Source organism: Telmatherina bonti, assembly GCF_933228915.1.
Source record: "Telmatherina bonti genome assembly, chromosome: 17".
NCBI classification, from domain to species: Eukaryota; Metazoa; Chordata; class Actinopteri; order Atheriniformes; family Telmatherinidae; genus Telmatherina; species Telmatherina bonti.
This window is the reverse complement of record NC_136615.1, coordinates 10,454,665-10,526,753: the sequence shown is the minus strand read 5'-3', so window position 1 is coordinate 10,526,753 and position 72,089 is coordinate 10,454,665. Positions and strand designations below refer to the sequence as shown.

Genomic DNA, 72,089 nt, shown 5'->3' with positions numbered 1-72,089 from the left:
CAGAGACTTTTAGGTCCCATTTTCTCCCCCATGCTCCTCCCTTCTGTTTTGTAGGAGTACAGCCCCCTTTTTTATATACAGGATCAAAGAGTTTGGTCACACATCCCTTAAATCTTCCTGTTAGAGGATGTCTGGACAAATTCTTGGTCCCTAAAATAAAAGGTTCCCTTTAGCACTGCTACATGGAGAGGAAAGGGTCATGGATCAATAAAGATGGTCCTTTTGACTTATTTTCAATCAAACAGGCGTCTTATTTCGTCGTTTGTTTTAATGTATTCTTGTCACAGTTACCTGGTTAGGTTTAGGAAACTTACTGTTGAGCAGTACAGCTAACATGCAACCAGGGAAAGGAACAGACCAGAGAAGAAGGGGAACAGGAGAAAGAGAAGAAGAAGAAGAAGATGATGATGATAATGATGATGATGAGGAGGAGGATAATAGTTGTATGTAAGAGCTTTAGAAGAAAGGGTGTGCGAGTGTGTCAACCAGTTGGATATAAAACAACTTCATAGTGGTGCATTACCGCCACCGATCAGTGTCCGAAACTGACGTCGGGAGTGAACTCTGAACTCAGAACTGCCCACTAGTGGATGAATTGACTTTGTAACCATGGCAACGTAAAAGACGCATGGAAGTAAGAAGGGCGAAATATGACAACACTTGAAACAGATGCACCTATTGGTATTTAAGAGAGGATAAACGGCGTTAACATAAGACTTACATGAAACAATATTTATAAAGCAATATGAGTATACTTTACTTACTAAAGCCCAACAAATAACATCAATTATTAAAAATATTTTAGTTAATACAAAGTACAAATACAAACTTTCAGGCCATGAATTCAAGAAATAAAGAAGGAAAGTCTCAAACGTGTAGCACACCTGAACCTCTTTTAAACTGTTGGCTAAGCATCACTGAGAAAAGATGAGGATGACCTGTGACACATAACCTCTAAACTTTCTATATCAATTACAATGATGAGGTTAAAACAAGTCTCAATCCCAGTGTAGCGCTCTGCTTCCCAGTTCCTATAGCTACAGTAAGGATTCAGGAGTCAGAAGAGTGATGACAGGTTGGTTTCTTTGAGCAAATATCCTTTGACTAGACCGCCTACATTGCCCCCAAAACACAAATAAGTTATGTGTATGTGAATGGCTCGATGTAGCTTGAAGTGTAAAATGAAAATAATATTGTGTTATCAAAATAATTCATCTTCTTTTATTTAGTTGTTTTCTAGTTGGAAACCAAATCACACTTAAAATTTGAATAATTAGGAACTTGAAAAATGGTTTAAAAAACCCATTTTCATACAATAATGTTTTAAATTGATCAGCTGACATTAAATGATGCAGATAGAATTACCAAATGTACAATATTGAGCCAATTTACATGCCCTCACCAACATTCAATCATTATCTGATTTCATGAATTGCTGGATTATTATGTAGACAATATTCTTATATGACTGATTAGTTGTCTCATTATGAGAAATTGGTATTTTACAAATTACGTTTGTACACCTGTACATCTGATTTATTTAGTTTATTGATATCTAAATGTCTAAAAACTTAATCACTTCCATTATTTCAGTGTCGTGCGTGCAAATGGAGCTGGCAAAACTATAATAAAACACCGTTCTGTCCACTGTTTACATTCGATCTTGCGATGTCTGTCTCACGCCAATGAGCTAAAAGTGTGATGAAACATGACATGACCATTCAGATCAAAGTCGCTTTCAAGCAGGTCAGATATGCATCCAGTTTAGTACCACATATGAAAGTAGTCTGGCTAAAATTTGAAAATAAAAACTGATTTGTGCTGATATGGCTACTTTTGCTCAGATATGCACTGAAAAGTCAAAGTTGAGCCTGCAGTGTGAACACAACCGGTCTCTCATGCTTGTGAGCTTCCACATTAGCACAGCTAACACACCATGAGTGCTGCCATGGACAATAAAGGCTTAATGCTTTAGAAATAACAGGAAGTTTAAGTATCACTTTTAGCTTATTTATGTTTTCCAAAAGAAAGCCGATGATAAATTAGAAAATCCAGAGCAGGGCTTTCTAAATATTATACTTTGGAAGTGCATGTACAATCATCTGGTTACCCCCCCCCGTTATCAGATTTTGATCGTCATGTAAATCTAAATTTCCCAGCCTGGCATTGATAAAGTATTCTGATCTGTACATCACTGAAGCCTGAAGTGATTAGAAAGGTCATAAGTTAAAAAAAAAAAAGTTCCACATGAATGTATTTTATCTTCAACCATGACTGTTAAACTTAGTATCTCGGTCCCTTAACTCATATTGTGTCCCTATAACTCACACTTTTAAACCTCTGGTTGATACCCTTCCTCATCCCACACACACACACACACACACACACACACACACACACACACACACACACACACACACACACACACACACTCACAACACCACCACCATCATCATCATCTGAGAATTCCTTCTAACTAAGCAGCTCCCAGCCAAGTCCCTATTAGAAACTATTGGCCTCTAATCTGCTAATCAGAAAACTCATTTTTCCCCTATCCATGAACTCCCTGCAGGCCACAAGAAACACACACACACACACACTCACACACACTTACATACTTACACACAATTGTGTTGTTGCTGTAAAAGGCGGGGCCTTACAGTAGGAAGAAGAGCTCCCTGGATCCCCCCCCCCCTCAGTTGAGAGCAGGGAGTGTAGGGAGGGCAGGAGCAGCCAGCTGGGTTGTAGGAGTAATAAAGAAGGAGAATCAATAGGGCATGCAATGGAGCCAAGGTGCTGCCATTCATCACGCCGCCTCCCTGACTCCCATCATTCATCATGCTCAATGAGGCAGCAAATAGGAAAATGACTATTTGTATCAAACACATCTGCACTCATCCACCAAGGTATTTTATTCCCATTAACTCTCAGAGTAAAATACGCACAGGGTTGTTGTTCCCCCCCCCCCCCCCCCCCCCCCCTCCTCCTTTCAGTGATTGTGTGTGTTGGAGTGTGTGTTGTCTTTGTGGCACACGTGTCTCTCTGTTTGTAAAGAATAGTGGTGAAAAATTTCTCGGGCGTACGGTGTGTTTATGGTGGCGTTAGCTTTTTCCCTCCCTTTTCCTCTCCGTCTCTCTCTCAAGTATTTTTATGATTAAGCCACACCCACATACCCACCCACCTCCACCTCATCCCCTCCCAGGCCTCCCACCCACCTCCCCATCATCCTTTATGTGCTGTCATTGGCGAGTTTTCATGGATGTCTTTATTTCTGAACACCAACCACACACACACACAAATACCAGCAGGCCGTTTCTGTTTGGCTTTTGGGTTAACACTCCTATAATAAATCTCCTCAGCTGACTCTAAACGTGGATTGTATTATTCCAGAGTGGCTTATTCATGCCTTTGCTCTATAAATTACCCGTGCCAGGTAAGATGGAGGCGCAGCTCAGCAGCTAAAGGCTGGATGGGATGCAAATGTCGAGGACTATCATCATTATAGTGTAATACCCCATGAAATGGTGGGATCATTACAGTCTATGGCAGGATCATTATTGTCTATGAGCTTTATGAGGTTCTGGGGAATGGCAGAGAAGCACGATGTGGGGAAATGGAGTGGCGTGCATGTACGCTCGCACAAACAACTCGTCTAGGCTCTGTGATCCAGCCCCTCAACCTTTACATTAAACTAGTGGTGTTTGTTTTGAGGCGTTTTCCCTGGCGGCAACCCCATCACATCATTGTGGACCTACAATTTTAATTGGATCTGTCAAGTTGTAATTAATGCGAGTGATGCTCAGAACACAAAACATAAACAACCAGACTCTCATTAAGATGAAAATAATCCCATTTTTAGGGTCTCTTTTTTTTTCTGTGTAAACAGAGAGATTAAACAGCAGGTAGCAGGACGGGAAGTCGCTGCTAAAGTGCTGCCCATCTTTCACACAAATGGATTGGCTTATAATGCTTTATTTTACCTTCTCATTGAGCCGTTATAACCACAATATAAATGTTTGTTGTCTGGATTATTATACGTGGCATTGTAGGAGGAGGAAGAATTTATGTCCAAAACTCTGAAAGTCATTCATTGATAATGTTGCGTAAATTCAAAGAGGGTTCATTGGTATTGCTTATAAATACTGTGCAGCACTGATTTCTGTGCTGACAACTGCTTAACAATACAAAAGGAAACTTATCAAATGTTTGTGTGCTGCTTATGAATCCAAAGTGCTTCTGTGAGGGCGGACGGGTCAAATTGTTTAAAACATCTGAGGTAAACTCCAGATTAAGGGTGCATTCACATCAGGATGGTCCGCTAGACTCGGTCCGATTTGGGACTTGGCTCAGTTGTAGGGGGGTGTATCCATGTGCACTGAGATTGTGTTCACGTTGCACTTTGGTCAAATGTGCCAAACCTGTACAATAATATATCCCCATTCCCACCAAAGGTGACGCTGCACTAGTGTTTGGCAAAAGACAGGACAAGACCCACATGAAGATGAAAACGCTGTTGCGAGTTAAACATGGAGACAAAACTATCATTGTTTTGGGTTTTTTATTTTGTCGTATGCAAGTATACTGCAGAAATACACTGCAACAATGGACACTGTATGAACAACAGACGAGGCAGAGGATTCAACACCATCACTATGTATTTACCCACAATGCAATGCTACGTCTCTTGCAGGACGTGACCCTTTTTTGTAGACCGATTCCTGTATTTGATCCACTTGAAATGAGCCGATACTCGTGCTTGTATGCAGGACCGAGTCTGTTTCTTTGGTCTGAATCAGAATTTGTTTGGCGCGTTCACATTTCCCCAAACGAAGTGGACTTTCTGAACAAACGGATGAGGAGTCGGATCAGAAAGGCTGATGTAAATGTGCCCTAATTCCTTTATTCTGATCCCTGTAAGCTGGAGCAAGCATATAGCTGCTCTTCCTGGGGTCCACATTTAACAAACATAACAGATGCAGATCATGCTTAATGTAAATATAAAACATGCATATGTTAAAAAAAAAAAAAAAAAAAAATAAAAATAAAAATATATATATATATATACTGCAGCTAATGCACCAAATTACCATAACTTTTTTTCCACCTTGTCTTGTCCAGCATTAAAGCAAGCAGAGTGATGGTCTGGATGTTGTGTTCTGCTGAGCTAAGAGGAGCTTCATAGATGTAATGATCCCCTTGATGATCAGAACTCTTATTTTATTTGTTTATTTTGAATAAGTGTTCGTGTTACAGAGTTTGCATAGTACTGCTGCACCTCACAGGAGAGAATCAGAAAAAAGAAATCCTGGAACTATTGCACCAAATTACCATAATTTCTAAATAGTTAATCTAAAAATGTCCTTTAGGGAGCTTCCACTATAATGGCTGGGAAAACATTACAGTTTTATAATTCATTACAGATCTACACACTGACTCAGTTTTGGCTTTTTTCTTAGCAAACTGACAGTGAAAAGCTTGTCGAGTGCTGTGGCCATGCTGGTCTCAAACATATCAGATTTGAGAGTACAGACAGTGTGAAGCACATCGTCATCCTTCTATACAAAAACATGACTATGAGACTAACATATTTATAGTCTGACTTTTTGTGTTGTTGTTGCTGATTAGGAAGCGAAACAAGGAGGAGGAAAAGAAAAAGTCAGTGATACTAGAATGAGTGGGTGTTTCTGTTATGGGGCAAATGTACACTGCAAAAACTCAATACAATACACAAAAATGAGGTGAATGTTGCTTAAAATAAGATCAATTATCTGCCAACAGAACAAGAAAATTTGGCTTGTCAAGACTTCCAAAAACAAGTAAAACAAGAGGAATTCTCTGGCATAAAAACTAAGAATTATCTTACCTTTAAAAAAATAATCATATGTGTACTCAATTTAAGATTTTTAATCTTACTTAGATTTCAGTTTATGCAGTGTAAAATGATGAGGTCATTGTTATCACCTTAGGAATAATTTATTTATTGACTGTTTGCAACTTCTTGATTTTGCAGCATCTGCTCTGCTGCAATGTGTCTGAACATCTTTCCTTTTTTCATCTCAGTTTTATACTCTGCTAACTATGACCAGGACTTCAGAAAACAAGGAATAATGTATGTCCTCTGCACGAAAGGACAACCAAGTCTACATTGCATCAGACCCATAATGGGTCCACAGGAAGGTGGGCTTATTTAGCAGAGCATATGGACAAAGGCCCAACCAGCAGGTGCTCCCTGAGAAAGCTTGACTCCAGACCTGGTATTCCTAACCTGGTCAACACTGGACTTATTATTTTTCATCACATGCACTTCCTGTTGCCATGACACTGTGGATAATGACCAAAAGAAGAATGTCGCAAACACACAAGGACACATGAGCTTCAGAGGGTGTTTGGACTTACCCTTAGAGGGCAGGAGCTGAGTTATTTATAAGGGTTTTAGAGTACAGTTGAAGTTTTACACGTCTAAAGAGACAGTTTTAGTCATTTTGGCACCTGGTCAGGATGCCTTCTGCATGCCTGTTAGAAGAGGTGATACTGGTAAAATCCTGACTGGCCTATCTGTAACCCAGTCCCATAGAAACAGAAAGCTGGTGTGTTTTTTGACCGGATCTTTATCAACATGATCATCTAGCTTTATGAAAGTGGCAAAAACAGAAATACTGAAAAATGTAACATAAAATGTAGTTTTTAAATCCCAAGAAGGTAAATTATATTGCAGCATAAATAATCAATAACATCATTAGTCTGCTATAATCAAATAAATTATAAACTGATTAATCAGTTAGTTAATATATCATTAATGTGTAAACTTTATTTAGTGGGTGTCAGGAGTATTTGTCTTTCTGTGTTTTGATGCTTTTAGATCCCTTTAAATCTATTTAGAGATCACGTTGATCTATAACAACTTACAGTGTTTATTTAACCCTATAAAGCCAGACTTATCATATTTAACACACAAAGTTTCTGAGATTTTTTGCATCACTTTATGGTGAAAATTGTGCTCAAAATCCTGTTGAACGCAATATGATATTTGTTGTCTGCCCCCTAATAGATACCAGAAGGCAGAAGACGAATACTAATTTTGACATGTCACATGGTAATAAATAGTAAATATTCCCCCAAAAATGGTTACATTTCTATAAAAAATACACGTTAAAGGGCCAAGTAAAGATCTCATATTAAAAAAAAAAAAGACTTATACCACTTTTTCATTTAAAGGGTTAAAACATGACTCTTTTCATTTAACTGGCTAAACAAAAACTGATATCTCTGATGGTACCATAAAGCAGGCTGACAGTAGTATGTATTGATCTGGTATCTGTTCCATTTTAAAAAGCACATTCAATATATACAAAGTTAACTCATGCATATTAGTCCCCACAATGTTGAAAAATGTCTGGATCCTATCGCTGTTAACAATCATTGGATTGTTCTTCTTTAGGACTAATTTTTAGCAGGGGTGGAAAATCAAATCAAATATTGGGATTTTTTGATTCACAATTTTAAAATAGATTTTTTTTCACTGGCTGATTAAATTCAGTTCAATTCAGCTTTATTTGTATAGCGTTACTTTACAACAATATCATCTCAGGACACTTTACAGACACATTGACTCGAGACAATTCACGATAAATAGTAGGGGTGGGAAGATCTAATTGAAAAATCGGAATTTGAGATTTTTTCTTCACAATTTTAAAATCGCTTTTTTTTGTTAAAAAATTGTTTTTTTCTCAAATACATTAAAAGTTTTGTCATTTCTATTGTTTTTTTTTTTTTTTTACATGTCTTATTGGGCATTATAGCAGCAGAATGATGGTCTGGCTACTGTGTTGTTTTTTCCTAATTGAAATCAACAAAAATGACGACCAAAAAAAGTTGTGTACTTTCTTTTTGTTGTTGTTGTTGTTTTTAGTCTACAAAAATCAGCAATATTGAGGAATCGTGAGAATCGCAATTTAAATCGAATCGGCACCCAAAAAATCAGATTGAAATAGAATCGAGACTAAAGCATATCATCACAGCCCTAAGTTTTAGTGGCATATCAATCCACCGTTGCTGTGTAGGGAGTATTTGTACCGGAGTGAGGCTCTAATAATAGTATGACTCGATCATAAGAGCAATGAAGAATCCAAATGCACTTATTATTCTTGAACAAAAGTAATACAAGTGTATAATTCAGAAAAAGTCAACTCTTAACTCCCTGTGAAACATTAAACAAAGTGAAAAAACTGCAGTGATGCGATGAGAATGATATTTACTGAGGTGTTTTAGTGTGAAATTAAATAGTGTTTTATATTTGACTTAATTACAAGAAACTTGTGTTAGCAGTTGTTTTATATATATAAACATATATATATATATATATATAAATGATAATATATTCTCCTTTATCTTGAGTGCTTTTCAATAAACAACATTTGAGCATGTTTCAGTGATCAATAGCTGTTTTGTTATCATGTCAAAGTCAAGCAAACTCAGATATTCTCTGGTTTGCAGCTGCAGATGTGAAGTTCTCTAAAGCCCTCCTTCACTTTTCTCTTTCTCTTTTAAATCACCTCCATCTGGCTTCCCAGCGGGCTCCTCGGGGAGCAACCAGCAAAGTCACAGACTGCAGGAGCAGCCCGTTCAAATTCATAAAATTCATAGGATTTTTCACAAATGAATGAACTCAATTTTCTACCAATTTCTTCATTATGCAAATATGCAAAATATCGCATTTAGGCCAATTAGAGCTCCACACAGTTCCAAATTTAACCATTTAAACTATAATTGCAGAAACTATCAAATAATTACCGCTACTAATTGTGAATATTTGTGACAGATCCAGCAAATTCTCACACAAATTACATTTTATTTGAAGAATCAGTGAATGCCACTGCAACTTTTTTTCATTTTCTCTTCTTTTTTTTAATTTTTTTATTTTTTTTTTACTAAGTCTCATTTAACTTACATAATAAAGGGAATTGAGTGCTTGTTATCAAATTTGAACAATTCATAAAGCTGTAATGTGGAATGATTAAATAAATTGGTTTGAGATACTCTCAGTATTTTACTCATCTTATTAACCGGCGTGAGCGGAAAACGTCTCCCAGTGATATTGCAGGTGTCACAAAGTCTTTCAAATAGTGATAGAAGCTGATAAATGGTGATGGGCTCTCATCACTACACCTCGATCCTCCATGTGGACTGAAGCTGATACAAGAAATTCTTCTTTTTTCTTGAAAAGAGCCATTTAATAACAATCTAATGAAACATTTTGTGGCTAAGCCTTTCTTTCTTCTTCTCTTTATTTTTCTGTAATAACCTGGAGGGAGCAGCGGGTGCTGCATTCAGGGAAGGTCATCTTTGGACATGGAGATCTATTCTACCCCCACTAGCAGACACAGGCATTTGTAACTGTCTTGCTGGTTACCCGTTAGTGGATTATGGATGTCCCCCTCGGGCAGTGATTTGTTTAATCCGTGGAAATGGTCCTGGTGCTATGTAAACAAGCCAAGTGCGGAATGAAGGTGGCCGCCCAAGCATAGCGGGGAGGCCCTATTTGTCAGAGACCCTTCATGAAATACAGGGCTGGTGTTGCAGATGTGATGTCTTCATTTTACACAGAGGGCAAAAAGACTCAAAGATCCTTCCAGCAATTTTAACAAAGAGGATGTTTTTGCTGCTGCTGCAAAACAAATTCAGCTCAGTGAGTGGATGGAATTAAAGTGCTTTTCTCTACTTAATTGCCTTGTTGAAATATTTCCATTAAATTAATCAGAATTAATGAGTGAAAACAAAGGAAGTAGATGATTTTGTTTTAAAATGGTGACTAAGAGGAGTTTGCATCATAAACTTCTTCTGCGGTGTTTTCATCTTCACCTCCTAAATAACTCTTGTAAGACTTTTTGCAGATTATATTCTTAAAGGAGTATTTTTATTTAAATAAACAAGCTTTATTTATGAGGGTTAAATCAGAAAACCAACACAATGAAGAACGCACCTCAAGTCAGGTGGTGGTTATCTTGAAAACCAACATGTCATATTTAATACATACAGTTTTTGAGACATTTTGCATCACTTTTTGTCAGAAACTTTGCTCAGAACCCTGCTGTAAACAATCAGATACCTGCTTCCGGCCTCCTATACTAAGAGTCAGAAGATTATGTCACAACAACAACCCCACAGAAACAAGTAACATGAGCAAAATGTAACAACATATTAATTAGCACAGGATTTAAGTAGGTTGCCTGATATCTATTGAAAAACAACAGCAGCTTCATCGCAGTACACAACTCTACGTTGTGGATGGATAGAATTCCAACAAGTTCTCAGTGTCTTCAGTCGCTCACAAAATTGTGACGTCTATTCAAAAGCAACATGTAGCAGAAAGGTTTTCTCTTCTGGCACTTTATTAACACAATTTTGCAAAAATATTAGTTGGTTTGTATTAAAAGAAATGATGATTAGGGCTCAAAAATATATTTTTAACAACATGGCACCTTCATAAACACATCATTGCAGGTTGAGATGATCACTACTTAACAAATGTTGCTCACAACAGAGTGATTCCCTTTAAAACTGTATAGAAAGTCATTTACGCTCTGATTGCAACAGCTTCAAGTACTGGTTACCCTGGTGACCACATAGGCTCATGTTACATAAAGATGATTTCTTCATGTCATGTAATAAACTCAACTAAACTCAACTAAACTTTATTTATAAAGCCCTATAAAACAACCAAAGTTAGGACAAAGTACTGTACATCAGCCAAAACAACCAGAGAGTAAAACAACTTCAAGATAAATAAATAACACAATAAAACAACAGATCATACAAGGAAAAAAAAAGTAAATAAAACCAAATTTAAAACCAAGATATAGTACACTGAAGCAGACTCATACTGCTCACACACTAATCAATAGAATACAAGTTTGTTGCTTTCATAATTTAATCACATCACACACTCTAATAATGATTTTTGCTGAAGCCATCATCTTTTCCTAATGTCTGTTAAAAAATCTTTTGAAGTTCTCTATAAAAAAAATAAATAAATAAAACAAAACAAAATTAATGAAATCAAAATGTAATCTAGAAGTAAAAAGAAACCTTTTCATAATGATATGAAAAACATTAAACAGCAACACAGAACATAAAAACTAATGCAAATAGTGAAAAAAAACAAACAAAAGTAAATAAAAGTAAATCTAAGGTTAAATAAGATAAAAGTTAAAAAGAAAACAACAACAATAAAACAGACATAATGGTACCGAGCAGTCTATAACCCAACTCTAATAAAACCACTCATTAAAAAAAAAAAAAAAAAAAAAAAAAAAAAAAAAAAATCCAGATTGTGACTTTAAACTTAAAAAAAAAGTACTTACAGAATTATACATGTTGTAAAAATACTTCATCACAGAATGGACATGAGAGCCATTCTCCTGTGTTAAAGTTTACATGTGACTTCCTTCAAACACCATGTTGGTTTAAATTTAGATCCTGCAAGTAACGGAGGAACCCTGCAGCCCTGCATGTCTGAAGGAGATACTTTGTGTCAAAAGATGAAATATAAAGTTGTCACATATCAGTGTCAAACTCGTGCTCCACAGCTGAAAACACTGCATGTAAACGTGCCATATTCACCTTTCCAAAGTCCTTTCAGGACTTTTGGGATTGTTAAATGAAACACCTGAATGATGTTAGCTCCATGTTTTATTCTATCCTTCAGTTTGAAGGCTGCTCCCAGATTAAATGCTAACTTTACCTCATTAGCTCTTCACGATATCAATCTTCTTTATCCAATCAAGAAAGTGCATTTAACACCTGTTTTAGAAATCTGTGTTCAGAAAATAATTGGTTTAAATATCTTATCATGTAATTACTTGTGTGACAGAAAGGATCCCGCAAGCACCACTTTTTTTTTTTTTTTTTTTTTTTTTTACCAGATTTACTGGGAATGCTCATTTAGATTCAAGCTATTGAACTTGCTTTGGCTGTTTGTTTGATTTTTTTATTCATTTTTTCAGCAACACAGATACACACACACAGACAGCAGCAGAGGGGGAGTAAATATGGAAGAGAAAGGGAGAGAAAAAGGAGAACAGAGGAGGTGAACAGAGAGAAAACACATTTCGGGAGGAACCAGGCAGAGTTTGGAGTCTATTTGTATGAGTAATCAGTCTAACACACACACACGCACACACACACACACACACACACTCCTCTGTCTCTCTCTGTCAGCCGTGTTTACTCACTGATTTTCTCAACAAGACAGCCATTGACACTGGATGGATGGGGCTAATCCGACACAGAGAGGAACAGCTCTGCCGGGGTTACAGGTCTGAGATGCAGCGCCAGAGACACACTACCCTCACCTAATCTTCCGGCAAATATTTATCACCATCAATTTGGCCTGACTCCGTGACATTAAAATACCACATATAGATAACCTCTAGCTGCAGAATCGATCGTGGACCCCCGCTGACTCGTCCGGTCCCGTCTCCCTGTGTCGCAGACCAGCGGATCAGATGGGGAAGGTCACTGTGGTGGCACATCGCACCTGATACCAAACAGGTCATCTGTGCTGCTGCAGTTCATGCAGAGGCCCTTTGCATTTTAATGGAGGTTTTGTCAGACAGTGGAGAATCCTGAAAAGAGATACAGAAGTCAGCGGGGTCCCTGAGTAAAGGGGGGGACTCCAGAGGCCTCCTGGCAACAAAGTGACAAGCAGATTCTTGGTACGAGATATAATGGGAGGGACACAGGTTTCTTTGTCATCGCATTAGGAGTCCAAGTTTGTTTTCTTAGCATCTGGAGGTTTTTTTTTTTAAGTGTACCTGTCCTTTAATGCATTTTTTAATTTATTTGTTTGTTTTTAGCACAAACTCGTCCATATGAAATTAAATTAAATTAAATGGAAATACCTTATTGATACCCTAACTCTATATGTCACAGGTCTCATTTTCTTAGTTTAAACATGGTACTTTAAAGAACCCCAAAGGAATAAAAGATTGGGGTGTCTTTAACGCAGATGTGTCTTTACCAATAATCACTCAAAACATTGCAATTAAACCTTTAATGGAAAACCTTATATATTAAAATATATTAATATCAGATAATATCAAACCACACATAATTGAACAGTCTATAAATCACTAAAATCGTGAATCATGCACAGTTTTAAGGACATCATTGGACATTTAGTCAATGTATGAAATCCTATAAAAGGTTGCAGCTTAAAATAAGCACCTTAAAGTGGTTTGCTTAACTTGACGAGATTGTCAGTGAAAGGGTTCAGTCTTATGATACAACAGTATGAAGCACCCGAAGTGCAGGTGGTAACATTTTTTATTACTTGATTTTAAAAATGAAATATTCTGTGTGGTGGCCAATACATTCTGCTTGTTTTGTTTTTTTTTATTTTTGTTTTTTTTTTTTTTAATTTAATTTTTATTTATTTATTTATTTTTTTTTTACATGTAAGGGCTTGCTGCAAGAGGTCATGAAAAAGGATATTTTTTTAACATTATCATGGCATCTGGTATAACACCGCAAACCACCAATTTTACATGGTTAACCTTAATTGTCTTGTTTTTCTTTAACTAACCTCAATCAAGTTTCTTGTCAAATCTAAAAACAGCAACAAGGAAACAGCAAATGAATACAAAAAGGACATTTTAAGATGAAGTTATTTGAAAAGATTTGTGGTGAGACTTAAAATGAGCTGTCATGTTCCCAACAGGACTGTGGTGAAAAGATGCTATCCTGCTTTTGAATGGTGAAACTCCTCCTCTTCTGCTAACCGGTGACCTCTTCCAGCCAATCAATGCTCAGGAAGGGCTCATAAAAAGACTGAGAAGATGCACTTCTGTGGCCACATTCCCATTTTCATCGTGGTCCTGTGTAGCTCTCACGTCTTCAGTTACATACAAAGATTAGAGAGAGCTGCCATTTCTTCCCTCTTTACCGTATTTTTCTCTTTACATCGAAGTCAAGGAGCTCAGTTTGTGCCTTTTGTCTTTAGGTCAGGTTGTCTTTTTTATTATATGGTTGGTGTTAGCCTGGCTCTCCCTGAGGCAATTCTACGTTTCTGTTGTACTGAAACATATTAAACAGTCAACAAAAGGTAAATCCACTAAAATTGTCTTGTCACGTTCACCTTCTGGAGCTGTTATACATACCAGCAAATTGAAATAGAAGTCCTCTGGATGATAAACCCCTTCAACTTGGAGCTTTCTTTTCATAAAAAGGGGAGCAGTAATCATTTTATGACCATTTACTTGACTTTCTGTTTCTTTGTAAAGCTGCTCTTGATGTGCAATTACCTCAGTTTCATGTGTATCCTCAAAATGTTAACTCCTAAAAACAAATGAAAAGGCTGAAGTATGATATTATCTTATTCTGTAGGGCTTGGATGTAAATTAATTGTTGATATAGCAATGCACTTCAGAAAAAACTAACATGAAGTGGTAAGTGCACAGTGTATATACACCATACACCCTGCTACTGTGCAGCTACACAGTATGAACCTGTATTTGAACATCTAAAAGTATCCAAAGACACAAAATATGAACTTCAGAGATACAGAAATGATGCATAATGATTTACAGATTTAGAAAATGTCACACCCTACTTCTGTGTATAATGTGTTGTCTTACACATATCAGTATATACACTGTAGACACACAATCACTCTGAGCAATGCCCAAAAATTTGGTTATTTGGAAAACTGATGTAGTTATTATTTCAGCAATTTTAATGTGTTTTTGTAAAGACATAAAACAATAGAAATGGCACCCCTCACTAGATATTTCCAGGCCTAAATTGTATTAATTTATATGATAGTCTTGTATAAAACAAAACAGAAATAACGTTTTTTTTAAAAAAAAAAAAATACTTTAATAACTCCAATAATTGAATGCAAGATGATGCATTGTTTTCATTTGCATGCACCAGTGGTATAAAACATGCAAAGAAGGAGGTCATTTGATTGTCTCTGATATTGTGTATGAATAAAATTTGGCCTAAAAGCTGTGGGAACGTTTCATTGTGAGAAATGTCGAGTAATTTGGTTTGTAGAAACTGATACAGGGACTTCTTCTTCTTCTTCTTTTTTTTTTTCAACAGCAGTTTAATTTATCTCCAGTCAGAAACACATAAGTGAGAGGAAGTGGCAACTTATACCGTTTATGGATGTGAGAAAATATGTTCTTTATAATTTAAGTGAACTGACTCTTAATAATGAGAGTTTGGGATAAACAGCAAATGCAAAACACTTCTGTTTATTCCTCATCGCAGTTACAGATGTTATTTCCCCAACTTTATTACCATTCAGAGGAAATCGCATGAAGCTTCAGAGAGGTAGGGAAGACAGAAGGCTGGGGGCTTGCTGGTGTGTGTGTGTGTGTGTGTGCTCTCTCCAGGCAGATCTGCACTATGGGGGCACCAGCTGATTTTCTCGCCTCCTGCCTCCTCTTCCTCTCGCTTCTCGCTAATTGACCGACAGCGTTCATGCACACATTTCCCACTAATTTCACATTTGCTATTCTAGCAGTGGCCGAGGCACGTCTCGAGGAATACATCTCACCCTCGCTGCTGAGTCCATCCAAGATGCGTGTGTGTGTGTGTGTGTGTGTGTGTGTGTGGGTGGGTCCATCTCCCTCCACACACACACTCAGTTATAAATGAGCTGTTTTGTTTGATAATCAAATCTCTTCGATTCAACTCTGTTCTCTCACGCACGCGCGCGTACACAAGCCATTTGTGATGGAGGAAAAAGTGCCAACACGAATTAAACTGGAGCAGTATAGGTTGCAAACATGCAACATATAGCGCGCGCAGAGGCAATACGAGGCATTAGAAAAGTCCAAAGTTATCCAGTTTGCTCTAATCATTACAATTAGTGGTGAATTATCACTGGACTCTGACAGACGTTCCTTGTAACTCTCTTTTATTTCCAGCCTGCGCTAATCAGCGGCTCTCATTACAAACGCTGATTAAACTGCAAATTACCCAGCAGCGGCCCCGTCCGCGCCGACCAGCGCTGCGCTCAATATCAATTAGGTCTAGCAGCCCGTCTGTAGTCTCACGGCGCTTCCAAGTGCTTGATAGTGCCACTTATTAGTTTGGAAAACTCGGAAAATACCAATAATCAACGGCCATGAAGTTGCAGGGAAAGAGCCCGGGGTTTTCCCACCACTCAGATGCAATCAGCTCCAGCTCTGCCCGATAGACTATAGGATTTCTCTGCTTGTGCTGCTGCGCACGCGGGCCTGCAGCTCAAAACCCTCCACTTCTTTACTCATGTGCCTTCAGAAGCGCAACATCTGTGGCGTTGGACAGCCCAATATCTGGAGATAATGATATTAATGCACGCAAAACCCATCATCAGATCATTGTGATCGCTATGTCAATGCAAAGCAGCTCATAAATAAATGTTTTTTATTGAGTGAAGCATCCCGATTCTGGTCACCATTTAGGGCTCTGAAAGTTCTATGAAATATGTAAATAAATAAATAAATGAACAAATAAATGAACAAATAAATGCCGTGAAAGTGCTATAAATCCAACAGCTACAATGGATTGGCTTAAATTTATTTAAAGTTTTCTTTTTCCTTGAGATGACTTTGTTGTGAATTCGCAGGATAGGCTATACATAAAGTTGAACTGAATGTAATTTTATACAGTGTACAGTATGTAAATATAAGCTATGTAAATATATATGTAAATATCTATCTATATATATATATATATATATATATATATATATATATATATATATATATATATATATAGAGAGAGAGAGAGAGAGAGAGAGAGAGAGAGAGAGAGAGAGATAGATAGATAGATAGATAGATAGATAGATAGATGGCTAAAGCAGGCAGATAAAGCATTTTCAAGTAAATTCACAATATCACATAGTGTGGAATATTTACAGCATAAAAAACCCTTAAACTGCATTTAAGTATCAATTCAATGTACACAACTATTTGAACTTAATCTCACCATGAATTTATATATGTCTTCCTCTGACCAGAGCAGCTGGTTTGCAGTTCTTCAACCCAATAGAGCCCAGTATTTGATGCATTTCTTTAGTTTCTTAGACATTTTGCGACACTTTATGGTGAAAATTTTGCTCGAAATCATGTTTGACACAATATGGTCCTTATTTTCTTACCAGAACAGAAAATGACATTTTAATCATTTTGACACATTAGTCTGTAATAAATGGTAAATATTCCTAAACTGTTTTATTACTTGTAGTTGGTGGATCATGGATTATTCAACCATGTTTTATGTGAAATCATCATATAAAACTTTACAACAATAGTCACTTTGTATTTTTTCTTAAACAAATGGTAAATACCTCTAATGTAACAATTATATTCATATTTTGCTCAATTATTTGAAACAATATGTGTAAAAAATGACAAAAACAATGCCAAGACAATGATTTAAAAGTACTAGCCTAACTAAACCAGTTCCTTCTGCCTATGATGATTTCTTTTTGGCATGACCTGTCATTTTTCTTTTCTTTTTTTAATCTAACTCTGACCATTTTATTCCATCACTTAGATTTCCCCCAAAATGTTAGCTTCTTTCCATCATTCTGACAGGGATAAGTTAAAATAATATTAATTTTGACACATGAAAAATGGTTAAACACTGAAGATGTGATTAAACAATTAGGTTTCGTGGAGAGAATGAATAATAAAGAATGGATTTAAATTTCCACCTTCTGTCAAACAGAAGAAGTTTTGTTTATTTGCAACTGATGTGACATCTGCAGTGGTAATTAGTTTTAACGTAGCCAGATGTGATACACAACTATGACATTTAAGTTAAGTTTTATATATAATCAGTGTTCTGCTGGAAAAGCGTGGTAATCCTGTTGATGTTGAAAAATGTTGTAAACTTTCAATTTTATCTGTATGCAACAATCTGGATTTAAATAATATATATTTTGACACAATCTACTGAATAAAATACTATGAAATTGATTCTTTTGTCTGTGATCACAAAAATCAATCCCAGATGCAGAAAGATTCAAATGATATTGACTGTGCTGTCGTTGGAACGTAGTTTGAGAAGGCATGCCAATTGTTTGGCTTAAATGATATACTGTGTAAATAAAGAAATGGGCTTTTGAGGCGCATAAACTTCAGCCTACATGTAGAGTCAAATATTTCACAGAGTTTAATTCTTGTTTAAATTTAATTCTACGGGCTATAAGATAAAATGATGGAGCACTTGAATGAATCTACACAACATTTAGATATTTTACAATGTAAATAAGAATATAGTTTCTCTGACCCAATAAATCCAACAGCTAACTGTTGTCTTTTGCACAACTCTGGTACTAAAACCTCACACCATATTAATATATGTAGAGAATTCAACAATGAAAAAAATCTTTCAAACTGTCAGAGACCATAGATGACCCGTACTTTGAGTCAGTGCCTTAAACGGCTCCTTCACCATAGCAGCTGCAGAACCTTGATCAGGACCATGATGTGTAGCACTTGCCCTCACATGGATTGTTTGACTGATAATTGGAAGACATATTATTTACAGAACAAAATAATGGAAGCACATAAATAACAGTTTTACTATTTGATATTGAGTTGATTCTCCTTTGTAATCAATAACTCCTGCAATACATCAAGAATGGCTGATGCTAACAACAGTCGGGCTGCATGCAAGTGTGGTGTTGTGTGTGGTATAAGGTCACTCGTTCAAGCCTTGGCTGAGGAGAGGTTCGAACAGCGGCCTTTGTATGTTCTTCCTATATATGTGGATTATCTGCATACATCCAAAGACATGCATGTTCAGCTTACATGTCCCTGTTGTACAATGTGTCTCAATGGGACTATCTGGATTAATAAAGATTGAAAAAAAGAAAAGAATTAATGCATAAGAAAATTCACTCAATTTCTATTAATTTAGAAATGATTTAAAAAAAGAACAGTTCCTTACATGTTATGCTCGCTCAGGTTTACGAGGTTGGATGCAAATCAGAGTAGTGATTTGCCATTCTGAGACCTTTGTAGTTGATTTAGTAAAAAATCTCTTAGCAAAATTCTTGTGCACAATTTTATTAACCTCCCTAAACCCATCTGGTCACCTGCACTCTGTTATGCGTATTTCCAATCAACACTGCAGTATGCATAAAATAACCATGGTTAACTTTTGCCACTATGAACATATTGTACATGATTCGAAATCTTAGAGTCTCCACAATTCAACCACTAAGTTGGTTATGCAAAATAAGCAAGGATTACTAAAAAAAACTAAATTAACGGGTTATGGTTTAATGCTCAATAAATATTTGTGTGTGTATACTAGTTTGCAACAAATTTAAGATTACTTTCTGATTATGTATTCAAAAACATAATTGTTACATGGTAAATAAACCACCTTTAATAGGTGGAAGTGACTCCTTTTTGTTTTGCTTTGAAACTTTTAAATCCAGGTTAAAAACATGTCTTTTCTCATGTCCCTATGCATGACATCTGCACAGTAACTTTTAGTTAATTCTGCTTTTAATTATTTTAATATAATTTATGATTTTATTGTGACGTTGTTATTTGTATTTTTTTTATGTTTTTTTTCTGTAATGTTTTAATGTTTCATGTAAAGCACTTTGAACTGTCTTGTACATAAAAAGTGCGATAAATAAACTTGCCTTGCCTTATAAACACTTGATAATGCTTTTAAGGAAATGCTGACAACCTTTATTTTTTTTATTTTTTTTATTTTTTTAAATAAACTTTTATAACCTATAACTTAAATAATTTCATGTAGGGATGGTACATTGCAATATTCAATCAGGCCAACTCGGTTTAAATATTGTCATTTGATCATAAAATGTTTGCATAGAAACATATTTAATGAAAATGTGCTTTAAAAAAGATTTAAAGGATTCGTGCAGCACCATACTGACTTTGGACCTGTCACTCGGACCCTACAATTCAATAGTGATCTACGCCACACATCGATTTTTCTGGGCGCAGCTTGTCATCACTGATTTCCACTTGCACGCCGTATACACACAGTTAGCTGGAGACTTCACAACTCAATAAACGCAACATTCATAACCATGGCTGATCCAAGAATACGGCAAATCAAGATTAAAACAGGCATCGTTAAAAGGTAAGGATTTACTACTATATTTAGCTTTTAAATGCTCCTTACAGAAGCAAATATCAGGCGGATGCTAATAAGCTAACTAGCGTAGCTGACCAGGCACGCTGGTTTGAGATAGAGCTAGTCCGCTAGCGGAAGAACGTTTTCCCCATACGTAGTCTGGGAAACGTTGTTGCTGGAGCGCGGCCTAAACTTAGCAGCTTACTTAGCAAACATATCTCATCGTTGACATCAACTGGCAGTGTTTGCTCCGCTAAACGTACAGAGTTTGGATTAATAACGAAGCATAAGCCTGCCATCGCAGATATAACCGGGACAGTTTATATATTTCAGTGCACATTGAACCAGAGTGGTTGAATGACCGATGCAAATGGTTGCTAGCTGGCTAACGCAATGCTAAAGTAAAAGCTAACCATATTTTTGCATTAAATCTAACGGCATTCAGAGCGAATTATATAAGTTTATTATTATTATTATTATTATTATTATTATTATTATTAATAATAATAATAATACTAATAATAATAATTTTTCAAAGTAGTTAGAATTTTTAACTGTTAAAAACGTAATCTATTATTTATTAGCTGTTTATTGGCTGTTTATCATGTAGCACTCTATTACAGTGAACATGAATAGGCAAGGCGAGTTTATTTGTATAGCACCTTTCATGTACAAGACAGTTCAAAGTACTTTACATGAAACATTAAAAGCATCACAGAAAAAAAGCATAAAAGAAAATACATATAACAAAATCACAATAAAATCATGAATTATATTCAAATTATTAAAAGCAAAATTAATTAAAAGTTACTGTGCCGATGTCATGCATAGGCACATGAGAAAAGAAATGTTTTTAACCTGGATTTAAAAGTTTCTCCATTTGGTGAAAGTTTAATCTCCACTGGTAGTTTGTTCCACTTGTTTGCAGCATAACAGCTAAATGCTGCTTCTCCATGTTTAGTCTGGACTAGTTGACCTGAGTCTTTGTAATAATAGTAATGCAGGTCACCAGATGTGTAACCATACAGTCAGTTAGTTACACAATGTTTACATGCTTTTGTTGAAGGAAACCCCTTTCCTTTGGACATTTAGAAATACAGTGAAAAGGAAAGACTAATGTTGAGTTTAATGGTGGGTCTGCATTACACTATGATAAATGATCTTTGTCAAGAAATAATCACTACTATGACAGCTTTCACTTTGTCATGAAGAATTGATGAAGGTAAGCTAGTTATGAGTTTTTAACACATGTATTTTTTATTTTTTTATGCTGTGGTACAATAGAGAAAACAGTGTAATCTGAATTGTTGTATAAAATCAAAGACATAATTCATAATGAAATGTCAGAGATGCTTCAGTGTGAGACTTTAATGTAGCCACTTTGATCTAAGTTTTATAAAGTCTAAACCAAATTGCAAAAGAAGCTGGCAAGCTGGCTCATAATAACTAATTTTAGTGAAAGCAATAGTTAATTCCCTAGCTTTTACTGGTAAAATACAGCAAGCGTTGACTTTTCAGTAAAAGCAAGTTAATGCTTGAAATGGTGTGTTTCATCTCTTATACTCACTCTTTTCCTTCAGGAGCACTTTGCCCCTGCGATGCCAGTGCTGCATTTCTTATTGTACTTTGCTTTTTTAGCCATTTCATCAGAACGTATGCAGTCCTAGATGTAGACAGGCATGAACAACTCTCTCTGCAATGGAAACTAAAAATACTTTTACCTATGTCTGGTGGCAAAATGATAAATTGGTTTTTCTGGTCAATCTTGTGATCACTTGAGAAAGGTGTTTAACACTTGGATTGGAATGATTTTCTAGGCAACAAAAAGAAATGTTAGCCGCATTTTTAACATCAGCTAAAGTGAACTTTGTTGAGATTGGCAAAAAAACCTCTTGCAGACAAATGGTAATGGTAACAATTGCAGTTTCTTCACAATTTTCATAGATTTCTAGAGCTACAAAGGGGTTTCCTTTTTGTTTTCTTGCAAACAAGATAGTACTTTATTTATTGTTTAGAATGAGAAATTCAAAAGGTAGAGTAACAAATATTATACTATTAGATAGGACTGGGCGATATGACCAAAATCTCATATCCCAATATAGCTTATTTTCTATCCCCATAACGATATAAAATTGTTTGTGTAATTTTGTGTCAGTTACCAGTTATGTGTCAGATGTGCTCGGCAACAGTGATCTCTTTCCATCTGCAGGAACTATGGCCATATGGCGTTTATGGGTAAATACCTGTTGCAGTGTTTGCGTCTGGAGTTTATTATGAGTGCTTTTGCCTCTGCTTGATGCTGCTTTTTTAGCTTTTGCACCTTGACTCTTCCTTATTCTTTATCCTGATTCCTGTGGAGGTGATAAAATGAGTTAGTTGTGTCAGAGTCCGTTGTTGGGACTGTGAACTAGTCTGTTGTTGGTTCCGCGTCGGGCTTTTTATATCCAAACCGCATCCATAAAACAGGAATTTCCCCTTTTGTGAACAAGCTCATCAGTTTTGGTTGGCTGGTCATCTTCTAGTGAATTATCCTGCTCTGAAATAGTCTGCTAACTTTATTCTCCACATTTGTTTATATATTACAGCGTGCATGCATCTTGACGTAAAATACTGTAGTAAAGCACCTTATTGTGGCGTAAACGATAGAGCCTCATTTTCCATTGCCCAAACGATATATATTGTCATATTGCCCAGCCCTACTATTAGAGTATAAGTAATAAACCAAACATTAGAAAATAAAATAGGTATTTACAGTAGAAAAATGTACTATAACTGAATGTTGTGTGCAGCACTCTGTTATATAAAATATAAGAACAAAAATTTTATAAGTCATCCTAGATGCCAAAATATTGCACAGATATATAAGACTAATTTAGTCAAACATAAAAATCACACATATATGCATTAACTTGACCAGTAAATTAACCTAATGGGGAAATTCGCCCCCAACAAACTAAAAACAACATAATAAAACAGCTAAATTTGCAAATTGTCATTTATCATAACTTATCTATCTTATGTCTTTTATGCTTTTATATTGGACTCAATTTTTTTTTTTTTTTGGAATTAAAAAAAAAAACCCTGCAAACTGATCATGCAGTGTAAACCACCCTACAGAGATACTTGGTGTACAGTCTGCGCTAGATTTGTATCATGACCACATTTACCACAGTAAAGTAAAAAATATTGTCAACATCATGACGAGTATTGAGATAATGGTCTCAGTACAGAAGTATGTTTGATGGCTTCACATTGTTGCCAGACCTCTCATTCCCGTTTGTGTAATGTGCTATTGATTCCATTTTGACGAGCATCAGATTACAGGCTCCTTTAGTATGGAGGCTGGATTTCCCATAGAGTGTATGAAAAGCAGCGCTGTCATACAGTAGTAATACTGTCCCTTCTTTATGTCCTGGGAATTTTGAGGTTGAGTAAACTCTTTAAAAGTAGGACAGGGTATATTACATCTTGTCCTCCTGGAGACCAAACGTACAACCTTGACACGAACCTTTAATCAAGTGGTTGGGTTTAAACACACAGTGTGTCATGGCTCTCTGTCTCTTCATAATCCTGCGCTCCTCCCATTTAGTTTCCTACTCCTGCGTCTGTCCCCTTTTTCTCTCCTTTTGCCTTCCTCACTCCCTCCACCCTTTCATATATTTGAGTTTAGAGGAAATCTGCCTGCTCTTTCAGCCAGGCCTATTTCCAGTGGCTTTTGCACATTCCAGTCAATGCCTTTCTGCCCTAGCGAGGCGGATGCCCTTAATAAAATGACAACAGTAATTTGCCTTTGTCATTCCGGTCCCAGCACAGACTACATCGTGGCTCAAAAATACAGTGCTAGCGAAGGCGGCCGAATGTGTGTGTCGGCTGGCTCTAATTCCTTTTTTTTTCTATTTTCCAGAGAGCTGGCTTTTCCATTAAGCCTGAGGTGGCAGGTCTATTTAAAACCAGCCACGACCCCACCCCTCATTCACACTGCGCTCCAAGTCTGAGAAATAAGAAATTAACATCAGCACTGGAAGGGGAGGAATGGACATTTTGTTATTAGACTGTCCTTCAGTTTTATTCAAATTATTCAAACCACCCTGCCTCCATCTTTTCTCCTCTCTGAGCCACCGTTTTTTGACTCTAAACAGGCGACATCACTCATTCTGCATCAAGCGTGAGAGTGGAAGACAGGAGCTGCTATTGCATATGGTGCCTGTTTAAAAGCTTCTTGATGGAACTGTATTACAATGGGTGGTAATTGATGTAAAATATGACAGAGCGCTGTTGGCTTCCTTGGCTAGGCAACGAGTGGTGCAACACGGAGGGAAGGGTCTCCAGTAATGTGACTGACTAATGAAGGATTACTCACTTACAACACACAGCTGATTTTATGAAAAATGAAATTTGTGTTGTCATTTTAACAAGCGACCACAGCCGGAAAAAGACAATTAGTTGGAAATCATTATCAATAGCGATATTTTCAAACTCCATTATGCCAATCAGGGTCTGAATCTGTTTAATAGATTTAGTTCCATTTGGCCCGTAATTGATAAATAATCAAAATTTATCAATGCACTCAAGCCCATTTTCACTAGCAATCAATGAAAAGAGGCCCATTTACCACCTGACTTGGTCCAAATTAGGGATTGAATTGATGATCAATTAATCTCTAAAAAGGACTAGTAGTGTGTGTGTGTGTGTGTGTGTGTGTGTGTGTGTGTGTGTGTGTGTGTGTGTGTGTGTGTGTGTGTGTGTGTGTGTGTGTGTGTGTGTGTGTGTGTGTGTGTGAGTGAGAGAGAGAGAGAGAGAGAGAGAGAGAGAGAGTGAGAGAGTGAATAAAAGAGGCAATAAAGGTGGATAAAGGAGCCAGATAATCATGTTGATAAGGTTGGAGCTGGAAGGAATAATACAGTTAACATGGACAGCAGAAGGTTTTCTGTAAATCAGGCTGCAGGTTCACTGTGAATGTCATGAAAATAGAAGCTGTCATAAACTGCTTTTATATATATAAAAAATTAGATATTATTCCTAAAATTAATTTGAAGCTGTGTGAAAACTATAAAACAAACAAGATTTCAGTTTATATTAGAATGATTAAGAAAAAATGTTTAAATATACTTATAAGAGTAGACTAAACTCAGTATTTAATAACCTACATGATTACTTGTTTTCCAGATGGATAGAGAGAAGTAACTGTACTTGAAATAACATTTATTTTTCAAGATTTTCATTAAAATATTAAATTGGAGACAATCTAATTTATTACTTGGTCTTAAGAAATTAAATAAAAAGATTTTATTTATTTATTTATTTATTTATGGTAGTGAGCTGTTGGAAATGATGATTTTGTGCTTAATCTGGTTTCTGCAATTGCTATGACCTGATTTATAAAATACAATTTTTAAATACATCAACTGTACCAGGTGACATGGGGAGATTTTCTACCAAAATGTGTGTGTGTGTGTGTGTGTATATATATGTATGTATATATATATATGTATATATATATATATATATATATATATATATATATATATATATATATGTATATATGTATATATATAAAAAAAAAAAATTTTTTTAAAAAAATTGACTATAGCATTGCATGTAGTGCTCACTGAATGCCCAGACCTGAATATTTACTGATAAATTAAGATGCCAGTGGAGCTAGTGAAGTACTATTAGACAGATGATGAATACCCAGAGCTTGTAGAAATAATAAAAGATAAAAGTAGATTCAGGTAGATGCTGCCCAGCACCTCCAGTTTATTACTTGTTTAGTGTTGCACAGTTGTTTTAAAAAGAAAGTAATATTAATAATAATATTAATATAGAATGATAGAAGAGACATTACCCATCTCAGTGCAGAGGTGTGTAATGTTCCTACAGCTGCATGTAATTATATTGTTACACAGCGCTACAGATGTGAAACTTGTATGCAGCTACATTTCTTTGTAATCAGTCCTGAGTGAAAGTGTTTGTACTGTTTTCACCTGGATCTTAAGTTCTCTGCAGCTTTACAGAGCTTTATGGTGATTTTCTGCTGGTTGCAAAGTGGTCTTCACCTATTGCTTATCTATTTTTGGATCACTCAAATTCCTGTCATAATGTTGTTTTTTCTTGAAGAATTCAGCGGTTTTCACCGACACAGCTCTCATGACACCACTGATGATTGCCTGCTTTCTACCAGACAAAAGAATAAACCTGTTTTCACACAAACATCTGAGTTTTTTCATGGAGGCAGTGTAGTTTGGATATCTTCTGTAGTTGCAGTTCACACATGCGCTTCATGGTTTTTGCTGGAGATGTGTGCTCATTCCTGGAAATGTGAGGGAGAGGAGGATGCAGAGGAAGGAACATCTGCCAGGATGTTGCTCAGGAAGCAGGATGTGACATAGAAAATGATGTGGTTAAGGAGAGCAGATGAGGTTCCTTGCTGTGTTAACGTCAACTCGACATGTATTAACATCTGTTAATTCATGATATGTTTGCATGTCTTGTCTGGTGGATGGACCAGAAAGTTTACTTGTGGACCGGGTGGAGAATGTCTGGAACAAAAGATTTGTGTTCACACATGCTGCAGCCGTTTCTGGACTCCAGTGCATGTGTGCAAACGTTTCAAGTCGCAGTCAGTGTAACACACGAAGGTCCTTAAAATGGGCTGAAAAAGAGTAAAGCAGTGATGAAAACATGGCCTCAAGTGATCAAAAATGGAGATACTTTTGATTTAAAACATGTTTAAGAAACTGCAGTTTGAGGTTTATTCCAGAAATAAGCTTTTTTACATGCAAATGTGTCCTGTTTCCTTTAAATCCACACTTAAGCAATGTAAGTATAGTTTTAGAGAATAACTTGAGGTTAATCTTCACTTCACAGCAGCGAGGAGGAATGATCTGTTTGGTGGTTGTTGTTGCATCTTGCTGTCCTGTGGGAGATGATCTCACTGTGTCTTCTCAGTCTGTGGAGTCTGAGAATAAGGATTGATGGCCCAGTCTGTTTGGGGAAAAAAAGTGACCATTACATCTTGCTGTTGATGGCTTTGCGTATATTACCTCTGTGAGAGGCATTTATGCTTCATGTTTGAAGGAACAACAGTGTGTCACTGCCGTTAACCGTGTCTTCCTCTTTTCCTGTTTGTCTTCAGGCTGGCAAAAGAAGAGATTGCATACATAACTGAGGCGAAGCAGCAAGAGGAGAAGGTTGAAAGTCTGAAAGCAGAAGGAGGAGATGATTATGTCATCAAGAAACAGGTATTCAAGCTTTACTTGTGGTTAAACTTGACATTATCTATCAGTGAGTAAGGGGCTTTGCGCCCTCATAGCAGGGGAATAAATTGAACTTTTTTTAATTAAAGAATTTTGGAGAATCCCGTGTGATTTTTTTTTTTTCTTCTTCTTTATTTATATCCCATCGAAGAGTTTTACAATCCAGCTTTAAATAGGGCTGGGCGATATGACTATATATATAAATATCATCTGGATGATAGAAAATGTTTAGCGTTTCTTATGAGGCTCTGTTGTTTATGTATGCCACGGTTAGGTGCTTTCCTGCAGTATTTTACGTCAAGATGTGCTTTACGACATGCACGCTTCAAGATAAAAACAAACGCGAAGGAAGATAGAAGCAGACGAATTTCAGAGCAGAAGAATTCACTAAAAGATGACCAGCCAACCCAAACCAATGACCTTGTTCTTGGTCACATGGATGTGGTTTGGATATAAAAAGACAGACATTGAACAGACAACAGTTGTTTGTAAAATATGTCCCAACAATGGACTCCAATACAACTAACTTATTTTATCACCTGCACAAGAATCAAGAATAAGAATACAGAGAGTCGACGAGCAAAGGCTGCAAAAGCTGCGTCGAGTGATGACAAAAAAAGCTCATAATAAACTCCAGAGGTAAATGCTGCAGCTGGCCTTTACCCGTGGAACGCCATACAGCCATAGTTCCCACAGATAGAAGGAGATCACTGTTGCCATTACCAAGCACATCTGACACATAACTGATGAGTAATTGACATAAAATTGCACAAAAATTCAATATTGTTCTGAGGATATAAAATAAGCTATAACTGGATATGATATTTTGGTCATATGGCCTAGCCCTACTGCTGAATGTAGTTTATTTTAAATCTGTGAGAAGTCGGGCTGAAGTCACGTCACATTATCAAACCTCACTGTGGAAAGATTTTCCTTTTATGACTGAAATGTGACAGATGTGTCCAACTTCTGAAATGTACTGATAAAGTGAATAAAGATGGTTTTACTGAGCAGAGTCACTGTAAATATTCTTACAGTTCAGATCTCAGTGTGTTGACATGAATTAAACCTGCAATAAATGATGGATTCATTTTAAGGTGTAAGATGACTCAGGAATTACAACAGTGACAGAACATCCCACTTGTTCAGCTGTGTCTCTGTGATGGACATGAAGCTCTCAGCATGTGTTTTCATCTTTACCTGCCTTTAAGTGTTTTAAAACATGCATATCTTTGTTTGCTTTTCAGGTGGCTGAAGCAGCATACTTTTTTCTGATCTGTGTTTTCTGTCTGCTGCTAAGTGTGCATATCTGTGCATGTGTGCTTCGCTGTACTGATCCCCTTCTCCTGTAGAAGTCCTAGAAAAACAAGTTAATTGCCAAAGTTTTTGGTATTTTTTTAATAATTTTGTGTTAAATTATTTCATATTTAATTATCTTTAATATCATTCAGGTTGTTTTTATTTTTTTCCTGATCAAAACACTTATATTTTGTCCTTTTATTTAGAAAACTATCATATTTACCTGTCATTACACTTTGTTTTGTTAAGCTGTGCCACAATCACACAAGTAAGCATGCCCCCACCAGCAGACAGAGTTGGTTTTTAAGTAGGGATGTACCGATATCAGTATCTGTATCGGCTCAATACCAAGCGTGTGTACTCATACTTGGTATTAATAAAAGTGTATCGATACCACATTCGATACCACACTAGTCCCGCCAGTGCAGATGTGTTTGATGACATGACATGACATTGATGACAATTTGTACTGAAAGTTAGATGTTTTATATATCGCACATAGAACTTTCAGCATCCATCAAGTATTTGATATATATCAACCACGCCTACATGCAAACGTAGGTGTGGGCGATTGTTGCTTGTGTGTGTTTTGTTTTTTTTGAAGTATCACAAATCTACTGAAGCTGCTGTTGTCTTGCTACAGCCATGAAAAATGAAAATATGTATGCAAACATTTGGTTTTTAATGTATCCAAAGAGCAATATCACAAGATCATAGACATTAAAACACACTGTTCTCTTATGATTGTTTGTTGGATTTTATAGCTTTTCTTTCTTTTTTTTCTTTTACTTAAGTTTGGCAAGTTGAGGGAGATAAACATCCAGGATTTAAAAAAATAAAATAAAATAAAAAGACTTCTAAGTTGTGAGTTCAGACCAGGAATACAAGCGCAGATATTTGACAGACTTTTAAATTGGTCCTGGAGACCGCTTTTTAGGATTGAACAGAAAAATTAAGAAAATAATTTTCCACTTAATTTTCTGCATTAGCATTACTGTTTTTCTAAAGACATTGAACAGTTTATGTATTTGTCTATGAATTTAGAGCTCTTCAGCAGGATGCAGTTGACACAAACATGCAGAAACCCATCTTTAACGACGATTGGGGACTTAGCATTTAATAGTGTGCTTGTGGTTTAGTGTTAGCAGTCGTCATCACTAAAGGAGTTTAGTTTTTAGTTTGCAATATGTGACTCCATGGAGGTACAGAAATAAAATTATACCATTCATTTGCCATTGGCCTTGGGTATGTAAGATTATAAACCCACACAGGGAAGCTGGTAAAAAATATTATAATCTTTGGTAAATGATTGAATCAGACCAGTTTGTCAACTGGTTGTTTAGTTTTAGAAGGTTTTTTTTTTTGGTTTTTTTTAAGGGCTGTACGATATTTATAAAAACTAACATTGCAAGTTTTTTTCTACTCCTACGATACATATAGCAATATAAAAGAAAATACAGAATTTTTCCAACAGATGACTTGAATTAAACTTTTAAGTTATGCTGCACTCCTTTCATTTTGTTCACTCTTAACCTCCACTGATTTCACCTGTATTGTAAATGTTGAAAATATAATTTAGTCTGTATTTGTTAAACGTGTCATCTTTTACTGCTTCCTTTTATCATGCTCGCTCATGAGTACATGTTTGTTCCTTCATGTTTGTGTCGTGTGCAAACTTTACTTTTATTTCATCATAAAGGTATTTTTTGCTAATAAACAAAGCTGTGTGTTCGGTACCCTTGAAATTGATAATAACATCAAGTTAATTTTTTCCGACATTGCAGGACGTGCAGTGTGACTGTTGCACACATGGACATTACAATGATGATACTTAAACGATTTTAAACGATCAGCTCTGGTTTGTTTTATTGTCTTTAACTGAGCGTCAATCCTTGCAAGAAAAAATGTTTCAAATAAAATGTTAATTTTTTAAAGCATCTTTTACTGAACGGTGAAGTTTAAAAGTTTGGACTTTTATTAGTTCATAGTTGTCCTTTTAAAACCTGAGAAACAACCAGGAACAAAGAAACAAGATTTCTTACGCTCCAAGAAATCGACAAGAGAAGCGTCGCAGACGAGAAACACAAGTTTAGGTTTTCATATATTTATCTTTTTTGTACCACATCAGAGATTTTTGGGAAAAAAAAAGGGGGGGGGGGCATCCTGTTTGCAGACCGCTCTGATTCCCGAATACAGATGTGAACTTCAAATTAAAAATTCAGTGTGTGTTTTGTTTTGTTTTGTTCATTCACACGACAGCTCCGGCTGAGCAGCAGGCTTGGTTGGTGTTAAATGGGTAGATTGGGAGGCCAGATGGATTATGGTTGAAGATGAGAGGTCTGAGGCAGGGTGGATTAAGGGCTTATATTTTAATGGAATCAATACTCTGTAAGTGTCATCTTTATCCTGTGCTGATGGGATCATTCCACTGCACTCAAAGGGCACCGTGACTTTCCTCTGTTTCAGCATCCCTTCGCTTTGTCTAGCTCACCTTGTCACATCTAGATGGCGACCAGCTTCGCTAGTTGTCTCTTGTGGCGCTCTGATGCACTTATATGCTGCCAGACTGGCAGAGTTTCAGTCTGATCTCCATGTGTGTGTGACTGTATCCATGTTTTGACTTTCTAGCACAACACAGGGATAGATGAGGAAGCATCTGTCAAGAGCGAGTGTGTCTGACAACGTTAGCCAACTCTTCTCTGCTCTTTAGGGCGCCAGCTGAGGGAATTCCACATTAGCTGCGGCTGTGCAAGTTCCCCAGGCTGTAACACAGCTCCACTACAGGCGTAGTAATACTTCTTTACGCCTGATCACAGAGCCCTCGGCTCAAGGTTTCTTCATTCATCCAGGTGTGCAGCCAGATCGAGGTGGTCCCCCGCTGCCCAACTCCCAGCCCCGATCGATAACTCAATAACATTTTTCATACTGCCGGCTTGTTGGGGAGATGTTAACCACAGCTGAGTGTATGTGGGACACCCTGCATGTTACCGCCAGGAACGAGGCTGGAGGAAAATCCAGGGAATGAATATGCTGGTGTCTGGCTGTTTAAACTAATGTTCCTAACTAGGAAAAAAAAAAAAAAAGCACATTTGATCGTTTTTAATATTTTTTTTAAGCTAAAAAGGTAATGAGAAACAGTGATGGGAGTACTGGTACAGGTTTTCTGATTAATAAAGGCAAACTAATGTGGTCTCTCTGTGGGGTTTCAGATGGAGGTGTTGCAGGAATCAAGGATGATGATCCCAGACTGTCATCGCCGGCTGGCTGTAGCACATGCAGACCTGCTTCAGTTACTAGTGAGTAACACTTGGTGGCAATATGATGTGGAAAAAAAAAATCATAAAAGTACCATTCAGTACCATTGCTTTGGAGTGGCATTTGTGTGATACTACACAAAGTGATGCAAACAGTCTATATTCAATGAGGTTTTGGAGTCCTGACTCAGAGCTGGTGCTTTCACAACATGCATCAAACACTGCGCGCAAGGCGGACCACTTTGTGCTGTAAGCACCCCAAAGAAACCGTGCAAGCAGCTCCTATCAGGTCTAACGTTGACCTCGTACAAACAGTGGCTGTGTCATGACTAACGGTACGTCACCACAGTTTACTGAAACTAATGTGACGCTTGTATAAAAGCCAATAACTTTATCTTAAAGGTGCAGCAAAATCATTGGTCAAAGACAAATTGGTGGCTAAATCACTTCAGTGGCTCAGGTGGTAGAGACGCTCGTGTTGTGACCTGATGGTCGGTGGTTCGAGTCCTGCTCCTTATGCTGCTGCAGCCCTGAGGATGATTGTTCTCTTCCCCAGATAAATGCAGCAGGAAATGCACATGATAGATGTTGAACAAGTGCGGGACGCAGAGTTTTATGGTCAGAATGTTTTGTAATGCACATGGAAGACAAAACACACTGAAGTAGTTGCAGTCATTACTAAACATGAGGATCGGATCCACTCGAAGTGAAAACATGTTCATGCCTGGAGGACTTTTGGCCATTTATGGTCACCGTACGGTCACATCTGTGAAGTCATTTCTATGTTCATCTTTACACGACATGTGAGTGAGTCTTACACACTGTAGTTGTTCAGGTCCGATTCTAAAAATGTCAGAATATTTGCTTTAATTTCACTCTGCAGACAGTTCAAGTCGTGACTCTATCTCTACTGAGGTTTTATGTCAGGGTGTTACTCCAGCTGATCCACACCCTCCAAGTCCCACTTTTAAGTTGTAAGATGACTGTTGTATTATCTCTCTGGTGGGTTTCTTATTCCATGAAAGACTTATGTCTCCACCACACTGGACTGCAAATGGAGACTAATGTGACTTTCTGGCATCCTTATTCTGACGTACACGGTAAATAACAAATCAGTGGACTCACCAGCTCAGTGCTTCACTCAGATCAAGTCCTGAAAGAGGTGTCCACACTCATGGTTGTCACATAGAACTAGATAGTAATACATATTGTCAGATGACTGATGCTCACGTGGTCTAAGTCTATCATTACATCTCAGATCTGTAAATTATTTTCATAAGGAAGGAAGGAACTTTGCAGATCTTCTATTAAACCAAGTGGAAGTGGAACAGACCTGATGAGTCCCCTGGTGAGACATCATAATGAATCCCTGGACAAATAGCACACCAGATGAATTTGTCTCATCCCGCTTACGTCATACAGACATTGTAGAGCTGGAGTACAAGATACTTATGAAACTGGACTTCACCATAGGGTTGCCATGAACATTTATTTTCATAATCAACTAGTCTCCAGTTATTTTGGGGATTAGTTGACTAATCAGATCGTATGTAAATTATAGCTTATTGCAACAACATGCAGCTTCCAGCTGATGGGTTATCTCTGTTATGTGCAGCTAAAAGATATTTATGGAGATAGTTCTTCTTTGAGTTAACTTTGCAGATTGTAGTTTAAAAAAAAAAAAAAAAAAAGAGAAAGTTTTTATTTCATTAATCTGTGGCATCAAATAGCTGCTTTCAAGTCCTGAATAGTAGGGGTGGGAAAATGGAATCGAAAAATCGATTATCTGGATTTTTTGCTTCACAATTTTAAAATCAATGTTTTTTTTGGTTAAAAATTGATTTTTTTTTTTTCTCAAATAAAAATAATCCATTATGAAATTTTAGTCATTTTTATTGTTTTTATTGATCTTTTTACATGTCTTTTTGGGCATTATAGCAGCAGAATGATTGTCTAGCTACTGTGTTGTGTTTTCCTAATTGAAATCAAGAAAAATGAGAAGCAAAAAAAAAAAAAAGTTTTATACTTTTTTTTTTTTTTTTTTAAATCTACAGAAATCAGCTAAATTGAAGAAAAGTTTCTTTCATTGATCATTGGCATCAAACAGCTGTTACAAGTACAGAATAGTGATAGAAAGTCGAAAGAAGTCGGCACCTGAAACCAAAAATAAATTACCCACAAAAAAAATCAGTTTTAGTTCACTGTTGACGTTCATGATAACAGCTAACGTGCCGAGATGAGCATCCCGTTTGTCAGAAGACGAATTAGCCACTATGTCCTTCCTTTTAGGTGTTGCCGTCGATCCGACGCGGAAGGCAAGTTGTACCTTGCATTCGGGCTGTGATGACACGCTTTCGTCCCGATTTGATTTGAGTCCGATCGTTTTGGGGGCCGATTCAATTTAAATTGGTATTCTCTTTGATTTTGCTGAATTTTCTAGACTAAAAACAAAAAAAAAAGTACAATTTTTTTTGGGGATGTCAGGTTTCTTAATTTTAATGAGGAAAAAACAACCCAGTAGTCAGACCATCATTCTGCTGCTGTAATACCTAAGAACACAAGTAAAAAGATCAATGAAAACAATAAAAATGACAAAAAAAATATTTATTTTTTTAAAGAAATGAGATTTTAAAAAAAGAAAAGGGAAAAAAATTCGCAAAAAAAAAAAAAAATTTAAATTGTGAAGCAAAGAAAAAATCCAGATATTTATTTTTTTATTATTATTATTTTTTTTAATGAGATTTCCCACCCCTACCTTGCAGATGTGGCATTGCAATGCTTTTATAAAACACTCAAACTCTCGGGCTCCGCTGCCGGCTCGCCGTGATTGGTTAAGCATAAGTTTTTGCAGCGACGTCACGGGTGACCCTGACTGCTGCTACTTCACATGTGCATCAAGGACAGAAAGCCAGATAAGGCAACAGAAGGTACACAAGCAGTTTTTTAAATAGTTATAATTATATATTTATATATTTAGATAATTATAAAAATAGTCATCAACTATTTTATTAGTCGTACTAACAATGACTAGTCAACTAATCGTGGAAATCTTACATCAACAAATTCATGAACTGTATCTATTCGCCGAAAACTAATCAACACCAAATTCCTAATCTCTTTTTTTAATTTTCATTGTGAAATAAATGTGTTAAAGGAATCTTAAAAAAAACAGTACCAGACTGGATTGTTTTGCTCTGAATTGTCATGTTTGAACATAAATCATTCCTGAATTATTTCTTCTTACCACATGGACCAACATGGGTATTGAACCATCTTGTAACGGTGACACACTCAGTTTATTTCACGATACACTCATTGCCACTCTGTAAACAAGACAACACACTCCTTTATCAAAACCAGTCTGTTAATATGAAACATTAAAGCCTTCATAGTTATTGCAAATCATACAATGTATCTACTAAGCATTTCTGTTAGCTTGTTAGCTCCTATGAAGTGTGTCTAAAGCTGCATTTGATGCACCTCTGCAGGAAGTCGGCTAATTCCAGGTTTTCTTTGTTCTTTAGCTGAAGCCTCATTAAGTTATGGAGTTCAGTAAATGAAGAGAGATTTACAAACTCAGCGACGAGGGTACCTTTTCTGATGCTAGATGGAAGAAGAAAGAAACATTCTGTGTTTGTTGTGTCGCTGCCTTTCTGGAAAAATGTGAAGTTAAGAGTTAAATACCCTGCAGAAATACCCGAATAGAAAACCTGAATTCTAGTGACAGCTTCTTTAACTTCTGAGACCCCCTTCCAGTTTCCAGAGTAGAACATAAATACAGCTGCAGAGATGTTAAAGTGGTTGTTTACTCTAACATGATGCTTATTGTGTTGTAATGCGCTTTGAGGCGTATTATAAAATGCATTAAATGAGCGAAACATTTGCATATGAACGAGTCTTTGTCTGTCTGTACTGTCACAGAGCGTGTCAAAGCCCGCAGGATTTAAGTTGATATGGTGAGAAGCAAACATGAGCCTGTATGTGTCGGGGTCAGCTTAATTAATGCAGAGCAGCAGCCAACATGAGGGCTGGTGGTAGGCAGAGGGAGCTGGAGACATGTCCCCTCTCCTACAGCTCGTCCTCCCTTCCTTCTACCCTGAGACAGACGTGCACATATACACACACGCTCATCACAGCTCATTAGCAGCTCTGTCATCGGGGTGACCATCACAGCAACTCAAACACACTTGATTAAAGGCCGTGGACACCTTGCTGTCACGTTATCGCTCAGTCCAGCCTCTTCATTGCTATTTATAGGTCCCAATAAGTTTTAAGATGACAATAAAATGACAAACTGTTTGGTTACTTCTTCATGTTGTTTTTTTGTGACGGCTTAATCACAAAGTCAACGTCTTAATTCTTTATTTCAGGTGCAGCAGAAGAAAATAAAACCAACCCAAACCTGTTTTTTTTTTTTTGGTGTGTGTCTTCCCAGGAAACAGAAGAGGATCTGGGTGAATCAGAGGAGTACAAAGAGGCTAGAAACATATTGGACTCGGTGAAGCTTGAAGGATGATTTCTGATGTGTTTCTGTTCTCACTGTGAGATTCACCTGCTTAAATGTCCATTCCTTTCGTCAGGCCTTGTTTGGAGCCGTGGAAGCCAACCGAATCCATTCAAAGTCTCTGCTCTTGATGTAATTATTTCTACTGTTTACTGTTAACGTGCCACCACATTTGTTCACGCCTTTCCTGCGTGTAAAATCCCATAAGAACATGATAAAGCATTCAGTTTTATTAGAGTACAGGAGTGGAGGGTTTTTCTTCATTTCTCATTCTAACACACCGTCAGGATTTCATCTTTGTTATTAAAGTCATGTTTTTGCAATAATCATTTAGAGATTTTGATGCTTTGAAAAATTAATTCAACACTTTTCATATTTTTTTAATGAATCTTGCCTTTTTTTTTTTAAAATCTTGTCTGACCTTTTATAGGCCTAACTTTTTTTTTTTCTTCCAAAATGCCCAAAACAATGCTTTGGTTATTAAGTTCAACACTGATGTTTGAAATAAGATTAAAAGCAGTGATTTTTAGCTTTCCTTAATCCTTGAGTTTATGAAGGTGTAATAACATGAAATAAACTTGAGCAAACGTGGTCAACATATTTCATTCTTTATCAGATTTCTTTTGCTTTCTGATTGGTTAATCCATTTAACAGGATGGACTTGGTTGCTTGTATTCACCTGATGGTATTCCTGTTAACAACAGGGAATTAGATTGTGTCTGGATGCCTGCTATGAAGACAAGAGCACTTTGGGGAACCCTGTCAGTCAAATGACAAATGTTGGTTATGGCCATGAATGCCAAAGCAGCATGTCCCTGCTGCAGTCCCATCTATTATCCAAATGGCCTAAAATAACGACACCTTACATTAAGGCTGAGAGACTCCTTCCTAAATAGTCATACTTATAAATGAACTCAATTGCCAGACAAATTAAGGTTACATTTGACTTGATCCTTATTTTACAGATTTCGATAATTATCGGGATCACCCCAAAGTCTCATTACAGGCCTAATGAGGCGCTGCTACTCCGTGACATCTACCCCGCTCCATCTCGTTAAGGAAATCGCTCTTCAATGCTGATTATTTTATTTGGAGGTATAATTATATTTCTTTCGGATAAATCACGGCCTAATGGAGTCCGTGCAGAGGGCAGCGGCGCTAATTGAGGCATGAGATGCGGCGGCGGGGCGCTACACCTGGGTTTGTCTGACCCGCTCCGCGCTCTGAAGCTGGGGCTCGGTTAGAAGTGCTTTAAGGTCCTGTTCTTCAGAAAAGCAACTGTAATCACGTGGTTCTGGATGGGAAAATTGTAAGTTGGAAACATCTGCAGGATTTAGTTAATGTAAACTTCTCAGATATCTTCAGTTTTGATTCTCCTAAATAAGTTTGGAAATGTGATTTTATTTGTACATGTTTAATAGATGTTAAAATATGTTTTACATAGTTTTATCTGCCAGACAAGTGGAGTAAGAAAAAAAAAAAAAGGTAAAAAAAAAAATCACTTCGAAGTTTTAGGCCACGCTGGTTTCGTGCGTTTTTACGCACGGTTTTTAATTAAATGTTTCAGTATATACCGTCTCTTGCAGCACAAAACTACCAAGTAAATCCCAAGAATTAACCTTAATTTAGCTGTTTGCCAGAAGGGAAAACATTGTTATTTTTTTATCCAATAAGAAAAAAATTAACCACATGCAAAACGAATACCCCATCCAGCTAAGCTGAACTCAAATCAAAGATAGTTCAACAAAATAAGTTATGTGCTGGAAAAAAACGATATTTACACATTTTACAATGGAATATTTTACATTTTTCTTGTAACGTTTATTGGACAGCTGTGTTGGTGCGTAAAATTGGTTAAAAAAAGAAAAGAAAAAAAAGCGTAACGCAGCCCTGAAATGCTCCAGAAACAGTCCTGCAGCCATCAAAAGACAACTTTGAGTTATTAAGATGAACTTTATAAAATTATACAGTCTTAATTAACCTTTTATTCATCAATAAACTCTGTTCATTTTTAGTTTGACTGATGAGGAGTGTTGACAAAGCAGTCATTGCCTGTTATTTAAAATGTTGCTGTTTCATTGGCGGGGAGAGCTTTGCGTTGAACCTTGTCATCAGACATGTCCCACGTTCTGCCTCTGAAGTTGCTCCATGTCAGGTATTTGTCACTGTAGAGCTGCAGCATCAGGAGAAGCTGCTCTTCTCTTCCTCACCACCGTAACTCATTCCTCCTAAATCTCCCAGACTGTCACCAAATCAACTGCATGAAACAAGAATCTAATTTGTTAAACTGGGAGCTCGTGCAGATGGAAGATCGATTGTGTTTCTCCGTAGAAATCTCTAATTGAGTGAATGTAGACTGCAAAGGCCGGGCAAACAAATGAAACTCGCCTGTACTGTAGGTAACCAGGAGGTCACGGGTTCAAGCCCTGCCAGGCGCCTGGCGCGTGCCATCAACAATCACACGTGGAAACCTCTGAGACAACCCTCATCAGAGTTCCTTGTTGTTCTGTTGACTATTCTCTTTTTTTTCTGTTTATTAAAAGTCACTCCTCATCTCCACAGCGCGTGAAAACGTCAACTTTCCACTCAGATGCACCGCATTAACTTACAAGAAGTGGATTTGTTTGTCTATTTCTATATGTAGGACGGATATGATTGATGGGAGTATATTAGGGGAATCTGCACGCGACGAAATGCGGCTATAATTGTCCTTAAATCCCTGCTTAACCTATAATTATGACCTTAATGTATCTTGAAGCCATCACACACTATTTTAACAGTGTGGGTTAAAGCTTTAAATTAAACGCAGTAACCAATATTAAATAAACATTGCAGTCATTTTCCCCAAAGATCAAGGCCCACACATATTAAAATAAAACGCTGAATCGGAAGTGTTGGGGACTATAGATTAGTAAATATATCTATATTTGAAAAACAGCACAGAAAAAAAAAGATTATTTAGATGTGTTTGTTTATTTCAGCTCCTTTAGCGCCGATGCTTCAAGCTGACGTCTCATCATCTGTTCTCCTCTTGTTTGGGTTAAATATGACCTGCTGCAACGAGAGGAGTCATTCACTTGTGTTTGTACAGCTATAAAACCGTGGAGCCATTGAAAAGTCGTAAAACGAAGCACACAATCCATCATCCCACAGTATGAAGGGTTGAAAGGATTTTCTCAGCTCAGGCTGCCACTGGAAATCTATACAGAAAGAGGACAAACGGTGTTTTTCTGTAATAATGATGACAGTTATCTGTCACCTATTTTGCTTATAACGCGTCCTTATTATCAGACAGACAAACATGCGCCCCTAAAACAACGAAAATGAACAATTCTAGGCAAATTTCTGCACGTGTAACGCTTAAATCCAGTGTTAAACTCCTAAAAAAAAACTACCTCAAGTCCACTTCTAACGACACCAGAGCCTGAACAAAGCTGAGGACAATAAATATCTCCACGTGCGCATCTTCTTCTCTTCCTCCCCTGAAAGACGCAGACTTCGGCGCAAAGACGGACCTCCTTCCACATCCCCGACAGTCCAGACTCCGGCACGAGCATGCTCCCTATCCATCCCTCCCCAGTCTGTCGCTCGTGCCACCAGATTGCAGACAAATAAAAGCTGGGCAGCAGAGGAAACTGACGCCTGCATGAAGAAAAGCCCGGAGTTCACGCCCGGACGCCTCCTTTGTGGGATTTTTCCAGCACATAAAAAATGAATCTGCCCTCTGAAAGCGTCGCGACATCTGTCTGATTTTTTCTCCTTTAAACATGTAGCAAACTGGTGTTTGTGTGTGTGTGTGTGTGTGTGTGTGTGTGTGTACAAGTGTGAACTGGCGTGCTAATTGAATAGAACTGGTTTTACTCGGTTTTTAAAATGTGTTTCTATTTGTTTTGCTTTAAAAAAATAGAAATAAAAAAAAATGCAGCAGCAGAAAATAAACTGGTGTCCGTTCAGTGACCGTGTTTCCTCTTGTAAACCCATCTGTATGTCAGGCTTTTAGCTGCATCTCTGCGTCTCTTCATCCAGTTTACGCACAACTCCCTCCACGTTTTCACAATTAATGTGCTCGCACATCATTTCTATTGAGCCCCATCCTTCATGACAGTTGGTGCTAAATGCAAGTAAACTGCAACTAATTTATGCTGCTTTCACTCCGAGAGCTGTTTGCACTGAAAGCATCGGCACATAGATTCAACACTAATTGCATAAACGCGTAATGACTTCGAAAACGAGCCTGTTCCGAGTCAAAGTTTGCTGTTTGCTCGTATTAGAGCTCGTTTTGGAGATCAAGGGAATTAGAAGAGGTCCACCTGGTTTCCAAGAGCCATTTAGTGCCGTGAAAGAGATCTACATTGTCAGCATGTGGTCTAAAAATATCATAAAAATAAGGAAAAAAAACTAATTCGTTGTTCAACTAAAGAGTTATTTTGCAACACGCGCAACGCCTTTTAATGCAACCTTGTGGTTCCCACTAATATGAGAAACTAAATCTTGTTTCAGAGGCCTACCATTAAAAAAAACACACGAGCAGAACAGCATGCACAATTAGACAAATATTGTGGTGATCCAACATTTCTCGGACGGGTCGAAGCTTTCGCTCAGATATTAAATCAGGTCATTTTATTGGATGTAATTTGGAGGAGAAATCAAAGCCAATTACAGGAATGAGGAGGAATGAACTTGTGGGATGTGAGGATGGAGGAGGTGTAGAAGGGGGCGCCGGGGTCTCGCGCTAAAGCTGACATACCTCAGGCTTCAGCTCTGATTGGTCCTCGTTTGGAGAAGCTCATGGGTTCATTCCGCTGTTAAGCGCCTCCCCATTTCTCTAAACTACATTATAATGCAACGAACCTCCCTTTTAACCACAAACCGAATTTGCTTTCATTTAGGCTATATATATTTCTTAAATAGGTTAAAGTCATAGAGATTTTTTTCTTTTTTTTGGGAATAGCATTTGGCCCTGGAGCGGTGTGCGATGCTATCTCACGCCGACCTCCTGGATGCTCGCCTCGGTGAGTTAACATCACCAAACTCCGGTCTTCAACTCTACTGTAAGCTGGAGTAACTTCTCATCTTAAATCAAGCTCAGAAAATTGTCAATTTCCTTCTTATATTGTCTTAATGTGACTGAAGTGAGCTAAATTCGCTTAATTCATTGGAAAAGTAATTATTATTATTATATTACTGCGTAATTTGATTTAACAAATTTCTAAGATATCAGTGTGATCGAATTAAATGAAGAGTATTTAAGCAGCAGATTGTAATGTGCATGCTGTTTCTCCAAAAAGAGCTGCAGTCATTGCTTAATCCTTGTATTTGTTGGATGGTTTAATGCATGCATTTGATTGCTTTTCTGTTTTGGCAAAATGATGCTTCAGCATATCCTAGTTGCGCATTTTTGCTTGTAAAAGGATCAGATTGTAGAGTGTAGTTTAAAACCTGCATGTTTCAGCTGTCTAACATGTCCCTTTTCCTCCCGCAGAGAAGGTGTTTCCTGACAGAAATCTCACCTGCTCTACTTGTTTGTGCAGGGATGAAGGATGCTGCGGCGGAGCTTCTGGGCCACAGGGAGGCTTTGAAGTGCAGACTCGGTGGTGGGGGACCGGATCCGGGACATTCCGGGGAGCTCGGCCCAGGTCCGGACGGCGTGGAAGGAGCCACGATGCTCCCCGGCGATGACATCAGCAGCGGCGGAGGATCCAACCCGGTGCAGGTGAACAATAAGGAGCAGGAGAAGCAGCAGCAACAGCAGCAGCAAAACAGCAACAACAACCCCAATCAGTCCGGAGGGCAGCAGACCCAGAAACAAAAGCGGCACCGGACCCGCTTCACCCCGGCGCAGCTCAACGAGCTGGAGAGGAGCTTCGCCAAAACGCACTACCCAGACATCTTCATGCGCGAGGAGCTGGCGCTCAGGATCGGCCTGACGGAGTCCAGGGTGCAGGTGGGACTTCTGCAAATGTGCTTCTAGTCGTTTGTGGTGGAAATTTGTTGGTTAAAAAACACGTGGACAGAATATTTCACATTTCATGCAGAGTTTATTTACATGACAAAGATCGTTTATTTGCTGCTTGTTTACGAAAAATATCCTAAAAAAACAAAACAAAAAAACAAATGAAAGGGCTGGAATATTTGATAAATATAGCAAGTCACATCCAGAGAAATTAAACATCCTGAACATGAACATTTAATTCCACTTTGTGACCTAAGAATTCAAACTGTGTCGCCACATTTCCTGCAATATTTTATATTTATTTTACTTTGAAATTTTTACGCCACTAATCAACAAAACAAAACAAACAAACAAAAAAAATCCCTGTTTGGATGTTAAACGTCAGCTTTTAATGCATTATTGTTTGACAGTTTGTAACTGATTAAATTAAAATATATTTAATTCGCACCAGCAGATTTTAGGAGTAAAAATAACGATGACAAATGGTTTTACTGGTTTGTTGATGGTTGCAGTGGAGTTATGTAGCAAATGTGGAAAATACACATTTCAGTACGTTTTATTTTTTGTTGATTTAATTTCAAGGAAAAATATTTTACCATCACAGCACAAACTGAAACAATTTATTTTATTTGTTTGTCGCCGTGTTTCTTTAAAACATGCAGGTTTAGGACTTAATGTATGTGTGTGTGCGTGCGTGTGTATACACAGCATACAGGGACTCAACCTGGTGGAATAAACAAGTGGTGACTTCTCAAAAGCAACCTGTAACATAGATTATAACCCATCAGGTTATGACTAAAGGCTTTATTTGGTCCTGAATACTGACATTAAAACCTGTTTGTCATCATGACAGGATTCTTTATAAAATCACGACGAGAAATTAATAATTTCTTATTTTAGAAAAGTCCCTTACCAAACAATAGTATACCCAAATTTTATATTTCTGTATTTAATCTCAATAAAATTGGTGTAAAATTCCTGCCTGATTAAAACTGGCCTACAATGTGTTCCCATCCCGTATAATTATTCTGCAGGGATCCAAACGCTGATGGCAGCTTTATGACGCTCATTTAATCGTCTCTGATCAAGCAGATATTAGACATTTAATGTCTATGCCATCCTAAAAGCTCTGTTTCGCTGCATTATTTTCTCAATATAGTGTCTTATTTGTGGCTGCTCTCTGCACAGGCTGAGTAAAATCCCAGCCGCATTGTGAAGCCTTGATATCACAGCAAAGGCAATTGCAGTTGGGTTACTCACATGTGAAATAATACCCCGATTATCATTATTATCATTGCACGGCTCCATTCCCTTCCTTTACCATTTACATAAAATCAGAATTAGTGAAATGATGCTCGTCGGCTATTATGATAGGGCTGAAAAGAAGAAGGTTGTTTGTTCTCCTCAGCGATGGGCCTGTCAGCCTCTCCACGTCTTCATGCCGGACGCGCTGAGGACGCATCTGTCTTAAAGCCAAGGAGGAATTGCGTTTTCTTTGCTTTGAAGTGTAATGCATTTCAGGCCGGATTTCACGGCTGGCTACGCCGGCAGGGAGGAGAGTGAGATTGTCCCGTTCTTATTACTGCGCCCCACTTTCTCAAGCAAATCTTCACATTAATCACAGACTCCCGCTTTCAGGCCAACCAGAGGGAGCTCAAGGACTCCCGGAATAACGCAGAAAAACTATTGATCTCAGCAATAACATCATTTTTATTATGGGAGAAGCTGTCTGCAATCCTCCTTAAATGTTATGTGAGGGCAAATGAAAATTATTCTGATATTTTTAACAAAACAAACAAACAAAAAAATCTTATTTTTATTGCACAAAAAAAAAAAAAAAAAAAAAAAAAATCAAGACAAATAACTTGAAATATGTTAAGAACAAACATAATTAAAGGTACTTTCTGATAATTTATTAAGGCAGAACTAAAAAAAAAAAAAGTGAGGTCAATATAGAAATGTAAGATTGCAAAAATATAATAAATATAAAACAGAAAAATGTTTAAGTGTTATTTAACCTTTTCTATTTATTTTACTATTTCATAAAAAAAATGCAAATACATTTTGTTTTTATTAGTTTTGTTGATCTATATGTCAGGATCTTGATTAAAAATCCTAAATAAATGCTCTTTTTTGTCTCTCTCAGATGATTTATTATTGCTTGTTGGGATGATGGCGATGATAACACACACTGATGCCATAACCTTTTTATGCTCTTCCAGCTCTGCTAACATGACCTGTCAATGCACCAGCAGCCATTTCACCTGAACCCAATAACTCATGTCTTCTCTCTCCGCAGGTCTGGTTCCAGAACCGACGCGCCAAATGGAAGAAGCGCAAGAAGACCACCAATGTCTTCAGAGCTCCGGGGACTCTCCTGCCGACGCACCACGGCCTGCCCCAGTTCCCGTCCGCCGCGGCCGCAGCAGCGGCCATGGGAGACAGCCTCTGCTCCTTTCACGCCAACGACACCCGCTGGGCCACGGCAGGGATGCCCGGCGTGTCTCAGCTGCAGCTCCCGCCCGCTCTGGGGCGCCAACAGGCCATGGCGCAGTCCCTTTCTCAATGCAGCCTCGGTGCAGGGCCGCCTCCCAACTCCATGGGTCTGTCCAACATGTCGTCAAACGGCTCCGGGCTGCAGTCCCACCTGTACCAGCCCACCTTCCCTGGAATGGTACCCGCGTCCTTATCGGGCCCGACCAACGTGACCGGCACGCCTCAGCTGTGTAGTTCCCCGGACAGTGACGTCTGGAGAGGGACAAGCATCGCGTCGCTGCGCCGCAAAGCGCTGGAGCACACAGTTTCCATGAGTTTCACCTAGTAACCAAGTGCAGCGGGGAAAGTGACCCTCTGCGTTTAGTTTGATCCACCCAGCCCATCCAAACGGCGCACCCGGAAAAATACAATCAGGATACTTGTTCACATCCCAAACTGCAGCTGCACATCTGGCATTTTGGCATTTTTTTTCTCCCAAAAAGAGGAGAACTGATGCTCTTCATCGGGCCTGTTGGTCCTGATCAAACCACTGGGCTGGTTCCGTTTGAAGCTCTACTTTATTATTTCGCATGTAGCCTCTGACAACTATTTATTTATCTATTTAAATTAACTTATCGGTTTGTTCAGTATTTATTTATTTATTTATTTATTTATGTGGCACATAGAGACAGCCTTTATTACTGCTGGGCTTTCGGTGACATTTGCTTGGTGACTGATGATTTCTGATGAGCAATTCTCTGAAACGCAAGATTCCACTTCCCCCCCCCCCCTCCTGTTGCGCTACATTCACCTCCAAGGAGGAGAAATGATTGCACAGTGGACGTGCAGAAACAAAAACACCTGGAGGTTTTAAAGACTGAGAACATGAAGGATTCAGCAGGAGAGAAAAAGGAAACTGATCTGACAAGAATCAGGATAACAAAAAGAACTTGACTGCATGTGCTGTCAAAGGCAAAAAATATTTAAAAAATAAATAAATTAATAACTAAACAAAAAAGGGGAAAAACTATAAATCAAGACATGGAAACTGACTTAACTATAATCTGTTATATAGGATGTTTTGTGTAGCGGAAGCACTCTTGTTCCCATTTGGTCAGTTTGTGATAACTTATGTTTCCAAAAACCCTGTCTGTGCTTATTATCACATATGCTTTTCTTAAATGTTTGAATCATTTTGTTTCATGGACATGTTTATATCAATCCAGTGTAAATGATCAAATAAAAATCATTTTCAATTGTACCACATGATTCAACCCTCCTTTCTTAAATCAGCTGTTGAGCTCACTCCAGCCTTTTCGAGAAACAGTTCTGATATGACTGAATAATAAAGCATTAATATTGAATTTAAGTTTAATTTAATCCAGCCTGTTCAGTTTATATTTCAGATTTAAGCGCAAAAACTTGAGAAATCATCCTGAAATGTTAAGAAAACGCATCGTTTTCTGCTCAGCCTGACATCATGTATCGGTTAAGATCCTTTTTGTTCATAGTAAAATGTAAACAGGACAATCACACAGCATGAAAACACTTTTATTTTGGACCATTTGTTTTCTTAGATTTTCTCTTTCACATAAGCAATATTATATTTGCAAGATGAAACCATGCAACAGCGTATACTCAGATCATTCAGAATCAGACCTATGTGCTTCATTTTTACGTTAAATGCAGGATCTGTGTTCACATGGAGGTGTTTTTTGGATTGTATACATTTACTTACCTCTTCTGACTCAGCTTTTCAGCACTCAGCAGTTTTTTTTTTTCCTTTTGGAAAAAAAAGAGTAAAACTTAAACTTGCATGCTGTTCATGATTAAATCTGAAAACCATACAGAAAAAAAGCTATTATAGAAGCATACATCTCTGTTACCCAGACAAAATCTCTTCCAAACAATTAAAACAGTCAGCTCATGTAAAATATAAAGTACAGTCCTCCATGAGGACCTCCATACTTAATGCTGAAATCCAAATAAGCAATTTAACCAGGATCACGGATGTCAAACTCAATCTCTGCGAGCACTAAACTGACAAATTAGTAGGGGACCAAAAGTGGGTTTCTGTATTTGATCAGTTTTCATCAGAAAACACACAATAAGGACCTGTTTAATAAACTATAAATCCCAAAACAGGGGAAAAAGCCTGTGGCGGTGCAACTTGTGTGGTTCCTAAGTCTAGTTATTGTTTAAAAGGATTTTACAAAATTCGAGCTGGCTCGATGCACAGTGTAATCAGTATCGTGCTGTTTGTCCAGCACATATTTTGTTTCATTGCAGCTTTTTACTTAATGATTATTCATTATACCTTCACACACTGGCATGCACTTAATAAAAAAAAAAAAAGACCTAAATCACATAAATGGATTAATAAACAGTTTAAAGTATTTTGTTTGGGATGAACTTTTTTCTTATGTTTCTGCTGCTTTATTGGGTTGAATCACAGACAACGTGGTAAACACAAAGAACTGAAGGATTACAACACTTTGACTGCTTTCCACTAACTTTATGGAGAAAATTTGCTTATTTATGTGAATTTTCTGGCTGAGTTCTACTTTTTAGACCTGGTCTATGGGATGATTGAGTATGGCACATTAGATTTGTAATGATTACTAATCAGGATATATGTTTGGGAAAGAGCTTTAGATTTGGATTTTGGGATTTTTTAATCAACTTATCCATTTTTAATAATTTGGCATCATTGTTTTCTTGTCTAACCATGTATCAGTCCGATAACTTAATGACCTCATACTTTGACTTTGAATACTTCCTTATAGTTTTTTCTTTCTTGTGTGACCTACTTGTGATGCATGAATTTACTTTTGGGCTATTAGAGGCAGTCCACATTGACTGAGAAATGTTTTGCAATTTATAAGCCTCACACCGCTCAGATTCAGACACTAGTTACCCAAATGAGGTGAAAAAAAGTGGAAATAGAAAGGATGACAACAACAGTGCTGCTTACGATGCTGGTTTGAAAACCAGCACGTCTTCGTCTGGTTTAATGAGGAAAAATATTCATTCACAGCTCATTTTGCTCTGTTAGATGAACAGAAGCCATAAAAGAAGGGAATGAAATATAAAAGCTGTTTTTCATTACCGGCACAGCTGGAATGTTTGTTTTTGTGAGCTCTGCCTTTTTTATATCATCACTGCATCCACTTTTGCCTAATTTAAACCTTCAAATGAGCTCAAGTGCCTCAAGCTCCAGAAAATATGTAGACCTAAGTGTTTAGATCAACTAAAAGGAACAATGACAGACATGCTCTACTCACTGTTACTTTAAAAACCATTTTTCTTGTTGTGGGACTTCTCATAGCTTCTATGTTAATCAAAATAACCCCAGCAATATGCTAGAATCGATGTAAACACTTTTCTTTGTAAGAGGTCATTGTGGTAGTCAGAGTGCAGAAGAAAAAGCCCCCAAAAACCGAACTAACATTTCATTTTGGTTACTGAAAAGCCTGGCCATGAAGTGCAGAGAACAGATTTTAGCAGATGTTTTAAACGCCAGAGTCTGGCTGAGACTCATGCTACTCGTTTGTTCTACAGAAAGAGGCAACCTAGGACTAGATAGATAGATAGATAGATAGATAGATAGATAGATAGATAGATAGATAGATAGATAGATGTCAGAGATTTAGTTGCTTTGAAGCTTCTGGTGTCACAGATCTGGAAGCCGAGTCATGCATATTTTTCCTCATCTTCACTGAGGGCATCTGGAAAATCCTGGAAAGACTCTTCTAAAAGTACAGCACTAACTGATCATTTTCTGGAAGTTTTGACCAACTTTAACATAGCTCATGTAATATCTTGTGAACATTTCAGCAAGAGCTTGTGAAACTGTGGGGATGCATCATCAAAGCAACCTCCAACCTATCACCATCGCCTTTCTCTAACCATCAACTTGTCTCACAAAAAAACAAGTCCAAAGTCTTGTCGTGCTGCAATGAAATAGTAGAAATTCCAATATGCTGTTTCACTTTGCTTCTTGTCTGGTGACGGAAAGTATTCACGCAACTTGATGCCAACATGTAACATGTACTGTAACCTGCTGCAACTGTTAGTGAAGAAGAAAAGTGGAAGGTCCTTGAACAAACCAACACAAAGTCTATACATCCAACTCCACTGATCTCCTTATAAATGTACTTTCGAAAACATTTTTAAAAAAAAATTTGGAATATGATTTTATGGTAATTTTACATAATGCAGAATTTACAATAGGGATATCATGGTTTTGAATAGCAACCTTAGTCAGGGGTCCCTAACCCTCGTCTTCAAGGTCCAATATCCTGCAGGTATTAGATGTCCTCAGCAACACCTAACTTACAATAAATGGATCTCTGACAAGCTCTGCAACTCTGCTGTTAATCTATTACTTTAAGTCAATTGTGTTGCAGCATGAAACATCTAGAACCTGCAGGACAATGGCCCAAGAGGTCCAATGTTGATGATCCCTCAAGGCCTGCAGTGACTTTGGTTTACATTTTTGTTTTGTTTTATTTCTGTGTAATAATGTAGCTTTTACACATTCTACAGTAAGACTGCATTTTAATCAAGGAGCTAAGCGGCCTAAACCTCAAGTACTTTTAATTACTAAATGTAAGACAAGTTGAAGTGAAACTCCTGGTGAAGATGAAAGAAAAGCATGAAGAGAATGCAAGGATCTCTTTCTTTTTAGTATTGCTCTTTTTAAAGAGTATGTCATAAATTGACACATGTACTGACATGCTAAATGCTCATATGAGATCTTAATGTAAGATTGTTACCATTAAAGAGCCATGCTCATGTAGTCCATATTTAGGTGCATAAACAATCTACAGTGTACATTTCAGGATGTTTCCTGTTTGCATCCTTTGGAGGTTTTTTTGGGCTTTTCCAATGGATGGAACGATCTGGACTACATGTTTGATTTGTAAGAATGGATCTCAACAATCTGTCTAAGTTTGAGACAATATTTCTGATTTTAATTTCATGCCACTGTTTTTTTTTTAAATGCCAAACATTAGAAGCTAAGATCACATAGTTAAGGCCAGATATACACTGTCCAGCAGGTAAAAAAGTTGTTACCTGGATTTTATTCAGCAAATATACAAGCCTACTATGGTATAATTACTGCACGGACGAATATCTTTTCACTGCAACAAGTAGCTTCTCATTTATTAAACAACCATGTGGAAAGATATGTTTCATGGGTGTGGAAACGATGTTTGTCTGTTCATGAAGGGTCAAATCATTGCCATCAAGCAGAGAAAACATCTAAGGAAACTGGAAGGGTGTTGGGAAGTCAGGGAGAAATGTGGTTGTAAAAAATATCCTGCATGCTGGTGATCAGTGATCACTTAAATGTTTGATTAAATCAAATGAAAGAAAAACAACAGTAGAACTCGGGGATTCATGGAGCTTAGACTGTGAAAGAGCGGCTCAGGGAGCAGGCAACAACATTTGCACACGTGTTGGCCACCACAGAGTCCAGACCTGAACTGGAAGAAGAATCATTGGGATGTGCTGAGGAAGGCTTTGCACAGTGGTCAGACTCTCATCCTCAATCCAAAATCTTGGTGAAAATGGGATGCAATACTGGACACTATTTGGTTTTGCTACAAAGTAGCTGGTTAAGTTTAGAAAAAACAAACATGGAGTGTAACTGGATCCTGAATATGTTCCCATGACACCATATGTTAGGAAGATTTAAAAAAAACATATTTAATCAAAAGTTTATTTGCTGAGTTTTGGCCTTAAGTCAGGTCAGCATGAAGAAATAAAACCTATGTTAATTATTAATTTTATAAGTTGTGATTAATACAGATGACAACATGCATGTTGTATTTATATACTGAGCTTTAGAAAGTACATGTTAGTATCTTACTGTTTACAAAAAAAGGTGGAAAATCTGCATTTAGAGCTTATAAATGCCTTAAATCAAGAAAGTAAAAAAGAGATAAACATTTCAGTAAATATATAACTCAGTGTTTCATTGATTGTAGAGATCTTTAGCTGTGAGACAGACTTTGGTGAGTCCAGATCCCTGCTGCACCCCTTTCATTTAGCTAATTTAAAGTGACAGGTTGTTATTTTTCTTTTTTTTAATCAGAAGTCACCAAATGAGTTCAATAAAGGTCCATTTCTGTCTAATCCAACTGTTATATGATATCAAAATATATGCACTTGTTTAGAATGGCTGCAGAGTTTGTAACACCACTGTGGAAGCAGCATGAAGACCAACAGGTTCCCCAAACAGAGTCAGGAACAAAGTTCTGGAAAAGTACAGATGAGTGTTGATTTATGAAAACCACAGTTATGTCCATCTTTAGAAAATAGAGACAAGCAGAAAATATGGATATTAATCAGAGAGGTAACAAAGATAGGTAACCACAAAGCAGGGGTGCCCAGCTCTGATCCCTGAGGGCCACAACCCTGCAGGTTTTCCATGTATTCCTGTTCCAACACACCTGACTCAAAATAATCAGTCACTGTGCAGGACTTTATTGGTTGTTGGATCTGTTTAATGTAAGAAACAGGGACACATCAAAACCCTGCAGGATTGTGGCACTCAATGACCAAGGATGGGCGTGTGTCTGTAGGACTACTTTAACCCAGTCTTTTTCAACCTTTTTTTGAGCCAAGGCACACTTTTCTTCACTGAAAAAATCACAAGACACACCACAAACCAAATTATATATTTTTAAGTCCATATAATTAATATAAAGTCCATCTCATCAAAGCTTCTTGAATAGAAATAAGATAAACACAAGAAAGAATATTATTGTCTTTGACTGGGACCTGTTTGGATTAAGACAGAGCGGCTTTTTAGAACAATTAGGTTAAATTGGGTAATTATTCAGGACACACCTGATAATCTCTCACGGCACACTAGTGTGCCACGGCACAGTGGTTGAAAGACACTGCTTTAACCTGACCCAGAAGCTGGTGTCACAAGCGTCTGTCTATGGGAGATTTGACAGATTTAAGTCATTTAATGTTTGACATTTGAGGAAGTAATGAGAAATTTGTAATGTTTAAAATGTTTGAGATGGTGAAAACGGACCCTTTGTCTTCCTCTGCTGAGCTTTACTCATCAGAATCGCTCCTGATTGTCCAAACAGACTGTTCTGTTGTCCACTGCAGGTAAGACTGACAACTCATATACGGGGTCTACAGCAGGATAGCTGCTTATAAAATGTACAAATTACATTCATTTTGAGCCTTTTTGCAACCCAGAAAGGATCTTTCATTGAGTATTTTGCAAAAATAAAAAATATCAAATTTAGATTTGTTTTAGGTGCATATATTTTAAAAAGTAAAATCCAGAACAATAATTTGATCTTCATGAGATAAATGCTTTGATACATTCAGACTGAGTGGCGTTTTTATGATGTCCGGATGGGACTCTGTCAGAGTGAAAGGGTGGAGAAGTTCAAGATAAAGATTTTTCTAGTCTAGCGACAGATGTGAAATAATATTACATAAATGTAATAATTTGTTTCACTATGAACCAGGTTAATTAGTTTGTGGAAACGGGTAACCTGTTTTTCATTGGGTAATTTGTCACACAGCAATGAGGTAGCCAATCAGTGACCCTGCTTTTGGTGGGATCATTTCTCCCAGAATGCTGTGCAGCGAGTGTGTCGCAGAAAATGTGAGCGCAAGCCAATGTTTACCTCCTTCTTATTCCACACAAATAAATTAAATCAGTCAATAAACCATCCAAGGGTGAATATGGCTCTCTCTATCCTGGATTATGAATGAGAGCTCATTAATTTTCCTGTGTGTGAGGTTGTGTGTGTGTGTGTGTGTGTGTGTGTGAAGGAGCAAGACAGTCTGTAAGTGTGTTTGCAGGCATGTGTGCACATGTTTGCATTCACATGCCTTTGTTTTTGTTTATGCTCACATGTTTTTTATTTGTGTATAAAGAGGAAAAATGTCAGAATGAAATTGAATTAATCTATGAATATGAATCCGCCTGCTGCACCAGAACACACATATCTACATGCAAAGGCCAACAATTTTGCAATTAAAGTAACAAATGAACAATGATGGTCTGACATTTTGGTACACAAGCTGATTTGCTTTCATGCAGAGTTTTAGATCAGAGGATCAATCCAAGTCTGTCCATTAACAGTAAAGCTGTTAGTTTAACTTAGCTGAAAGTCAGAGGTTAACACCCAGCTCTGCCCACATGGAAATCCTGCCGCTTATCTGCACTGGAATTCACTGTATCGCAACCCTGTTTCCAAACAGAGCTGGAGTTCAGTAAAACAAAATGCAAAGGGTTACTAAACAGCTAAAACTGTTATTTAAGTCAAAGTGGTGCAAAAACAATAAACTGGATGCAGATAAAACACCTGGATGTTGATTGAAAACTTTTCCAAGAGGGCATGAGCACAAAGAAGTCGTAATAATGTTAAAAACATTTGCTGATACTTTTACATGAATATATCTCAGACCTGTGGGTATTTTTACGCAGTGGAGAGTACCGTCAATGAACAAAGCAGCTGGATACATCCTCCTCATTTAGCTTTTTCTGTCCTTAACTCTGCTGCTTCTTTGTCAGGAGACACAGAAGAGGCTTCAAAATGTGAGCCTAAAGTACTCTTATAAATTCAACCCTGACATGCAATGACCAGTATCTCCAAATGGAACCACTGGTAATATTGATAAAAATATCCCAAGTTACTGGATGACATGAAAGGGTTAAAAATATCCCAGTAAGTTTTTATACTGGCCAGCTTTTCTTCTCATAATCAGCTTCATTTGTATCTGCCCCTCATCAATTTGCTGCATTGTATTTCCAAAGAGATGAACTTTACTTTTCTCTGTCAGTGGCTCAGCTTTCTGAAAACCTCAGACCATCCTCAGCGGCATCACCGCCATGTTGGTTTGCAAAACGCTAGCTGCAGTTATTGACTGACTGTCAATTTGCTATTATTTTATTTTGTTTTTATTTTTATTTTATTTTAGTTTATTTTATTTAATTTTATTAACTGCATTGGTATTTTTCATTTCACTACATGAAAGCATTTCATCATGCATAGAATCTTTTATGAAAACACCTACAATAAACTGAATTTGTTTGCTTTTTATTTCTGTTTCTTTTGTTAGGTTGCGGTCTAAACTTTGTGATAAATAGTTTTTTGCAAATGATTCTGACCTGGACTGATTAATATATACAGCACAATACTGCAAAGATGTGTTTTTTCTCCCTCCTTTTCATCTAATTAAACTCTCAGTGTGTGAAATCAACTGTAGTTCATAAACAAAGACTACTAAATGGCATTTCTGCAAAAATAACACAGAAATGTTTAACTTTATTAGACTGTTATGAGATTATAGCTATTGTTATTCATGTTTAACACTCAGATAGAAAACACATGATCGCAGTTTAAAGTGTGCTTTCGGTGTTTGAGTTGATGTTCATCTGTCTTACACCCTAAAACAGAATACATTAATATCTAAAGTGTATTTTCTAAGTCTTTTCTTCAAGCACTGAAAAAAAGAGCTTTCTCTTTAAAGTTAGTTCAAGCCTCATGACTGTCCTGTTAAAGAGGAAAAAATCTAATCCTGTGGTTTTTAAAAGCTACAATGTAGGCTTCACATCTTTGTTATGAATCCAAATTCATGGGAAGTTTAATTTCATTTGACAGGCAGAGTCTAGGAGAGTCTTGGTGATTGTTATTCCAGATGGCGGCGAGAAAATTCCATTTGAAGGTTTTATTAATTCTCGTTAAAACGGAGAGCTTCGGCGATGCTGTCTTTGCTTTCCCGCTGATGAGGCTGACTGACATCTCGCTGCTCCCTCCATTTGTCATTGTTTGAAAAGGTCTTAATTGTATTACATGCAAATGAAGAGATTTGATTTTTGCCCATTATCTATTCATAAGAGAAAATGAACAGAACATTAGTGGGTCACCAAATGAGAGAGGGAGGGAGGACAGGAGGTAGAGGGATGGACAGATGAGACAGAGATGATCAGTTAGTCAAAGTGGAAGATAATACACAGCAAAATATAACTGGAAGCTTCACATTTTCAGGCTGAGATGTCTCCTCTTGGTTTTGGCATTGGGTAGAAATAATCCCTTCACCCTCATGTATGGACTGTGTCTGCATGTGTGTATGTAATACTGTAGGGTCAGGGCTGATAATTAACCTATGATAACTGAAACACAGCAATTACAGTCATGCTCATGTGACAAATCAAAGTGACAGAAGCTGGAATACACTCCTCTTTCCTGGTCAGCTTCAGACCATCATTAAGTGCCATATATATTCAAATCGAGCGCACATCCTGTATTTATTTCAGTTGTGGCTTGAGTGGCATCATCATTAAAAGATCAGCTCAGGAACGCCCGCATGAAAAGCACACTCCTTGTCTGCAGTTTTTATTGAAACACTTTGGTGTCAAAGAAAGTCCAAATGAAAACTGAAAAGTGATGTCGAGGGACAAAAAGAGCAAGTTATTGTTGACATTTGATGCTGTGAAAACCAAATATACAGAGAAAATACAGAAAAACTGACTTTAGATGTGTCTTGTCTGTAAGATTCATCCTCATGTCCGCATGAAAATACCACTGCGGACAGAAAGTCAAACATTAATTCTTGTTATTTCAGTCGAATGACCCTCTTTAATGGAAACGCTCAAGTAGGCGTTTTTAGAGAAGCCTGAGTGTTGGAGATAAAATAATTATCAGAAAAAAAGTCTAAAAACCTTGTTTAATGTAGGAGTCTGAAAGCTGCCACTACTTTCTGGGAAAGTCCCACATATCATGGAGATACTGTCAGCTGTGTGCACAAATTCCTCTCATAACTTCTGCACATTCATCACTTTGCACATAGAAAGAGTTTGTAGGGAGGCTGTGTCAATGTTTTGTCCCGACCTGTGACATTATCATGGTTCAGCTAATTTTACAACTTTTTTTTTTGTTTGTTTTAGGCCAACTTTGTCATATTATTTTGCACAGGCACTTTGGTTACAGAGGTGTGTTTGGGCCGGAGGATCTGGTTTAAGTCCTGGGATGGCAACATGAACCACAAGGCCTCCAACCTCCCGGTTCCACATCAGGCACGGTAACAAATGGCAGACCACTGCTCTCAGTATAAATAATGATGGGTTAAAAGTAGAGGACTAATTTCGGTGTGTGTGAGTATATGCAGACAAATAATGACTGTTACTTGCTACAAAAGTAATTTTTTGTCCTTCGAAGGTTAAAAAAGTACTTTATTTTTTAGTCCCCTGATGCATTAATACATGAATACAGTCAATGTATTGCGTTCTTTTTAAGTATTTTTTACTTCTCAGCTGTTTTATTTAATTTTATCTTTCCTATAACAACATTCATTCTATACAGGTATATTACATTTTCACTTAAGTATGCAAGATTATATCCAATGGCTAATTCCCATATTTAGTCCTTGGGCGGGTACTTGAACTATAAACAGTAAAATACAAAGAGAACAACAGCAGATATTTGTATCAAATGGTTGCAGAATATAAAGGCCTCTAGGTAAGAATGCGTCACTATACCTCCGATGAGAACACAACAATGTTTCCAAGAATGATAGCACACATACTGGGAAACAACAACCCTCTGCGCTCTACGTGGTGGGTACACTGTTGGTGTGTTTTTACCCATTACCTAACATTGTTTTCAAATGATGTAATATTATTAATTTCCCTGATAATTCCAGGTAGTTTATTAATCATCATATGCATGCCTTATATTTATTCTATAAAACAAAAGCTGCATCATTTTCTTTTCTTGTTTATCACTGAGGCAGACTTGATAATTATGCGTGTAAACATATTAAGTTATATGACATATTTATTTATTCTTCTGTGTATTGAATGACTTATTAGTGTTAGCTCATTTGTAAATAAACCATCCTCACCCATGCATATACTGGAAAACGGGTTTTAAATAGGTGTCAACTGGCTAAACTTTGGACATGATGACAAGTTTAGATCCATTGTTGGTGGGGAAATGAGGCTTGTTCATAGAGAGTATTTACAAAAGGACTGGTACCAGTAATCCTTTCAGTGCTCTTTGCATGCGAGCACTTCATTCTTATTTACTGTATAAAACATCAAAACCCAGACAAACACAACCAGGACAAACATGTTGCAAACATAAGTGTCAACTCTAATACGTAGTTCTCCATTTTAGTTGCTTAAAAATATAGATAAACAGCAAAAATGAATGGCTGAAAGAAATGTAACAGCATCCTCAGTCTGCTGGGTGAAAGTCCTTTCCACATTCTTCAATGTGAATTCTGTTGCTTGCACGACCTCATATTTACAAACATTCATGGATGTCATTGAAAAGCATCCATTTAAGTAGGAAGAGGCTTTGAATATAATGAGCTGTGCATCTATAAAAGTGCTTCCCTGTGAGTTGAGGTCTGAGCGGAGGCAGAGGCCTCAGTAGGTAAAGCAGAACACAGTGAAAGCCTGATGAAGAGGGACAGTGAATTGTGTTGGTCAGGAATGAGACTCTCTCTGCTACAAGACCCCTCTGAGCATCGGGGGACGGAGCCGTTATTGAATACTGTTGTTGGTCCATTGTTAAATTACAGCTTAATTCCTCTTCCATCATCATAACTATTTGTTTTCCTTCCAGCCTGGAGATATGGGGAATGAGATAGGGCACCAAAGTGTAGGAAGAGGGAGCAGGCAGTCTTTTTTCTCTCTTGCTCTGACTCTTGGTTGGTCTTTAATGCTGTGAGTGCTGCAATGGCCATCGCATCATGACTTCACCTCTCAGCTGATTCCTGCCATTGGTCATGCTTGACACCTTGTCTACAATAGGCCGAGGCCAATCCACTTTGAAACCCCTTTATTTTTTCCCCTAAAGGGCATCCCTTCCCCACTTTCTGTTCTCTCTTCCAACCTTATTTCTTGTACTTTTCAGATTTCTTGCATTTCATTCAGGCATTAAGGAATAAACCTTAGCTCACTCTGACTCTTCATCCAGCTAGATCAGCAGATCAAAACTTTTACTCCCCTTGAACTATTTAAACAGGTACTGCATTAAAATAATTGTACATGCATGCATGCAACACACTCTTACTTTACTAATCCCCTACTGTTTTGTTGAAGACCACCAGGAGGAAAACATGTTTAGATTTTGGTGACATTTCTCTGGTTATTGGTTCATTTTAATTAGGGCAGGACAGTGAACATGACTCACTCTGCTTTAGTCCACAGCAGCAAATTCACATCCCTAAACAGACACTGTTGCATCATCAGACTACCATACATTTCTTGTATTATAACATTTACCTTCTGTCTTTGTGTACGAACCTGCAAACACAGGTCAAAACTGACCACTTGTTGATGGGTGGAAGAGTGAAAACACTCTAAAGTCTTGTCTTTTTACAAATTAGGTTACTTTTTCTAAAATTGTGCTAAATGAAAACATTGTAAAATTCAAAGTGAAAGTGATGCATTGAACATTTTCAGCGTGGGATCAGATAAGCATCTATTTGGTTGGATTTTAAGTCCATCTTGAAGATAAAATATGACAAATTGTGATTGCGGAATCTTAAAACTACATGGTAGGAAGTGTGAAATGTCTGCGTATCTTGTTTTTGTATGACAGTATGGTGACAAAGTAAAAAAAAAAAAATCCCATTCTGGCTCATATCATGAGAAGCTGTGTTGAGATCATTCTTGGCCCTGCAGAGATAAGCCCCTTGTTATGCTTTGAGAGAATCCTTTTAAATCCGTCACAAATGTCCTATTGGCCTGTGATGGACTGGTCACCCATACAGGTTGTGGCCTGCTTCTCATCAAGTGGCAGCCGGGATAGAGCTGTGACCCTTAACTCTGAGCTGCAAGATGATTGATGGATGGATGGATGGATGGATGGGTGGATGGATGGTTAAACTTTAAAGATCACAAAACTTGAGAATAATTAAAAAATGCATCTGTTTGTTGCAGTCTGGTGGTGCTGCCACTAGATGTCAGTAAAATGTTCAAAACTGACCTGTAAATCTTCAGAAAATTGAACACAGTCAGTCTTCTGAATTAGAGTTATTGATACTAACATGCACAAAGCTGAAGGCCTGTTTCTACTCCCTTATGTATTTAAATAATTAAAACTTTGCTGTATGCATCTTTTATGTTGTCATGGTTGTTGTCATGTTGTCAAATTATCCACTAGTGGGTAGTGCTGAGTTCAGAGTTTACTTGTGCATTCTGATAGTTTCAGACACCGAAGAATGGCAGTAATGCACAGCTCTAAAGTTATTTACAATCACACAACACAGTCAACACATTCACACAGCTTTTCTTCAAAAAACACCTGCTACATCTAAAATTGTTGCCATCATTGTCTACGTCTTCTGCTTCTTCTTTAAGTCTCCTGTTCCTCTTATTCTTCTCTGTTGTTTCCTGTCACTGGTCACATGTCAGCTATGTTTAACACCACGCCCAAGGTTTCCAGCGCTATTCCTCTGTTAGGTGTGTTTGGAGACGGATCTGTGAAAACCCTGAAAAAAGACCAAGTTAAACACATGACGCAGAAGATGGATGATAGTGTCCATATGTCTGCATATCTGTCTTCTCCTGCGTCAAGCCTAAATAGACCTCTAGCCAGATCAAACAAGAGTATAATTTTAGTAAAACAACTGTTGTCCTGCTGCTTTTGCAGAGTTGGATGGAGGGTGAATGAGGGGAATGCATGTTGATTTACTCCTAAGAAGATGGATGGCATTCTTGCCTATGATAATGTGATGACACTGGACGTAAAGCAAAAAAGGGTCTCATTTTGTCTAATACTTTGATTTACTGCCTGAAATGTCACAAAAACTAATGACATAAGTATCTGTGTGGTTTACAAAGATAATAAAAGCATCTGACCATGCTAATGTTAGCACTTATCTCCAATAGTTGCTTTGTTCAAAAGCTCTATAGAGAAATTAGCATACCTCACATCTTTTGCAATAATTATTTAGCACATAATGGAGTTTATATATATATATATATGATCCATCCATTCAAATATGTGACAGATACTGTAGTAAAACAAACAGAGGCTAGCCCATTCCCACATCTAAAACCCATTCACTCAACCTCAACCAATCCCTCTCGCTAACCCTCCTCCTTTCCCGAGCTGCCCTTGAGCTTTTCTATTACCGCATGGAAAGCACCTCGCAGCCCCTGACAAGCGCAGCAGATCGACACTAAATCAGAAATCAGTGCCAGCCGCAGATCTGAGCCACCATGAAGGTCACAGGCCCTACACTGCATGTCGTCTCAATTGGGGGAGCAGGAGCAGACACAGCTAGGGTGATGTGTGACTTTTTGTGTATATACAAGTGTGTGTTAACAGGAGATATACCCAGAGGGGGAGACTGTAGACCGAAGAAGAAAGGTTTGCATGGAAGAGCAGGCCAACATTGATGCAGAAGAGGTGAAAGAAAGCAATGCGGGAAGGCAAGAAGATTTACAGATAGAGTTGGAATAGAATAGAGCAGTAATATCAAACAAATTATGTAAAATAAAATTATTTAGATATTTACATCATTTCTAGAAACACAACTGGAAACAGAAGGTAAAAATACATGATTTTCTCATCTAATGATTGGATTCTTCCCATGATCTGGTGAGATTGTTACACACTGCCATCTAGTTGTAATAAGGTGAATGACACTCATTACAACGCCCTGTTGTCACATGGACTCATCTCATGACTCCGAAATGTACTTATTCCTCCATGAATGTTTGAGCTTTATTGTGCAGAATGATGTCTAATCATCATAAGTCTAATCTCCCATGTCCCTCTGCAGAAGAGAAAATAGCTTTTGTGCTCACCTTAAATTTATTCCTAAGCCGTATAACATAAAATTCTTTAATGGGGAAATTTTGAACAATGATGCTGCTTTTGAGTTTGAGTTTTTAATGGTTTTGGTTATATTCTCCTAAATCTTCTCCACTCCTTCTTTTAGTTGTCGCAACTGTAATAGAACAAGGCATATACTTAACATAACCAAATATATCAAACATTTTAATTTCTCCCATTAATTTAGCTTTGTGATAAAACTCAGATCCTTGGATTGGGTTTCTTAAACTTTCTGTTGTTGTCAAATAGATTTTTTTTTTTTTTTTTTTTTTTTTTTTTAAAATAATCTGGGCATTACTAGTGTTTACTATCTTCTGGTGCGACAGAAAATTTTCTGAATAAGTTTTAAAATGGTCAGAGTTTTTAAAGTATTTCATAATACAATTGTAAACTTTTCAGGTGTAAGGTGTCGTAGTAGTGTTGAGTTTTTACTTTGTACAACTTATATGCAAATAACTGTTGAGGCAGAGAGCAGTAACTATTTGTAACTCAAGGGTTATTGTAATTTTTGTACAAACAAACAAAAAAACATAACAAACAAATAAAATAAAAAAAACAAAATAAAAACAAAGTTGTTTTACAAACTCAAAACATCTGTCAGACTGTGTTGGTCTGAATATGTAAAAGGAGTGAAGATAAATTACAAAAACACCGCAAAGTCCAAGTAAAACTCTGAATTTAAGCAGATTCACTTCCCTAATATAAATATGCTGAAACTAAGCTTGTCCCTGAAAAGCTTCCGTAGTTATCACATGACTGTTTGCACTGGTCGTGACTTGAATTCCTTTTTACAACATGTAAATTTAATGCTACAGTATTGGCAGGGCTTTTTTCAAATGCAATATAATCAGACAAACAATAAACTGAGGTTTTGTATGTCAGAATATCCTTGACATTACGACATTTATTCAAACGAAGCGCGTCAGACTCTTCTCTTAGTAACGCGGATGACTGGTGAGTCCTCACATATCACCTGTAACGTTAGCTGGATCCGGTTTTTGTCACAAAATGAGCAAGAAAATTATCTTTATCGTTTTCTTTTAGCTGTATCCAGTTGCTAAAAGAAGGAACAATGTTTCGGTGGATTCTTGGTGGTCGGGAATCGCAGAGCTCAGTGGAGGTAAGCTAGCTGCTCCTGCTATCTAACATGTTAGGAGGGTTTGGAGCTTGTTTCTGAAGCAAAACATGGGATGTTTACATGTTATATAAATAAACCTATATTTCCATACTTACCATTATAATATGATACATATATATATTTGTAAGAGTTGAAACCTTTCCCCCTTGCACTGTAAGCTTGTTTGAGACGTGATAGTTTCTTTTTCATCTCCTTTTCAGCTCTTTCTGTTTGTTTTAATATTCATCCACATAAAATAAACAAGATAAAATCTCCACTAATTCCATGTGATATTCTGATTAGCACACCTGAAACACCACACTAATAAGAAACTGAGCTGTCTTAAAGTTTACATTCATGCTGTCTGAGGAGGTGTTGCAGTTTATTTTCATCTCAACCTCAAAAGTATGCAGAATTATATAATTATTTATCGCTAAAAAGCTGATTTGTATTTCTCTTCTTGACTTAAAGCATTGTCCTGTATCAAACTGTGCATTTATTTTTAATATTTGTTTACATGTGGATTACACATGAGCAGATAATTTCTCCACAATAGAAGTCTCCTCTGTTTAGTTACAACCTGCACCCCTACACACTACCGCCTAATTTATTCCTTTTAAAACACTTTATCTGGTTTCATATTGTTTCAGATTGACCTTTCTACTGAAGTTGCATCTGTTAATGATACGACTGATTTGTCTACAATGGATCAGGATCACCAGCAAGACCAGTAAAGAATTATTTACCAGCTTAGCATCCACTAAACATTATTTTGTAGAGCAGATGATGCATTTAGCTGTGCTGACAAAATAAGTGATAGAAAAAGAACCTTAATTTAGAATATAGTAATTCAATAGACAAAGACTAAAATAGATTTAAGTTAAAAAAAAAAAAAAGCTCACAACATTTGAAAATAATTATGAATTTTAAATAAATCACATGGAAAAGAACTACATAAATAAAAGTGAATAAAAGCAGATTAATAGAAAAAAGTACAGTGATTACATAAAAATAAATAAAATGTAGATAAAGCAGAAGTGTTTTTTGCTTAATTGCAACTCCATGCTTCAAGGAGTTAATATACAATCATGTGAAATATCAAGTTAGTTCATTTTTACATAATTGCATATTTAATATATCAGAGAGTAAGAAACCTCAGTGCCAATAAATGATTTGCCACTTATCTATTTGTAAGTTCAGTGTTTGCCATTTTTACATTAACAAATTATTTATGAGTCAGGTGGGGCAATGTCTTTAAAACTGAGACAGCTCTTTAAATAATTCTTTTAATAGGAAAAAAAAAACTTGATTTTTACAGCTGACAGAGTGCAGAGATGCTACAAAAAAGTGTTGTACAAATGTTCATTTGGCGTCCATAGTAATCTTGTTATGTTTTGTTTTATTTCATTGTATGGAATAAGATGCTATCAGCTCTGTTTACCTGTTCGCAGGAGCTGACTAACCCATATCAGTCAGCCAAATATGAGCTTTTTCTTGTTCTTTAATCTGTTTTAATTGATTAAATATTTAAGGTGTAAGCTCTTTAAGAATTTAATAGGTTTAAATGTTATATTGAGAGGCTGTATTGTGCGGTGAAAGTTAGGAAACTGCAGGTTTGATTAGTTTAAAATGCAATAATGTTATTAAAATATAAAATAAAGATCTGAAGAGTGCAGCTTTCCCATCTGCATTATACACTTAAGAGCACAGCATTTCCCTCTGCAGTGGACAGCAGTTGAGTAAATACACAGTTACTTCCAAGCCGAAGCTCTGCAGCCGCCTCTCAGCCTGTCCACCACGGCCCGTTTGGCTCAACACTCTCCCTTTTGTGTGTGCAGAAAAGCCCCGTGCTGTGCATCGGAGAGGAACAGCCCAAAAACTGCTTCACTGAGCTGCAGGTGCTGAAAGGACATTTTGACATTGTTCGATTTCTGGTGCAGATTGATGACTTCAGGTAAGAAGACCACAACCCCCCCCCCCCCTCCCTCTCTCACTTTCTTTCTAACCTCTCTACCCTTGGCTGGCCTCTATCCCTCTGTGATTGACAGGAGATCCTCACCTACAGCAAACTTACAGAGCATGACAAGAGCCCAATCATCACCACTATGTGATTGTGTGCTCACACAGTACAGTATAACCTAAGCCTTCAATACTGCCCGTACACACATGCTTGCACAGGTTTATAAAGGTTCTGCACCTGCTGTCCTCTCTGCACCGCTTTGTGAAAACGTAACACACACTGGCATGGTAGAGTGCGTCTGTATAAGTGGTCAGATTGGGATTTATAACAGACCTAAATGTGTGTGTGTGTGTGTCAGGAGGTGGGGGTTACTTTACGCCTGGTCTCCTCCAGTAATAACCCCCCTCCCGGGGGTCTCGTCCTCTCCACACACAGGTCCACAGTCGAGGGCAAAGGCCAGAAAATTCCCTGCAGATTGCTTCTGAAGTCTGAGAACGTATCCTCAACAGTTCCTCTCGTCTCATTTTGTCTCTGTTTCGTCCGCTCATCCTGTGTGTTGATTTTGGAGCCGGGCGGGGTGGCGGTTTCAGGGTCAGAGTGCACGTTAAGGTGATAAGCTCCAGGACAGACGTTTTGCAGGATTTCTCAGGTGGAGGAGGACATGTGGGAAATGATCCCTCACATGGATAGAGTGAGTCTGTCTACCCAGCCAGTTCAAACCGAGCTCCTGATGCGTCTTATCTCTTCCAGATGTGCCTCAGCGGGGGACGACGGCCTTGTCCTGGTTTGGAATATCGAGGTTATGAGCTGATTATCTCTATGCAGTGTTAAAATGTTCAAAACGCTTATTATGCTTTAATCAGATTTATTTCTTTATTCTGGGCTGATTATAGACTGGCGAGAAGCTGCAGGAGCTGAGGGGCCACTCCCAGCAAATTACTGCCATAACCACCTTCACCTGTAATAATGAGGTCACTTCCCACTGCTGTCTCATCACCGCCTCCTCAGACCGAAGTCTCAGCGTATCCTCGCACACTGAATAATGTAAAACCGCCAAAAACCTTCCTGATATTGTTGTTGTTTTTAATTCAGACATAATTTCCTTAATCTTAATTGTAAGTTGTGGGATCCTGATACAGGCAACAGGGTTCAAACCGTTTCAGATCTTCAGTCTTCTGTAAAGGTAACAGTTTGCATTTCTCTTCATGGCTTCTGGACACAAAGATGGATTTTCTCACCAAATTCTGCCAAATTTCAGAGCAGACATTCTCTTTATCACGGTTGTCTTATATTTGTTTGTGTCTTCCTTTCCTGACATCTTCCCAGGCACTCTCATTGGTTATTAGTGGTGGGAAAATTGAATAAAAAAAAAAATCGAAAATCAGGATTTTTTTTGCTTCACAATTTTTGTTAAAAAAAAAAAAAAAAGATTTTTTTTTTCTTTCTTTCAAATAAATACAAATTTTTTGTCATTTTTATTCTTTTTATTGATCTTTTAACTTGTCTTCTTGGGCATTAAAGCAGCAGAATGATGGTCTGGCTACTTGGTTGTTTTTCCCAATTGAAATCAAGAAAAATGAGGAGCAAAAAAAAGTTTTATGAATTTTTTTGTTTGGTTTTAATCTACAAAAATGAACAATGTCAAAGAATTGTGAGAATCGCAATTTAAATCGAATTGGCACCCAAAAAATTGGAATCGAATGGGGACAAAAGCATATCGTCACAGCCCTATTGGTTACAACAGTTAATGTTTGTTGTCTGGTATTTCTTTTATCTGGTTTTGGTTGTTTTTAGTTTGCATTCCTAGTTTTGCAAGATGTTTGTGTATTTACCATCTTGGTTTTATTTCTGACCAGCCTTTCGTTTACTGTCCAGAACTCTGGTCAGCCATTATACCATTAAATGTGAAAATGTTCCATAATTTATTAAACTTATATTTGACAGTTGCAGTTTAAAAGACAAGTCATCCAGATGTGTGCATCCATGTTAGTGTGAAATGTACTAATTTAAGGGTTTGACTCTACAGAGCATCGTCCCAGTTATAATATAAGATGTGAACTGGTAATTTTCTTCTCTTGATCACAAATGAAGGTTAATTGCATCAACCAGAGGCTAATTATATTTGATTTCTCCTTTTCGTTGACGTTATGCGAGGGTGTGTGTGTGTCAAAATTGAAAAACTGCTGCTTTGTTTCATGCTCTGATCATGTGCGTGTGTGTGTGTGTGTGTCAGTGTTTGCTGGTGTTGGAGCGATTGTGTGTGTGGGTCTCAGGTGGGGCAGAGTTGTGCGTGTGGAACAAAGACTTTCAGCTGCAGTGTGACAGACAGGAACACAGCGACACCGGTAAGGAGGAATAACAACATTCTCAGTTGTTGCACCAACTGCGCTCACCTCTGATGCCACTGCTTTTTTCTTTTTTTTAAAATTATTTTACATAAATTGATTTTTTTTTTCCCCATCATGTTGCAGGAATAACTGCTTTGATCGAGCTGCCCAAGAACTGCATCGCAGCTGCGATGGATAAAGAGATCAGTAAGAGTAAAGGATGTTATTTCTGTCAAAGCACAATGAAAATCGCTTTGCTAATGATAAAGTTTATTCCCTCTCATTTCCAGTGATCTACAGGTTTACGGTGTCTACCGATTCCTCTGTTTCCGTGGCGATGATCCGCTGTCTGTCTGATCACCACGACCAGATTCGAGCTCTCATTAATGTCAGTGGTCAGTATGTTTGCATAAACTCTGGCTGTTTCCAAATGTCCACACTATTCCCTACATAACACCATTTTCTAGGGGTGTCCGAATGTCCAGAGAGGAAAAAAACTTGTGCACTCAAATTACCCACATTGCATCTTGAAAAGTAGTGGGCATCAAAGATCACTACGGGTCGGTATAGACCACAATGCATTGGTGCAGAACTCAAAGTGGCACAAGGGACACGAACGTCAAAGCAGGTTGAAAAAAAAAAACAACAAAAAACTATAGATCCATCATTTTTATCTTTATTTTTTGATCTACATAAAATACAATATAAAAAATAAAATGTTTTCACACCAGTTTTGATTAGATTTGGAATGATGCATGGTGGTTACCGCGGTGACAGCTGGTTGTCATGTGATTTGTGACGAGGAGAAAATAGCCAACGGAATGAGTTCACTATATAGTGTAGTCCAGGTGTGTCAAACTCCATACCTCAAAGGCCGGTATCCTGCAGGTTTTTGTTGTCTCCCTGCTCCAACACACTTGAGTGAAATTGATAAATAGGTTGACAAGAAGCCACTGGATCCATTTGATTTTAATCAGCTGTGTTGGTGCAGGGAAACAATAAAAACCTGCCGGATACCGGCCATCGAGGACTGGAGTTTGACACCCCTGGTGTGGTCACATGTAGTAAATGAGGGGTTAGGGAACAGTGTGGCCATTCAGACAGAACTCTAAGATGTTATTTAGGCTGAGTGATACAGAGGAAAATGTGCTTCCTGGTTCCTCAGATGGACTTTTTGCCAGCGGCTCCCACGCAGGCGAGTTGATCTTATGGGATGCGATTGATTGGAACAATCTGGCCTATGAGCACATCCTGTGGGAGGAGTCGCAAACCAGCACGCAGACGGAAATCCGGATGGGTGCTCCCAAACCCAGCGAAATGTCCATTCAGCACCTGACTACTAATGGAAAGGTGAGAATGGTGAAAGTCAGGTAGTAAAAATGGAAGGAAACCAACCAGCCATCCAGGTTCAGCTTCTAAAGGGACTTGCTAACTCTGTCTGGGCACGGCTCTGGCTCTCTGGGCCGGGAGTCATGATAGTCTGACCCAAATCATTACAAACTTTTATTTTCACTGTTACATTTTGTATTTGGGTGTTTTGCAGCTCATCCTTGCCGCCGTGGGCAACGGCCTATATGTGTATGATGTTGGGAGGAAAACGGTGGTGGCCTACAGGAAGGCTGCACATGACTCTAATGTGTTACACACCATGCTGCTGTCCGACAGGTAGGAAATAACGGGTTTTACTATTTTTATTCTCTAATTTGCCACAGATTTCCTAGAGTAGGAGATTTCTCGGGGGATGGATTGTAAAACCTGTGGCCACACTTGGCTTTTGGGAGTGTGCGTGTCTATTAAACAAAACAGTCTCTTCCTGTGCCCTTTTGGCACTGGTTGGATGTGATTAGAAGCTGTGGCTAATTCTGTTTTTAGCTAAATATTTCTCAGAAATGCAAAGTTATTCAGAACAATAACAGGAACTAAAGGAAGAGATTGGAGGAAGGTCTGCAAAAATGAGCCTCCACTCTTCATTTGTAAACCATCAGGAGTCTTCACTTACCCAGCTGCTGACTAGGGCTGTCAGGATCATGCCGTTATATCCGACAAAAAATAAATATAGTTCGTAGTTTTTCTTTTTCTTTTCACTTTTGTCATCTTTACCTTTTAGTTCAATTATGTTAGCTTAGTTTTTCTCAGTTTCCCCTCTTTAAATGCAACTAATTGCCACATTAAGTTATCACTGTGTCTAATGGCTCCTTTGTGGTGTCTGTAAAACCATGAAATCTTGAAGTCATGCCAGTTGTTTGGTTCAGAGCCAGAGTCTTTCTTTGCTGTCAGATCTTTGATCACAATGCCAGTAAATCATCATCATAGAAATGCAAGAAATGCACAAGATCAAAATAAAGAAGCTTCGAATTTGCATCTGAAAAACAAGTAGACATAGTTTCACCCGGCTGATTTTATGCAAGTGAATGCGATTGGCAATTATCCAAAATGTTCAAGGGTAGGTTTAATAAGTGATATAATAACAGTTTATTGCAGGAACACGTAATCCATGCTGATGCTGTCCTCTTTTCATCCACATGAGGGCGCCATTGTCCTAATTTTTAAGTAGACGCTCATATCAGCCTTTTAAAAGTTCAGATGACAGCATGTGTGGACACACGAGCATTTTGTTGGTTCTGACAATACTTAATGACTGCTTTTATTTCATATATATCTATATATATATATATATATATGTATGTGTGTGTGTATATATATATATATATATATATATATATATATATATATATATATATATATAATATGATAGATAGATAGATAGATATTAAAGGTCTTAAAAACAAGGAAGCTTTTTAATTTTTTTCCAAAGCACTTTTTAAACCAGTGATTCCCAGCCCTGGTCCTCAAAACCCATGATCCTACAGGTAATAGCGGTTTTCACAGCTTATTTTTCTGGTAAATGTATTTTATTTCACTTGTACCGAGGGTTGGGTTTATAGGGGTGATTAGAGAGCTTTTGTCTAGTGTGAATGCTTTTAATTTCTTCATGAAGCACTTTGAATCATCCTGTTGTTGAGTTGTGTTACAATTAACAAACTTACTTTGCTTTGCAACACACCTCATTTATATTAAATTGTTCTCTGATAAACTCTGTATAAGTCTGCTGTTGGAACATTAATTTGAGTCAAGTCTGTTGAAGCAGGGAAGCATAGAAAGTCTGAAGGACAGTGTGCTTTGAGGACCAGAGTTGGACAGAGTTTTAAACAAATGTTTCTACAAAGCTGCACAAAAAGAATGAACAGGGAAAAAAAATGTAATATTTCCACTTTGACATATTTTATAATTAATGCAAGATTATTTTACTGCTGATATTCGCTGTAATGTGTTGTTCTTTATGTAAATTTAAATAAGAATTTAAAAGAAAATTCAAATGATGCAAAAATATTATTAATAATATATTAAAAAAATTAAACTTCTTAAACATGTTCTCAATCATTTTTTGTGTTTTTTGTCTTTGTAGTTACATCATGTTGCATCTTCTGCTTTCTACTTATCACAGTCATCCTGTTGGAAATGTGCCTCAATCTGAAATTTATTTTCACATAATTTGATTAAAATTATTAACATTTGGCTGCAGGACCACAGCTGATGCAGTAGCTGTAGTGGTCATGTGTCAGTTCTTAACCCTTTACTGGACAAATGACCATATTTCACATCAGTGGACATATAAAACGCCTCTGCATGTTAATGCATGAAGTTGTAGAATCACACCGAGTTCTCCACAATAAATCAGCAGAGATCAGGCTTCATCCCAGACATATCAATGGGACTGACCACTAACTGCTATATAACTTAGAAAAATGTATAGGAAGTTTTAAAATCTTGTAATATACTCCAATATTATTACACTCTCTTTTTTAGTTGAAATGTTAAATTTCCAATGAATCAATGAGTGATCCATAAAGGGTTAAATGGTAACCAAATCTTTACATGGTTTTCTCTGTCTCTGTTTCAGTGAGCTGATGTCGTGCTCTGAAGATGGAAGTGTAAGGATGTGGGAGATCCAAGACCTGCCTTTGCCTGCTGAGCCAGCTTCTGCAGGTTCTCACACACACACACACACACACAAATACACTCACGCATGATATTCCAGCTCTAACTTGACATGTTGTACAGCTGTTGGGATGGTGAGTAGTTTACACAGTTAGTTAAATAAAGAAGCATCTATTGTCTCATTACAACCTGTATGTTTAATATTATACACAGCGAGATGACAGTTCCAATCATCAATCAATCAATCATTGTATCTAATTGATTAAAATATGAGCAAATTTGTTGATGGGAGGTAATAAATAATCCCCCATAAACCTGGATGCTTCAGACTACTGGTCATTCTAACATGATACTCAACACTTTAAAGACAAACTGGTGCAATTTTAAGATGCAGTCACTGAAATGAGAAGCGTCACTTAACTTATTAAGTGACTTTTATCTCATGACTTTGCTTTTATAACCCTGTTCCATCTTTATTTACCCTGACGAAGTCCCCCATCTGTTCAGGCAGAGCAGAGGCAGCCTGTAATGGTGAAACACTGAGAGAATCCAGAACAGTGACACAAAAGTGAACGTTAAAACTGCATGCTACAGTATTTTAATTTACTTCAGTATATAAAGTTATATGAACTTAAAATGAAACAACTTGAGCAGCGTTGGTGCTACATGGTTGGTTTTAATCTGCAAAGCACTGGAGAAACATTGTTTTATGTGGGATTGTGTGAAGTGCGTGGAGGCCATCGCCTTACTTGCAACAGACATCAAAGTGTTTTCAGTTTGGAGATCTGAAGCAGGAATTAAATCATATTTTATTTATTAATTTATTTTTTAAATTTATTCAGCTAATCTTTAACCAGAAAAGTCCCATTGAGAATAAAGACGTCTTTTTTTTAAGGCACAGCCCACATAAACATGAAGACAGAGAATAAAAACAAACTACCATGAAGGATACCAGTTTAAAGTAAAGCTAAAACCAGTGACAGGTCAACAACTGAGTGGTAAACTGCACCTTGAAGACCATGCACGTGGGCGTGCACGTGTAAAAGAGCATTATATTCAGGCAGAAATGTAACAGCAGAAAGTTTCTTTGTTGCATCAAAAGGACCGCATTTTGTTTCTAAAGCAGAGTCAACACGAGAGTGAAAAGTCGAAGAATAAATAAACAAAACAACATTTATTTAAAAGCATGAACAATTTCAGTGGCTGTTCCGTCAGGAGTCACCACCGAGCGAGGATTGTGACTCTTTTTTTCCTAAACTTTTAGACGACACAAGTTTGGTTTTGTTTATAACTGTAGGAGTCATAATGTAAGTTATCGATGTTTGGGAAAACGCTGATGTGTGCAGACTTGATTGGCACTTGGGTGGAGGGTGTGTCCCTTTGGGTGTGTATCCTGAGGTGACAAATAGCTGCGCTCACCTGAGCGCATCACTTGTCTTGGAGGATGTAGAGGTGGGGTGAGCTCAGGAGTGAACTTTTTGTTGACTGCAAATTAGGTGACTGATGTTAGTCCTCTGCGTTTTCTTAGTTTGTTGTGTTAGCTGATTTATTTCGCTGTAACAATAAAAATAAACAAATGCAAGATGGAGAAGATACAACTTAGTACGCGTGCTTAGCCTGCCACGGCTGAAGAAGATAATGTCGTTGGACAGTTAGCCACAACGGTAACATTTATATTTTATTCATCCTCATTCCGGCTCAGCATTTCATGCATCTCTAGATTGACAGGTGGTGGCTGGCTGCCATGTTTAGGTGCCTGTAAAGGGGTTAAACGTCATCACACTGCATAAGAAATGACATTTTTTCCTTTTCAAACTGCATTCTGTTTCACAAACGGAAAAAAAATCATGCCTACCTGTTTCAAAAGCACATATCTTTCTTGTTTATTGTTGTAATAAAGAATAAAAAATATGTTCAATAGTGTCTCTTTCATTGTCTTTTGCAGACATTTCTTGAAAAAAAAAATAGACACAATT

At 37.5% G+C, this 72,089-nt stretch overlaps 3 protein-coding genes across 4 annotated transcripts in view; all 3 read left to right on the top strand.

Annotated features, from left to right (window-relative positions):
* The first annotated feature begins 19,987 nt into the window (after positions 1–19,987).
* tbca (tubulin cofactor a) lies at positions 19,988–37,032 on the top strand. Its single transcript, XM_079256760.1, has 4 exons — positions 19,988–20,127; positions 27,257–27,362; positions 31,886–31,972; positions 36,366–37,032. Exons 1-4 carry the CDS (start codon positions 20,075–20,077, stop codon positions 36,444–36,446), a joined length of 327 nt encoding a protein of 108 aa, XP_079112886.1. The 5' UTR covers positions 19,988–20,074; the 3' UTR covers positions 36,447–37,032.
* A 4,377-nt stretch (positions 37,033–41,409) lies between these two features.
* On the top strand, positions 41,410–45,208 carry otpa (orthopedia homeobox a; the record flags this gene model as incomplete). Of its 2 annotated transcripts, none has more annotated exons than XM_079256518.1 (3): positions 41,410–41,446; positions 41,966–42,378; positions 44,687–45,208. In XM_079256518.1, 3 exons carry the CDS (start codon positions 41,410–41,412, stop codon positions 45,206–45,208), a joined length of 972 nt encoding a protein of 323 aa, XP_079112644.1. The 2 variants fall into 2 exon arrangements, with proteins under 2 accessions (XP_079112644.1, XP_079112643.1); XM_079256517.1 differs by having other exon boundaries at positions 41,410–41,485.
* A 16,279-nt stretch (positions 45,209–61,487) lies between these two features.
* Positions 61,488–72,089, top strand: part of wdr41 (WD repeat domain 41) — a 13,123-nt gene continuing 2,521 nt past the window's right edge. The window contains exons 1-12 of the mRNA XM_079256934.1: positions 61,488–61,664; positions 61,755–61,830; positions 63,666–63,781; positions 64,538–64,586; positions 64,681–64,809; positions 64,908–64,970; positions 66,021–66,132; positions 66,259–66,321; positions 66,405–66,509; positions 67,280–67,464; positions 67,658–67,779; positions 70,076–70,161. Coding sequence (XP_079113060.1) covers positions 61,783–61,830; positions 63,666–63,781; positions 64,538–64,586; positions 64,681–64,809; positions 64,908–64,970; positions 66,021–66,132; positions 66,259–66,321; positions 66,405–66,509; positions 67,280–67,464; positions 67,658–67,779; positions 70,076–70,161 — 1,078 coding nt within the window. The 5' untranslated portion in view covers positions 61,488–61,664; positions 61,755–61,782. The remainder of the gene's footprint in view (positions 61,665–61,754; positions 61,831–63,665; positions 63,782–64,537; positions 64,587–64,680; positions 64,810–64,907; positions 64,971–66,020; positions 66,133–66,258; positions 66,322–66,404; positions 66,510–67,279; positions 67,465–67,657; positions 67,780–70,075; positions 70,162–72,089) is intronic.

Bases quoted from the DNA above. Each gene is read 5' to 3' on its own strand.
- tbca (XM_079256760.1), top strand. From the start codon at position 20,075: ATGGCTGATCCAAGAATACGGCAAATCAAGATTAAAACAGGCATCGTT. The intron at 27,363-31,885 runs GTATTCAAGCTT...GTGGGGTTTCAG, and splicing joins ATTATGTCATCAAGAAACAG to ATGGAGGTGTTGCAGGAATC. The intron at 31,973-36,365 runs GTGAGTAACACT...GTGTCTTCCCAG, and splicing joins CAGACCTGCTTCAGTTACTA to GAAACAGAAGAGGATCTGGG.